This window comes from Rutidosis leptorrhynchoides, chromosome 3 (genome assembly GCF_046630445.1).
Source record: "Rutidosis leptorrhynchoides isolate AG116_Rl617_1_P2 chromosome 3, CSIRO_AGI_Rlap_v1, whole genome shotgun sequence".
Classification (NCBI taxonomy): Eukaryota; Viridiplantae; Streptophyta; class Magnoliopsida; order Asterales; family Asteraceae; genus Rutidosis; species Rutidosis leptorrhynchoides.
In genome coordinates this window covers 677,425,715-677,497,803 of record NC_092335.1, presented here as the reverse complement: position 1 = coordinate 677,497,803, position 72,089 = coordinate 677,425,715, and the positions used below count along the sequence as shown (strand labels likewise).

Sequence of the window (72,089 nt, the reverse complement as noted above, 5' to 3'; positions counted from 1 at the left end):
TAAACCTGCAAGGGGGAAAATATGTGGGGGATTAGCGCACCGCTAAGTGAATGGAATCTATCTAACAGATATAGCTTAAGCCACACACAAGCTATATACATCAACAGTACTTGCTAACTACCAACTAGCATACAATAAGACAATACGAGGATCGGCGGCTTGTACGAGCACACGACTCCTAGCTGATCGGACTTTAGTCTACCGATAGTCCCTGCTACTCAATTCACAGTATAGTTATTCAGATGCAGGGGATGCATCATTCAAACTATACTCTACAATCAGTAGCCTATGGACCTAACCTCCCCTAGGCACGGTTGACCTCATACGGACTCTAACTTCTCCTAGGCACGGTCTCGAGTCCCCAGTCTCCCTAGGCCCGACTGGTGCCATTCACACAGTGTACACATAATTCACATACAACATCAGGCATACTATATTATTCTAACATGGCAATTTCTACACTATGCATGGTAAAAGAGTCAACCACAGTAGCATGATATGCTACTTAAACTCTATCCGGAGATAGACCCACTCACCAATTACCAGCAACTGCTCAGTTATTATTTCTGAGCTTCCTCCTTGTCCTTATAACCTGAGAACAACACAAACAAAGTTAATATACATATCCAATAAATAATATAATCATTTCATACGATTAACTAGGTCATAACACCATATATTCATAATTTTATGAGTCTACATCATGACTCCACTCAATAATGGCATACAGGTGCGTGCAAAACACGACATACACACTAAAACTCCTTTTCCGACCCAAAAACAGTTTGATCTAGTTTCTTAAAAGTTCACCATTGAAAAGTATTCTTTATTACAATTCTAACGATAGTTTATTCATCAAAAACGGAGTTACGTTTTGAAAGTTACGTCCGTTTCAATTTCATAAAAGTACTGTAGCAAACAGTGACACTGTAGCAACTCGGTACTGTAGTAAATGGTGACACTGTAGCAACTCGGGGGTACTGTAGCAACTCGGGTACTGTAGAAAATAGTGACACTGTAGCAAATAGTGATACTGTAGTAGTTCGGGCACTGTAGCAAAATACTATAGCAAAACACTGTAGCAAGACTCTGTAGCAAGATACTGTAGCAAAATACTGTAGCAACTGGGTTTCGAAGCAGTTCGCTGTTTTTGCGATTTTTTTCGCCCAAAACTCGATTTTTGAGTGTTTTTGATCCGTTTTTAAGCACATGGAAGCTACTAAACATATAGACAACCTATTTCTAACATCAATTAAGCATAACAAACACCAAAAATGAAGATTCAAGCTTAAAATCACACTTTTTATTCAAGAACACAAAACCCATTTTGAGCAAAAATTAATACATGAATCTATGATATGCATACCTTATATTGATCACGAAATCACAAGGAATATATCTCTAGCTTCAATTAATCCAAAGGCTCACAAAATCAAATTAGATTTTATGTGTGTGTTTGTGTATGTGTTCGTGTATGTGTTTGATGAAATGAGAAATGGATAGAACTATCCAGATACATACACTTAAATGAGTTATAAACTCATACCCCATATCACACAGGTATTTACTAGTTATCTTATCTGATAACCTTTCGTATCTCCTTAGGCGGTCCTAACGGAGTCCAAATTAAATAAACCAACTTGTTCTGGGACCCTTGTCACAAACTGGTCACAACACAATTATAATAAAACACTAATAAAATAATTAAAATAAAAGCACTTAAGACTAAGCACAAACCCTAAGGGCAAAATAGGCAACTTACAACTAGCCCGGGTTTCAGTCTGTTACACACTCCCTCTTTTTCAAAAAGAAGCCCCGCTCCCCTCTCTGATAAGGATGAAAACAAAAGAATCTCAATTTTATGACAAATCCGGTCCGATGGCTGTTCTCCACTAACCAAAAGGATATAGGGACTCTATATTTCATCTTTGGTGCATTTGATGGAATGATGTGCACATGCTTCTCAGTAATGATTCGTGTGGAATTAGCACAACCCGGCGATTAAATTCTTGGTGGGAATCATCAACTTTATAATGTTTTAATAACGGCTCACGCTTTTTTAATGATATTCTTTATGGTTATGCCGGCGATGATAGGTGGATCTGGTAATTGGTCTGTTCTGATTCTGATTGGTGTGCCTGACATGACATTTCCATGATTAAATAATATTTCATTCTGGTTGTTGCCACCAAGTCTCTTGCTCCTATTAAACCCAGCCTTAGTAGAAGTGGGTAGTGGCACTGGGTGGATGGTCTATCCGCCCTTAAGAAACCTATGGCTTGGTGCACTCAGGAATGGTGACTTGTTTACTCATTGACACCATTGTTAGTTTTAAAATTGGTGTCGATTTAACAAGTTCGCACTTGAGACAGTTATTTTCAGCTTGAAGAGTGTGAATCGTCTGAGTTGAAAGGTCGTTTTCTGATTCAAGTAGGTCATTCTCTTCGCGTAGCTTCTTATTTTGTTCTTTAAGCATTCGAAGTTGAATAGATTTCATTGTGAGTTGATATTCCAACTAAAACATACATTCTAGCTCATATTCGGAATCATGCTCATGTTTTTGTTCCATGGTCGGTTTTGTTGGAACCGATGAAGATAAACTTTGTTTCGACGTCATCGAGTCATTCGATTCTTTGTTGAGTTGTTTCAAGAACAAATCCACGTCGTTAAGAAAATGTATATCTTTTTCATTAGCATCTCTATATAAATATGCATTCTTGTCATCAAACTCTAGTTTCGGATGTATAATGGAAGAAATAAATGTCATTTGAAGTCGTTGATGCGAGAAACCAAACTTCTAAAAATTTCGTTAGAAATTCGTTAAATTTCTTGGCACCGTTAGTCCTTGTCGTTAGGAAGATAAAAGAATAATCAAATGAGAAGTTAACTATTAAAGAAATGGGCTTGTAAATCGAAATGATCCAGGTCTTGTTGCTATTAGGATTTTAAAATGAAGTCAACGTAAATTTCAATCACATGTAGGATTTGTTAATCAATTTGGGCCACTTTAAACCTTCTAAATAATGTTGGGCCTAGCAAACTTTAAACCCTAATTTCTTTTGTACATATTTATTCTGGATCCCAAACTGATATCTCTGTAGGTCTTCTTCCCTACTCCTTTACCGTTCGTTTCTTTGTTTTTTTTAAAAAAAAAAAAACCTTATGACTACCAATATTCAAATTAACAGCTTCACTTCAGTCAACCGTGCACAAATTACTAGTCAACCGTGTTTGTCAATCGTGTATCAATCGAGTGTTCACCCGTTTGTTCAACCGTATCTTCAAACGTGTAGAAATCAATCATCCGGTCACGAAATCAATCACCCGTGTTTTGTCAACCGTGCAACCAATTAGTCAACCGTGTGAACAACACTTATCTTTCCGATGATCAGATATTATGCCGACAAAAATTCTGATCAAATTTTGGAGAATATGCAAAAGCTCAAATAATCAAATAAAATTGTTTGACGAAGCTTTCTATAATGAACTTGAATGATTCTCTTTTAGGTACTAATACACTTTCTAATTTCCTTAATATTCGGAAAATTGAAAAACCGCCATAGATGAATGTCCAAAAATTGAAGTCATGAATTTGAACGTTTTAACCGATTTCTTCTCGAAAGTTTTTACAAATTGAAATCCTAACACTTGCTAATGATTTACAGATCCTAAGAAGATTTAACAAACTTGAATTTTGGTTCTGTATTTTATAGACGAACTTTGATCGAGTGATTTTGGAATCTGAAATTGTTCTAAATGAAATTTGATTGCTAACAAAGCTTCACTAACTATTATGAATCACAAATTAGCAATCAATTTCCGTTTATCATGAAGAAATTGAATTAAGTGTTTTTTTTTACTGTACTGACATGAAATGAAGAACATAAGCTGTTTTTGATGAAATTAATCACAAATTCAGTTCTGGATCGACGAAGACTAGCTCCTTGACTTCTGATACCAAATGAAAAGGTATTATTTCAGTTTAATTCGTGTTTATGTATGCATGATTTGTAATAAAATCTTCGGGACAATTCTCCATGTCCTTGGTAATAAAATCTTCTTCCCACTATCTTAGTGCAAATGCATTATCTTTTTGAATCATATTATGTTTTATGACACAATATTCCATTACTTTTCGTATCCGGTTGACCGACAAAGTGTGTGAACCTAGTCTTAAAATATGAAACCCACCTTGAAGAACGCCAAATGTCCTCTCTACATCCGTTCTGGCACTAGCTTGAAATCTGGTGCCCTTAATCGTTGGCTATTCTACGTTACACAGAAATCCCTTGACTATAGTCGCCTAGTCGAGATATATACCGTCGACAAGCTAATAACCTTTGGTGTACTGATGACCATTTACCTCTAATAGTGCGGATAGAGCTGTTCGGTTCTTAAGTTTATCAAATATACGAGATTGATTCAAAACATTTATATCATTGTTAGAACCCGTCATCACGAAAAAAGTATTCTGAATCCACAAGTCATATGAAGCCATTGCTTTTAGCACAATGGTCGGTGTTTCTTGTGATCACCCTGAGCGTATTGTCCTTTCGAAGCAACGGGATAATTTCTCCACTCTCAATGCATACAATTGATTCCCGGGCATACCCTTAAAACCATGTCCCTCCTCGTGTGCACCATATAATCGTGCAACATCATGTGCAGTGGGAGTTCTAACGTATTCACTTTCGTATAACGAGATGACACATTTACAAAAGTTGTCTAGACATAGTATTGATGATGACTCGCCCATTTGTATATGTTCATCTCACATATCGGGGGCGGTTCCATATGCCAATTGGCGTAGAACCGAAGTACATTTTTGTAAAGTAGTAAAAGTTTGCATACCGATAGCATCATAACGTTCTATAAAAATAACTAAAATGCTTGAAAATATCAATACTAGAGAAATTAGTCATACCTTGCGCTATTCGGAGGAATAATTGACATCACATACGAAAATTTTAAATTTATGTGGCGGATACTTTGTCATTTTACAAAACAAATTCTCCCAAAAATGTTGCGCGGCGACCTCACGGTCTCTCAGAATATAACCTCGAACTCTAGGAACACACGGCTCGGACTCGACATCGAACTCTTATTCTTGTAATTGTTGAATAAGTTGAACAATTTGCGGATCCTCAAAATCGGAATTAGAATCACATAACTACGATCCCATAATTATAAAAAAAGATGTAAGATTATAAAATGTATAAAAAATAAAAGAAAATGAGTCTTTTGATGTGTAAAAAATGATATATAAAAGAGGTTTAAATAGATAAAATTATATTGTTTAAAAAAAAAAAATTTTAAACGGCTAAATAGCCGTTGCCAAACAGATAGGAAACTTGGCCTAATAAAAAAAGGACACTCGTATTGACCCTTTTTTTCGTTAGTCTTTCAACTGACGGCCCTTTTCGTCAGCTCTGATGTCGCGTTAATAGCGTCAGGGGGCGTTAGATTTCGTCAACTCAGTTGACGCGTCTCTTTTCACACTGGCGTTGCAAAGAGCCTGATGACCAATGAAAGATTCGAAGACTAGACGTTGACGATGATCTAACACCTACGTTTGACAAATAAACTTTGGATTTAAATGTTTTGAGCTGTAATTTTTACATAAAGAAGTATATTTAAGTATTCTCTTGTTTTATGCATTCATTATTTTTCTAAAAAAAGTATTTATTCTTTAAAAATATAAATAAAAAATAAATTATGATAAAGAAACACGTATATATAAAAGTTTTGTATATAGATGTATATATCAAGAAGTATCATTTGCTTTTCATACCGTTGGATCGTGTATATGGTAGGTTCATTCCAGCTAATAATTTTTTTTTTGGAGATTTTCTTTATTGGCTATTTTTAAAATATTTTTTCTTTCTAACGTTTTGAGTTTTTCAAATGATCTATTATTATTTGATTATTTGATTTGACTGGAAAGACTAATGTAGTCCTCCAAAATATCGTATATGTAGCTTTCCTTCATTTCATATCAACAACCGAGTAAACTTTTTCAATAAATAAATGTTATGCACGATATATATCTTTTAATTTTAAACAACTCCACCATCAACTACAAATTACAAAAATAATATGAGTTGTATAAATTTCCAAAAAATGATTTTTTAAGGGCAATAGTTAGCATCGAATACTCTCATTTGCCACGCACACAGGCGCTTTCGGGCAGAAATTCGAATCATATTACAGGGATCCGAACCTTAAACTACTCCGAGAGGCAGGCGGGTCGGATCTGGATCCTGAATACGGTTGGTAAAACCTCCCATGGGACAACCCGACTTATCAGAATAAATTACACGGGTAATTTTAATGAAATATTACTTTTATAATAATAATAATACGAAAAGGATATTTATTTTTTAATTCTAACCAAAAAACACGTTTTAAATTTTTTTTTAAAGAAAATATGACCAATGGACAATGATGACATCGTCTACTTAAATGTCAGATTATCATCAAATATGATGATATGACAAACCATGTTATCATTTGGCTTGAAAACATTGATGAAAAACTTCGTCCGAGTTTGGTCGGAGATGATGATTTGATTATCACTCCATCAGATAGTATAAGTAAACGATAATTTAGATGTTAGCCGATATTTTTTCCCATTCCAAACTTTATCGAAACTAAAATCATAAATCAACAATTCATTTTGAAAAAATTGTAAACATCATTTTACCTTTATTAAAAGTTAGTTTTAATTTTATGATTGTTATAATTCAATAGGCTTATAACTACCTTTAATAAATAGTAACTAATTAAAGAATAATAGAAATGAGAGAGAGAGAATGTATATATGAAATATATTCAAGAGAGTTTATATTCTACAAACTACATCATCATGTATTTATAGTAAAAATAAACCACTTTGCAATTTGGTAGGTGAGTTGTAGCCACAAAATTGGCACACATTATTTGACTTTCATAACACTCCCCCTTGGATGACAATTTTGTTTCATTAAGATCAATTACAAGCAACTAGTACTGCCTCGTTAAAAACCTTGCTAAAGAAAAATCCAGTGGGATAAAAACTTTAGCCAAGGGAAAAAGAGTGCAGCATAGAGTTGACTCCCCCTCAAGTAGACATCATTGAGACGTTAAATCCTTTTAACATGACTCATATCAATATTGTGAACATGCGTTCTGAAAATAGCAGTTGGAAGTGCTTTGGTGAAAAGATCGGCAGAGTTTTTGCTGGATTGAACATATTTCATTTTAATCTGGTTGTCTTTAATGAGGTTTTGAGTGTATGAGAAGAATCTAGGAGGTATGTGTTTTGTTCGATCACTTTTGATATACCCTTCTTTCATCTGTGCTATGCAAGCTGCATTATCTTCATAGATAGTTGTTGGACTTTTATCGCGTTCTAGTCCACAAGAATTAGTAATGAGTTGTGTCATTGATCTCAACCAAAAACATTCCCGAGTAGCTTCATGTAATGCAATCACTTCGGCATGATTTGATGATGTTGCAACAAGTGTTTGTTTTTGAGAACGCCATGATATTGCAGTACCTCCATTTAGGAATACATATCCATTTTGAGATTTAGCTTTATGTGGATCAGATAAATAACCTGCATCTGCATAACCAACCAAATCTTGTTTTGATTCGTTAGAATAAAATAATCCTAAATCAGTAGTTCCTCGAAGGTATCTAAATATGTGTTTGATCCCATTCAAGTATCTTTTGGTAGGAGCTGAGCTGAACCTTGCCAACAAATTAACTGCAAAAGAAATGTCAGGTCTTGTACAATTTGTAAGATACATAAGAGCTCCAATTGCACTAAAATATGGTACTTCTGGTCCCAAGATATCTTCATGATCTTCACATGGACGAAATGGATCAGTGTCAACATTAAGTGATCTAACAACCATAGGAGTACTTAATGGTTTTGCCTTGTCCATATTGAAACGTTTTAAAATCTTTTCCGTATAAGTTGTTTGATGTACAAGTAAACCATTAGGCATATGCTCAATCTGCAAACCAAGGCAATACTTGGTTTTTCCGAGATCTTTCATTTCAAATTCTTTCTTTAGAAGTTGAATGGCTTCATGGATCTATTTATTTGTACCTATGATGTTAAGATCATCGGCATAAATGGCTATGATCACATATCCGTATGTTGTTTTCTTAATGAATACACATGGGCAAATAAGATTATTGGTATACCCTTTGCATATCAAGTAATCACTTAATCGTTTATACCACATGCGTCCTGATTGTTTCAACCCATATAAAGACCTTTGTAACTTGATTGAGTACATTTCTTTGGATTTTGCATTGGTTGCTTCTGATACCTTAAATCCTTCAGGTATATATATATATATATATATATATATATATATATATATATATATATATATATATATATATATATATATATATATATATATATATCACTATCAAGTCATCCATATAGATAAGCAGTCACAACATCCATGAGATGCATTTCTAAATTTTTAGAAACTGCCAGACTGATTAAGTATCTAAAAGTAATTGCATCTATAACGGGGGAATAAGTTTCATCATAATCAATTTTTGGTCTTTGAGAAAAACCTTGAGCTACAAGTCTAGCTTTATACCTTGTAACTTCATTTTTCTCATTTCTTTTTCGCACAAAAACTCATCTATATCCCACTGGTTTCACATCTTTAGGTGTGAGAATGATAGATCCGAAAACTTTTCTTTTATTGAGCGATTCAAATTCAGCTTGTATTGCTCTTTTCCAATGATCCCAATCATGTCTATTTTGACATTCCATGACAGATTTTGGTTCCGGATCATCATCATCATTCATGATGTCATATGCAACATTATATGAAAATATCTCATCAAGATTTTTCATTTTATTTCGGTTCCATAATATTTTTGAATGTGCATAATTAATTAAAAATTCCGTATTGACATCATCAATCTCCTCTGCAGAAGGAGTATTGATTTGTGGTTCTTGTTGAACACTTTCTTTTACCTCATTATCAGCTGATTTTCTTTTTCGAGGATTTTTATCTTTGGAACCAATTGGTCTTCCACGTTTCTGGCGTGGCAAAGACTCAAGAGTGACATTATTGCCAGCTTTTGGAATTTCAATTCGAGCTGGAACATTTGCTGCTGGTATATATGATTTAGTCACTCTTTTTGTATCTGTAAATGCATCAGGCAATTTATTCGCAAGTTCTTGCATATGCATTATTTTTTGAACTTCGATCTTGCATTCTTTTGTGCGAGAATCAAGATACATTAATTGAGGTTCACACCATGAAACATCATTTTCTTTATTTTTTATTTCTCCCCCTAATCTAGGGAACAATGTTTCATTAAAGTGACAATCAACAAAACGTTCTGTAAAAACATCACCCGTCATGGGTTCAATATATCTTATGATTGAAGATGTTTCATATCCAACATATATTCCCATCCTTCTTTGAGGACCCATTTTAGTGCGTCGTGTTGGCGCGATAGGAACATAAACCGCACAACCAAATGTTCTAAGGTGGGAAATATTTGGCTGATGGCCAAAAACAAGTTGCAAGGGAGAATATATATGACTTGCACTTGGTCTAATGCGAATTAATGATGCAGCATTTAAAATTGCATGACCCCATACAGATACTGGGAGTTTTGTTCTCATTATCAATGGTCTAGCTATTAATTGCAATCGTTTGATTAGTGATTCGGCTAAACCATTTTGTGTATGCACATGGGCAACAGGATGTTCAACAACAATCCCAATAGACATGCAAAAATCATTAAATTCTTGAGATGTAAATTCACCAGCATTATCCAATCTCACCCTTTTAATAGTATAATCAGGAAAATGTGCTCTCAATTTAATAATTTGAGCAAAAAATTTTGCAAATGCCACATTTTGACTTGATAATAGACAAACATGAGACCATCTACTAGATGCGTCTATTAGGACCATGAAATATCTAAATGGTCCACATGGTGGATGAATTGGTCCACATATATCACCTTGAATTCTTTCAAGAAACATTGATGATTCTTTTTCAACCTTAAGAGGTGATGGTCTTATTATCAATTTTCCAAGTGAGCATGATGTACATGGGATAAGTGCATCATGAGGGATCTTTTGATCCGTCAATGGATGTCCATGTGTATTTTGAATTATTCTTTTCATCATTGTTGATCCTGGGTGGCCTAATCTTTCATGCCACAGATTGATCATTACAGGATCACATGCCTTTTCATTAACTACCATGTGTGCTTCTGGTACATTTATATATGTATAATGTAAACCAGAACTAAGTCTTGGTAGTTTTTCAATCACATGCTTCTTGTCAGTGATACTTAAGTATTTATCATTTTCTGTAGTCAATGACTGATAATCATATCCATTTTAGTATATGTCAGAGAAGCTTAACAAATTTCTCTTTGACATGGGAGAAAATAAGGCATTTTTTATCAGAAAATTTGTACCATTTGGTAACATGAATTTTGCCTTTCCCATTCCTTTTATTAAATCCGCAGGACCTGATATAGTATGTACTGTTCCTTCTGTTGCTTTAAAATCAGTGAAATATTTTTTAGATTTGAGTATAGTGTGTGTGGTACCACTGTCTGCAATACAAAAATCCCCATCATTTGACTGATTTTGCACTCCAGTAGTGTACATCATGAACTTCAAAATATGAGAAACAAATAATGAGTACATAATTCATCAATATATTACATTCAAAATATGTTATAAACGAAAGTACATAATAAGTAAAGATATAGTAAAGTAGATATGGTATAGATCGTAAATCTATATCCATTTATTTGATATGGACATATAATAGAAAATTTATTCATTAAAGTAGTCACTTGTTGGCTCAGTGATTTTTGTATCAAGGTCATCTACAAGGTTTGCCTCTTTTCCTTTTCCCTTTAGAGATTCTTGATATTGATTAACAGAATATTGATTTGTTCGACAGTTCTTAGACCAATGTCCAATTTTACCATATCGATAACAAGAATCTTCAATATTCTTTGAAGAGCTTCCTTCAACATTATGATTTGTGGGATTGTATGGTAGTTGAAATTTATAATTTTGTGGATTATTATTTCTTTGTCCACGACCACCATAAACATTACGACCACGACCACCACCACGACAATTACCATAAGGGTGATTTCAAACATAGTTATGATTTTTATTATTGTTATGGTAATTTCCATGATGATGGTTTTGGCCAATATGACCACGACCTCGCTCACGTCCTCGTCCAGGTGCATTTCTTTTTTTATTATTATTATTGTTAATAGCATTAGCTTCAGGGAATGCTAGCACACCCGTAGGACGAGATTCTTGATTCTTCATCAGTAATTCTTTATTCACTTCTGCAACTAAGAGATAAGTTTGAAGTTTGGAAAAAGTTTTGTAATTCTGCAATCTTAAATTTTCTTGTAGAGTTATGTTTGCAGAATGCATTGTGGAGAAAGTTTTCTCCATCATATCAGCATCACTTATTTCTTGACCACAGAATTGAAGCTTTGAACGGATCTTGAACATGGCCGAGCTGTATTCACTTACCTTTTTAAAATCTTTCTAACATCCTCATTCGGGCCTAGATGTAAGATTACTAATGTGCCCTTAAGTTAGTGTAGTGTTATTATATGCTTTTATTTTTATTCAATGTTTGGTATTATTTAATGATGAGGTTAGGACCAGTTTGTGACAAGGGTCACAGAACAGGTTTGTTTATTTAATTTGGACTTCGTTTGAGTTGCCAAATGATGTACGAAAGATATCAGATAACTGATAAATACCCGTGTGCCACACAGTGTGGGATTTTAACCCACTTTTGATGCCTTATGCAGTGCATTTCTTGCACTTTCCAGACCCTTCCCAAATATTACCCCGTACCTAAATTCTTCCCCTTTGAAACCCTAATTGCTAAAACTAGTTCTTGAGCTCAAATTGTTCTTGGAATCGTATTCTTTGTTGTCTACTGATTCTAACAAGGTAAGAAACATGTGTTTTTGTGTTCAATTCGTGGTTAAATTCATAGTTTTGTGTAAGTTTTGTAAAAAGCTTGATTTTGTGTCAAAACCCATGAATTTGATGTTGTTATAGTCCAAACTTTGTGGGTTTATAGTCTATAACATGTAGTGATTGAGTTGTGGTAAGTTTTGGTGTCGAAAATGAGCTCTAGATCGAGTTTTGGCGATTTTAGCTTGAAGTCCGTAACTTGTGTTCAGCTTCTGAAGAAGATGAACACAGTCGGCCGACTGTCGGTCGACAGTCGACCGACCGAGGGTGAACCGACCGATTAACGATGACAACCGACCGACTGAGATCAGTCGGCCGACTGTCGGTCGACAGTCGACCGACCGAGGGTGAACCGACCGATTAACGATGACAACCGACCGACTGAGATTTACCTTCGGCCGATTGATGATATACCAAGTGAGACGACCGACTGAGAGGGTCAGTCGACCGATTGTGTAGACAGTCGACCGACTGTCAATGTCAGTCGACCGACTGAGTGTCCAGGGCAGAGTATTTTACCAAAGTGTTGATTTCTAGCCGTTATGCTACCCGTTTGTATTTTGATGATTTTGATGTAAATTTTGAAAGTGCATAAGTGTTAAGGAGAAAAATTTTAGCGGACAGTTTTTCTGACAAAAATTTTTGTATTGTGTTATTTGGTGTTAACGGACAGAAACTAACTTGTGTATATGTTTTCTCAGGAGAAAAGGAGAAAGAGAAGGTTCAGTGATTAGATAGCTGAATACCTTTTCGTTTGCTGGTATTTGGTGAGTGGGACTAACTGGAGTATATAGTATATAGTAGCATGTTATATTATGACTGCCATGCTTGTTAGACATACTTATTGTTGTGGATAGTTGGTACATTGTGATGACTGCATGTTGGTTGATGCTTGTCTGCTGGAGCCCAGTGCGTCCCTATTGTGTGGTGGCCTCGGTAGGAGAGATCAACCTGCGGGTTGGGTTCCTCATGTGGTGGCCTAGACAGCCGTGGTGTATATATATGTGAATGACGCGTCCGTCGCGTGTGGATTATGTATATACATACGGTGGTGGAGGAACTTCTGGTAAGCCCCAGTCCGATCAGCTGGTGGTTAATGGTTTGGCCGAGCCGCCAGAGTCTCTGTAGACGGCACTTGGGTGATGTTTGTGTGTTAGACTAAGTGACATGATTAGTATAACACTTATGTATACTATGGCCTGTAGTTAGTCGTACTCACTTAGCTTCGTGCTAATTCCCCTCCATCTCATCCCTGCAGGTTGTTAGCTTTTGTAGATAGTGCTTTTGGGAGAAGACGGGCATGATGATGTTATGTTTGACAGGGTTAACTCTGATGTGGTCTTTTAGAATATGAACCGTGTACCTATGAAAACAGAATGTATTTACGTCTCTTCCTATTAATATGTAAATTGTTTTAATGACACGTGACATCGGTTTGTACAAATGTTGATATCGTAATTAATTAATATTATGCTTCCGCCACGTATATATAAAAAAAAAAAATAGCGGTGTCACAAGTTGGTATCAGAGCTGAGTTTGGCAGCATGTGCATTGTGATCTACATGTCATGTTCCCAAACTTAGAAGAGTCATGTCAAACATAACATGCTGGGGATGGGTTAAGTGAGTATTAGGACAGGTTATGTGTTAGTTGTTAGTACTAACAGAGTTAATACTAAGCTTTGGTGTGAGTGTTGTGGTAGTGCAGTAATGGCAGATAACGAAGCTAACGCTACTGGCCCCACTGTCCCTGGAACTGGTACTTTTAGAAACTTCTCAAGAAGTAATAGAACTTCAAAGTCGGTTACTAGAAGCTCAGGAGAAAATTAAGGAATTAGAACAAGAACGGGCGCAATGGAACCCAAATACCACTGCGTTGAACACAACCTTTCCTCCTAATTTTTATAATCAAGCCGGTGGCAGTTCTCAGTCACAATTTCCACAAAATACCTATCAAAACTATCAAATGCCATTTCCGTTTAACCAGACTTTTCCTAATCAAATGATGTACCCATTTCAAGTCCCTGATGTAGTGACCCGAACTTTTCCATGTATATATATATTAATTGAGATTGATATTTACATGATTAAATGTTTCCAACATGTTAAACAATCAAACTTGTTAAGACTTGATTAATTAAAATATGTTTCATATAGACAATTGACCACCCAAGTTGACCGGTGATTCACGAACGTTAAAACTTGTAAAAACTATACAATGACATATATATGGTTATATATATAGTTAACATGTTTTTATTATAAGTATGTATCTCATTAGGTATTTTAACAATGAGTTATATACATAAAAATGAGACTATTAATTTAAGAAACTCGAAAACGATATATATAACGATTATCGTTATAACAACGTCTTACTAGGTACATATGAATCATATTAAGATATTGATACACTTGGTTAATTATGTTAAATGATAATTAAATATATTATTAAGTGTATTAACAATGAAATACATATGTAAAAATAAGACTACTAACTTAATGATTTCGAAACGAGACATATATGTAACGATTATCGTTGTAACAACATTTAACTGTATATACATCATACTGAGATATATTATATATCATAATATCATGATAATATAACAATTTAACATCTCATTTGTTATAATAAACAATGGGTTAACAACATTCAACAAGATCGTTAACCTAAAGGTTTCAAAACAACATTTACATGTAACGACTAACGATGACTTAATGACTCAGTTAAAATGTATATACATGTAGTGTTTTAATATGTATTCATACACTTTTGAAAGACTTCAAGAAACTTATCAAAATACTTCTACTTAACAAAAATGCTTACAATTACACCCTCGTTCAGTTTCATCAACAATTCTACTCGTATGCACCCGTATTCGTACTCGTACAATACACAGCTTTTAGATGTATGTACTATTGGTATATACACTCCAATGATCAGCTCTTAGCAGCCCATGTGAGTCACCTAACACATGTGGGAACCATCATTTGGCAACTAGCATGAAATATCTCATAAAATTACAAAAATATGAGTAATCATTCATGACTTATTTACATGACAACAAAATTACATATCCTTTATATCTAATCCATACACCAACGACCAAAAACACCTACAAACACTTTCATTCTTCAATTTTCTTCATCTAATTGATCTCTCTCAAGTTCTATCTTCAAGTTCTAAGTGTTCTTCATAAATTCCAAAAGTTCTAGTTTCATAAAATCAAGAATACTTTCAAGTTTGCTAGCTCACTTCCAATCTTGTAAGGTGATCATCCAACCTCAAGAAATCTTTGTTTCTTACAGTAGGTTATCATTCTAATACAAGGTAATAATCATATTCAAACTTTGGTTCAATTTCTATAACTATAACAATCTTATTTCAAGTGATGATCTTACTTGAACTTGTTTTCGTGTCATGATTCTGCTTCAAGAACTTCGAGCCATCCAAGGATCCATTGAAGCTAGATCCATTTTTCTCTTTTCCAGTAGGTTTATCCAAGGAAATTAAGGTAGTAATGATGTTCATAACATCATTCGATTCATACATATAAAGCTATCTTATTCGAAGGTTTAAACTTGTAATCACTAGAACATAGTTTAGTTAATTCTAAACTTGTTCGCAAACAAAAGTTAATCCTTCTAACTTGACTTTTAAAATCAACTAAACACATGTTCTATATCTATATGATATGCTAACTTAATGATTTAAAACCTGGAAACACGAAAAACACCGTAAAACCGGATTTACGCCGTCGTAGTAACACCGCGGGCTGTTTTGGGTTAGTTAATTAAAAACTATGATAAACTTTGATTTAAAAGTTGTTATTCTAAGAAAATGACTTTTATTATGAACATGAAACTATATCCAAAAATTATGGTTAAACTCAAAGTGGAAGTATGTTTTCTAAAATGGTCATCTAGACGTCGTTCTTTCGACTGAAATGACTACCTTTAAAAAAACGACTTGTAACTTATTTTTCTGACTATAAACCTATACTTTTTATGTTTAGATTCATAAAATAAAGTTCAATATGAAATCATAGCAATTTGATTCACTCAAAACGGATTTAAAATGAAGAAGTTATGGGTAAAACAAGATTGGATAATTTTTCTCATTTTAGCTACGTGAAAATTGGTAACAAATCTATTTCAACCATAACTTAATCAACTTGTATTATATATTATGTAATCTTGAGATACCATAGACACGTATACAATGTTTCGACCTATCATGTCGACACATCTATATATATTTCGGAACAACCATAGACACTCTATATGTGAATGTTGGAGTTAGCTATACAGGGTTGAGGTTGATTCCAAAATATATATAGTTTGAGTTGTGATCAATACTGAGATACGTATACACTGGGTCGTGGATTGATTCAAGATAATATTTATCGATTTATTTCTGTACATCTAACTGTGGACAACTAGTTATAGGTTACTAACGAGGACAGCTGACTTAATAAACTTAAAACATCAAAATATATTAAAAGTGTTGTAAATATATTTTGAACATACTTTAATATATATGTATATGTATATATTGTTATAGGTTCGTGAATCAACAGTGGCCAAGTCTTACTTCCCGACGAAGTAAAAATCTGTGAAAGTGAGTTATAGTCCCACTTTTAAAATCTAATATTTTTGGGATGAGAATACATGCAGGTTTTATAAATGATTTACAAAATAGACACAAGTACGTGAAACTACATTCTATGGTTGAATTATCAAAATCGAATATGCCCATTTTTATTAAGTCTGGTAATCTAAGAATTAGGGAACAGACACCCTAATTGACGCGAATCCTAAAGATAGATCTATTGGGCCTAACAAACCCCATCCAAAGTATCGGATGCTTTAGTACTTCGAAATTTATATCATATCCGAAGGGTGTCCCGGAATGATGGGGATATTCTTATATATGCATCTTGTTATTGTCGGTTACCAGGTGTTCACCATATGAATGATTTTTATCTCTATGTATGGGATGTGTATTGAAATATGAAATCTTGTGGTCTATTGTTACGATTTGATATATATAGGTTAAACCTATAACTCACCAACATTTTTGTTGACGTTTAAAGCATGTTTATTCTCAGGTGAATATTAAGAGCTTCCGCTGTTGCATACTAAAATAAGGACAAGATTTGGAGTCCATGTTTGTATGATATTGTGTAAAAACTGCATTCAAGAAACTGATTTCGATGTAACATATTTGTATTGTAAACCATTATGTAATGGTCGTGTGTAAACATGATATTTTAGATTATCATTATTTGATAATCTACGTAAAGCTTTTTAAACCTTTATTTATGAAATAAAGGTTATGGTTTGTTTTAAAAATGAATGCAGTCTTTGAAAAACGTCTCATATAGAGGTCAAAACCTCGCAACGAAATCAATTAATATGGAACGTTTTTAATCAATAAGAACGGGACATTTCAGTTGGTATCCGAGCGTTGGTCTTAGAGAACCAGAATTTTGCATTAGTGTGTCTTATCGAGTTTGTTAGGATGCATTAGTGAGTCTGGACTTCGACCATGTTTACTTGAAAAATGATTGCTTAACAAATTTTGTTGGAAACTATATATTTTTAACATGTGAATATTATGTGATATATTAATCTCTTAACGCGTTTGATATTATGTGATAGATGTCTACCTCTAGAACAAGTCCCATTGACTCACCTAATAATAATGAAGAGTCAAATGTAAATTGGAATGATTTGTGGACTGATTCACAAGTTCCCGAAGAGGAACCGGAAGAAGAGTCGGAACCGGAAGAAGAATCGGAACCGGAAGAAGAATCGGAACCGGATGAAGAAATAGAACCGGTGGGGGAAATAATAAAACGGTTAAGTAAAAGAAAATCCTCAACCAACCGACCAAAGTTAATTATGGTCAATGGTGTTTCCGCCAAGGAAGCAAAATATTGGGAGGATTACCAATTCTCCGATGAATCGGATTCCGACGAGAATTCCGATGATGTTATAGAAATTACCCCAACTGAATTTAAAAAGGCAAAAGAAAATAATAAGGGAAAGGGCATAAAAATAGAGAAATCTAATTCCAACCCCGATGAACTTTATATGTATCGTCAACCCCCGAAGTCCTTAAGTTGTAACAATGACCCGGGAACCTCTAAACCACCAGGTTTTTCTAAACCAATGTGGACAACGACGGCTCGTATTAGGGGAACATCATATATCCCTAGAAACTTGGCAAAACGAACCAAAACCGAAGAAGAAGAAACGAGCAAGTCGGAATAAGATAGTTGTATTCGTGTGGTGTAATATATGTAATATAGTGTTCTTATGCTTTATGATATATGTAAAAATTGCTTGTATTAATAAGTATTTTTTTATGAAACTAACTCTTGTCTATTTTACAGTTTAAAAACACAAAATGGATAGACAACCCAATATTTTAAGAGACCTACCCGGAGACATGATTGATGAAATCTTGTCTAGAGTCGGCCAGAATTCTTCGGCACAACTATTTAAGGCGAGATCAGTTTGTAAGACATTCGAAGAACGTTCCAAGAATGTCTTGGTTTATAAGAGACTTTCGTTTGAAAGATGGGGGATATCACATTGGGAAACCCATAAGTTACGATGTGTTTACTTTGACGCATATATTGCGGGGAACCCAAATGCTATTTTACGCAACGGGTTAAGAAATTATTTTGACTCAATATATCCGAATATTGGACTTCGTGATTTAGAAAAAGCGGCTAACATGCAACATAAAGAAGCATGTTATGCTTACGGATTAGTAATGTTCGCTTCTCACCAAAGTGAGAACAAGAACATCGGGCTACAACTATTAAACAAAACGTTTCCACAAGTGACGGAGTCGGTAATTGGGGTAAGAAATGAGGTTTTTAGATTATTACGGGACTGTTGGACATTACGTAACCCTCGTCCCTTTGATGACGTTACAACACGCTGTCTTATCAACGGCCATAATGGTTATGTTGCACAAGACCAAGGATGGGAAGTAGTCCTAGTAAAACCAGAATGCATGACTTGTTTCTGGACGTATGAATTACGTGTCTTTATTGCCTTTGCTGAACGACTTGTGTACTAGCTAGAATTGTCTTCACAACTATCTTGTATCAAAGTTATTGTGTGCTATATTTCATGCTTTATGTAAAATAAGCGGTATTGTAAGTTTGTAAAATATTGTATAAAAGTTTGAACGCGAAATATTATTACAATCAGTTTTTCATATAGAATTGTAGTAGTTGAATTGTATATTAGCTACTAAGTATGAACTTAACGGGTAGGTACTACCCGAATTTAAACTTATAAAACGCTAATATGAAGAAAAAGCTTTTATAAATGAGTTCATATTATGCTACGAAATACTATTAACTACTCTTAATATTCTGTATGATTAACTTGTTCCATTTAACTATTTTGAAGGAAATGGCACCGACTACTCGACACACCGTGAATATGAATGAAGAGGAATTCCGTACTTTTCTAGCTTCAAACATAGCCGCAGTACAGGCTGCGCTACATACCAACAATAACCTTGGATCTAGCAGTACAGGAAATCGTGTAGGATGCACCTACAAAGAATTCACTACCTGCAAACCTTTGGAATTTGATGGAACCGAAGGACCGATCGGATTGAAACGGTGGACCGAGAAGGTTGAATCGGTGTTTGCCATAAGTAAGTGTACTGAAGAGGACAAAGTGAAGTACGCTACGCATACCTTCACAGGTTCTGCGTTAACATGGTGGAATACCTATCTAGAGCAAGTGGGACAAGACGATGCGTACGCACTACCGTGGTCAGCATTCAAGCACTTGATGAACGAGAAGTACCGTCCCAGAACCGAGGTCAATAAGCTCAAGACAGAACTTAGAGGGTTACGAACCCAAGGATTTGATATTACCACGTACGAAAGACGATTCATAGAATTGTGCCTATTGTGTCCGGGAGCATTCGAAGATGAGGAAGAGAAGATCGACGCGTTTGTGAAAGGATTACCGGAAAGAATCCAAGAAGATATAAGTTCACACGAGCCCGCCTCCATACAACAGGCATGTAGAATGGCTCACAAACTAGTGAACCAGATTGAAGAAAGAATTAAAGAACAGACTGCTGAAGAGGCCAATGTGAAGCAAGTCAAAAGAAAGTGGGAGGAAAACGGTGATAAGAATCACCAATACAACAACAACAGCAATTACAACAATAATCGCAACAATTATCCCAACAATCGCAACATCAATCGCAACTACAACAAACGGCCCAACAACAACAACAACAACAACTACAACAATCATCCCAACAACAATAATAACCGCAACAACAACAACAATCAGAAGCAGCTATGCCAAAGGTGTGAAAAGTATCACTCGGGGTTCTGCACCAAATTTTGAAACAAGTGTAAAAGAAACGGTCATAGCACGGCGAAGTGTGAGGTCTACGGACCAGGGGTTAATAGAACGAAAGGAACAAATGGTGTCGGAATGAGTAATGGCGGAGCAAGTAGTGTCGGAGCAAGTTATGCCAATGTAGTTTGTTATAAATGTGGAAAACCAGGCCACATTATTAGAAATTGCCCGAACCAGGAGAACACGAATGGACAAGGCCGCGGAAGAGTTTTCAATATTAATGCGGCAGAGGCACAGGAAGACCCGGAGCTTGTTACGGGTACGTTTCTTATTGACAATAAATCTGCTTACGTTTTATTTGATTCGGGTGCGGATAGAAGCTATATGAGTAGAGATTTTTGTGCTAAATTAAGTTGTCCATTGACGCCTTTGGATAGTAAATTTTTACTCGAATTAGCAAATGGTAAATTAATTTCAGCAGATAATATATGTCGGAATCGAGAAATTAAACTGGTTAGCGAAACATTTAAGATTGATTTGATACCAGTAGAGTTAGGGAGTTTTGATGTGATAATCGGTATGGACTGGTTGAAAGAAGTGAAAGCGGAGATCGTTTGTTACAAAAATGCAATTCGCATTATACGAGAAAAAGGAAAACCCTTAATGGTGTACGGAGAAAAGGGCAACACGAAGCTACATCTTATTAGTAATTTGAAGGCACAAAAACTAATAAGAAAAGGTTGCTATGCTGTTCTAGCACACGTCGAGAAAGTACAAACTGAAGAAAAGAGCATCAATGATGTTCCCATTGCAAAAGAATTTCCCGATGTATTTCCGAAAGAATTACCGGGATTACCCCCACATCGATCCGTTGAATTTCAAATAGATCTTGTACCAGGAGCTGCACCAATAGCTCGTGCTCCTTACAGACTCGCACCCAGCGAGATGAAAGAACTGCAAAGCCAATTACAAGAACTTTTAGAGCGTGGTTTCATTCGACCAAGCACATCACCGTGGGGAGCTCCTGTTTTGTTTGTCAAGAAGAAAGATGGTACATTCAGGTTGTGTATCGACTACCGAGAGTTGAACAAACTTACCATCAAGAACCGCTACCCACTACCGAGAATTGACGACTTATTTGATCAACTACAAGGCTCGTCTGTTTATTCAAAGATTGACTTACGTTCCGGGTATCATCAAATGCGGGTGAAAGAAGATGATATTCCAAAGACTGCTTTCAGAACATGTTACGGTCATTACGAGTTTATGGTCATGCTGTTTGGTTTAACTAATGCACCAGCTGTGTTCATGGACCTTATGAACCGAGTGTGTGGACCATACCTTGACAAGTTTGTCATTGTTTTCATTGATGACATACTTATTTACTCAAAGAATGACCAAGAACACGGTGAACATTTGAGAAAGGTGTTAGAAGTATTGAGGAAGGAAGAATTGTACGCTAAGTTTTCAAAGTGTGCATTTTGGTTGGAAGAAGTTCAATTCCTCGGTCACATAGTGAACAAAGAAGGTATTAAGGTGGATCCGGCAAAGATAGAAACTGTTGAAAAGTGGGAAACCCCGAAAACTCCAAAACACATACGCCAGTTTTTAGGACTAGCTGGTTACTACAGAAGGTTCATCCAAGACTTTTCCAGAATAGCAAAACCCTTGACCGCATTAACGCATAAAGGGAAGAAATTTGAATGGAATGATGAACAAGAGAAAGCGTTTCAGTTATTGAAGAAAAAGCTAACTACGGCACCTATATTGTCATTGCCTGAAGGGAATGATGATTTTGTGATTTATTGTGATGCATCAAAGCAAGGTCTCGGTTGTGTATTAATGCAACGAACGAAGGTGATTGCTTATGCGTCTAGACAATTGAAGATTCACGAACAAAATTATACGACGCATGATTTGGAATTAGGCGCGGTTGTTTTTGCATTAAAGACTTGGAGGCACTACTTATATGGGGTCAAAAGTATTATATATACCGACCACAAAAGTCTTCAACACATATTTAATCAGAAACAACTGAATATGAGGCAGCGTAGGTGGATTGAATTATTGAATGATTACGACTTTGAGATTCGTTACCACCCGGGGAAGGCAAATGTGGTAGCCGATGCCTTGAGCAGGAAGGACAGAGAACCCATTCGAGTAAAATCTATGAATATAATGATTCATAATAACATTACTACTCAAATAAAGGAGGCGCAACAAGGAGTTTTAAAAGAGGGAAATTTAAAGGATGAAATACCCAAAGGATCGGAGAAGCATCTTAATATTCGGGAAGACGGAACCCGGTATAGGGCTGAAAGGATTTGGTTACCAAAATTTGGAGATATGAGAGAAATGGTACTTAGAGAAGCTCATAAAACCAGATACTCAATACATCCTGGAACGGGGAAGATGTACAAGGATCTCAAGAAACATTTTTGGTGGCCGGGTATGAAAGCCGATGTTGCTAAATACGTAGGAGAATGTTTGACGTGTTCTAAGGTCAAAGCTGAGCATCAGAAACCATCAGGTCTACTTCAACAACCCGAAATCCCAGAATGGAAATGGGAAAACATTACCATGGATTTCATCACTAAATTGCCAAGGACTGCAAGTGATTTTGATACTATTTGGGTAATAGTTGATCGTCTCACCAAATCAGCACACTTCCTGCCAATAAGAGAAGATGACAAGATGGAGAAGTTAGCACGACTGTATTTGAAGGAAGTCGTCTCCAGACATGGAATACCAATCTCTATTATCTCTGATAGGGATGGCAGATTTATTTCAAGATTCTGGCAGACATTACAGCAAGCATTAGGAACTCGTCTAGACATGAGTACTGCCTATCATCCACAAACTGATGGGCGGAGTGAAAGGACGATACAAACGCTTGAAGACATGCTACGAGCATGTGTTATTGATTTCGGAAACAGTTGGGATCGACATCTACCGTTAGCAGAATTTTCCTACAACAACAGCTACCATTCAAGCATTGAGATGGCGCCGTTTGAAGCACTTTATGGTAGAAAGTGCAGGTCTCCGATTTGTTGGAGTGAAGTGGGGGATAGACAGATTACGGGTCCGGAGATTATACAAGAAACTACCGAGAAGATCATCCAAATTCAACAACGGTTGAAAACTGTCCAAAGTCGACAAAAGAGCTACGCTGACATTAAAAGAAAAGATATAGAATTTGAAATTGGAGAGATGGTCATGCTTAAAGTTGCACCTTGGAAAGGCGTTGTTCGATTTGGTAAACGAGGGAAATTAAATCCAAGGTATATTGGACCATTCAAGATTATTGATCGTGTCGGACCAGTAGCTTACCGACTTGAGTTACCTCAACAACTCGCGGCTGTACATAACACTTTCCACGTCTCGAATTTGAAGAAATGTTTTGCTAAAGAAGATCTCACTATTCCGTTAGATGAAATCCAAATCAACGAAAAACTTCAATTCATCGAAGAACCCGTCGAAATAATGGATCGTGAGGTTAAAAGACTTAAGCAAAACAAGATACCAATTGTTAAGGTTCGATGGAATGCTCGTAGAGGACCCGAGTTCACCTGGGAGCGTGATGATCAGATGAAGAAGAAATACCCGCATCTATTTCCAGAAGATTCGTCAACACCTTCAACAGCTTAAAATTTCGGGACGAAATTTATTTAACGGGTAGGTACTGTAGTGACCCGAACTTTTCCATGTATATATATATTAATTGAGATTGATATTTACATGATTAAATGTTTCCAACATGTTAAATAATCAAACTTGTTAAGACTTGATTAATTGAAATATGTTTCATATAGACAATTGACCACCCAAGTTGACCGGTGATTCACGAACGTTAAAACTTGTAAAAACTATACAATGACATATATATGGTTATATATATAGTTAACATGTTTTTATTATAAGTATGTATCTCATTAGGTATTTTAACAATGAGTTATATACATAAAAATGAGACTATTAATTTAAGAAACTCGAAAACGATATATATAACGATTATCTTTATAACAACGTCTTACTAGGTACATATGAATCATATTAAGATATTGATACACTTGGTTAATTATGTTAAATGATAAGTAAATATATTATTAAGTGTATTAACAATGAAATACATATGTAAAAATAAGACTACTAACTTAATGATTTCGAAACGAGACATATATGTAACGATTATCGTTGTAATGACATTTAACTGTATATACATCATACTGAGATATATTATATATCATAATATCATGATAATATAACAATTTAACATCTCATTTGTTATAATAAACAATGGGTTAACAACATTCAACAAGATCGTTAACCTAAAGGTTTCAAAACAACATTTACATGTAACGACTAACGATGACTTAATGACTCAGTTAAAATGTATATACATGTAGTGTTTTAATATGTATTCATACACTTTTGAAAGACTTCAAGAAACTTATCAAAATACTTCTACTTAACAAAAATGCTTACAATTACACCCTCGTTCAGTTTCATCAACAATTCTACTCGTATGCACCCGTATTCGTACTCGTACAATACACAGCTTTTAGATGTATGTACTATTGGTATATACACTCCAATGATCAGCTCTTAGCAGCCCATGTGAGTCACCTAACACATGTGGGAACCATCATTTGGCAACTAGCATGAAATATCTCATAAAATTACAAAAATATGAGTAATCATTCATGACTTATTTACATGAAAACAAAATTACATATCCTTTATATCTAATCCATACACCAACGACCAAAAACACCTACAAACACTTTCATTCTTCAATTTTCTTCATCTAATTGATCTCTCTCAAGTTCTATCTTCAAGTTCTAAGTGTTCTTCATAAATTCCAAAAGTTCTAGTTTCATAAAATCAAGAATACTTTCAAGTTTGCTAGCTCACTTCCAATCTTGTAAGGTGATCATCCAACCTCAAGAAATCTTTGTTTCTTACAGTAGGTTATCATTCTAATATAAGGTAATAATCATATTCAAACTTTGGTTCAATTTCTATAACTATAACAATCTTATTTCAAGTGATGATCTTACTTGAACTTGTTTTCGTGTCATGATTCTGCTTCAAGAACTTCGAGCCATCCAAGGATCCATTGAAGCTAGATCCATTTTTCTCTTTTCCAGTAGGTTTATCCAAGGAAATTAAGGTAGTAATGATGTTCATAACATCATTCGATTCATACATATAAAGCTATCTTATTCGAAGGTTTAAACTTGTAATCACTAGAACATAGTTTAGTTAATTCTAAACTTGTTCGCAAACAAAAGTTAATCCTTCTAACTTGACTTTTAAAATCAACTAAACACATGTTCTATATCTATATGATATGCTAACTTAATGATTTAAAACCTGGAAACACGAAAAACACCGTAAAACCGGATTTACGCCGTCGTAGTAACACCGCGGGCTGTTTTGGGTTAGTTAATTAAAAACTATGATAAACTTTGATTTAAAAGTTGTTATTCTGAGAAAATGATTTTTATTATGAACATGAAACTATATCCAAAAATTATGGTTAAACTCAAAGTGGAAGTATGTTTTCTAAAATGGTCATCTAGACGTCGTTCTTTCGACTGAAATGACTACCTTTACAAAAATGACTTGTAACTTATTTTTCCGACTATAAACCTATACTTTTTCTGTTTAGATTCATAAAATAAAGTTCAATATGAAATCATAGCAATTTGATTCACTCAAAACGGATGTAAAATGAAGAAGTTATGGGTAAAACAAGATTGGATAATTTTTCTCATTTTAGCTACGTGAAAATTGGTAACAAATCTATTTCAACCATAACTTAATCAACTTGTATTATATATTATGTAATCTTGAGATACCATAGACACGTATACAATGTTTCGACCTATCATGTCGACACATCTATATATATTTCGGAACAACCATAGACACTCTATATGTGAATGTTGGAGTTAGCTATACAGGGTTGAGGTTGATTCCAAAATATATATAGTTTGAGTTGTGATCAATACTGAGATACGTATACACTGGGTCGTGGATTGATTCAAGATAATATTTATCGATTTATTTCTGTACATCTAACTGTGGACAACTAGTTATAGGTTACTAACGAGGACAGCTGACTTAATAAACTTAAAACATCAAAATATATTAAAAGTGTTGTAAATATATTTTGAACATACTTTAATATATATGTATATATTGTTATAGGTTCGTGAATCAACAGTGGCCAAGTCTTACTTCCCGACTAAGTAAAAATCTGTGAAAGTGAGTTATAGTCCCACTTTTAAAATCTAATATTTTTGGGATGAGAATACATGCAGGTTTTATAAATGATTTACAAAATAGACACAAGTACGTGAAACTACATTCTATGGTTGAATTATCAAAATCGAATATGCCCCTTTTTATTAAGTCTGGTAATCTAAGAATTAGGGAACAGACACCCTAATTGACGCGAATCCTAAAGATAGATCTATTGGGCCTAACAAACCCCATCCAAAGTATCGGATGCTTTAGTACTTCGAAATTTATATCATATCCGAAGGATGTCCCGGAATGATGGGGATATTCTTATATATGCATCTTGTTATTATCGGTTACCAGGTGTTCACCATATGAATGATTTTTATCTCTATGTATGGGATGTGTATTGAAATATGAAATCTTGTGGTCTATTGTTACGATTTGATATATATAGGTTAAACCTATAACTCACCAACATTTTTGTTGACGTTTAAAGCATGTTTATTCTCAGGTGAATATTAAGAGCTTCCGCTGTTGCATACTAAAATAAGGACAAGATTTGGAGTCCATGTTTGTATGATATTGTGTAAAAACTGCATTCAAGAAACTGATTTCGATGTAACATATTTGTATTGTAAACCATTATGTAATGGTCGTGTGTAAACAGGATATTTTAGATTATCATTATTTGATAATCTACGTAAAGCTTTTTAAACCTTTATTTATGAAATAAAGGTTATGGTTTGTTTTAAAAATGAATGCAGTCTTTGAAAAACGTCTCATATAGAGGTCAAAACCTCGCAACGAAATCAATTAATATGGAACGTTTTTAATCAATAAGAACGGGACATTTCACCTGAGACAAGAAGGAAGTGTACCTATAAACAGTTTATGGACTGCAAACCTCCTGAGTACAGTGGTCACACAAACCCTACAATGACCCTTAATTGGCTAAGAGAAGTAGAGAGAGCGTTGGAAGCATGTTTTTGTGAGCCTGAATCTATGGTACTGTTTGCTAGTAGGCTTCTCAAGGGTGAAGCAATGGAATGGTGGGACTCTATCACTGCATATTTACCCAAGGAACAGATCAGTCAGATAACTTGGGAACAGTTCGCTGCTAAGGTTCGGGAGCAGTATTGTTCTGAGTATGAGATGGAAAGATTGAAAACTGAGTTTCTGAGTATGAAAATGACCGAAAACATGACAATTGATGAGGTTTTCAGAGATTTTACATCGAAGTTAAGGTTTGTTCAACAGTGGGTACCAACTGAGAAAGATAAGATTCAGCATTTTATGCGGGTGATTAGGCCAGAATATAGGACAGTTGCAAGATTTGCAACCTCATTGGCACAGGCTCATGAGATGGCTAAAGTTACAGAAGGTGATATAATGGCAGCGAAAAGAGAAATTTCAAAAGGTGGACCTTTTGGGGGTAAATCAGAAGGTCAATCAGGTGGACAGTCGACTCAGCAGTCGAGTAAGCAATCTGGTTTTCGTGGTAAGAAGTCAGGTGGGATTAAACAGAGAAGTAAGTCTGGTATGAGTGGATCGGGTTCTAGTCAGTCTGGTTGGTTTAATGTTTGTAAGTCGACTCATGCTGGTCCATGTTCTCCAATGACCCGAAGATGCTTGAGATGTGGAGTACTAGGTCATGAAACAACAACTTATTCCTTTAAGTCCGATGTGTGTTGGACTTGTCATCAGGTAGGTCATAGATCAGCGAATTGTCCATCCGCGTCGAGAGCCGGTTCTGGGGCAGGGTCAGGGGCGAGGTCAGCAACTTCTGGGGGATCTTCTGCTTCTACCGCCGGGCAGAAGAGAAAGAATCCTTCAACAGCAGAGGCAAGGGCGTTTCAGATGACGGTAGACACTGCAACCACTACCGATGACGTCATTACCGGTATGTTCTTGGTTAATTCCTTGCCAGCTCGTGTGTTATTTGATTCAGGAGCGAATCGATCTTTTATGTCCTTAGGCTTCTGTGATAAGTTGAAGTTGCCTGTTAGAATGTTAGATGCGTCTTTGGGAATAGAAGTAGCTGATGGTAAAATGGTTCCATGCACATCATCTGTGTCTGGAATTACCATCGAAATTGATGGCCATTCCTTTCCTTTAACCTGTTTTTTGATGCCTATACCTAGCTTTGATGTAGTCATAGGCATGAATTGGTTAAGAGCTTATAGGGCTAATATTAAGTGTGATAAGAAGATGATTTCTTTCCGTTTGGCTGACGGATCCCGAGTGATAGCTAGGGGAGAGCGCAGTGGATTTAACTTCCCTATGGTTTCCCTAATGAAAGCTCAGAAGGTAATAACGAAAGGGTGTGATTCATTCTTAGCCTACGTGATTGATGTTAAGAAAGAGAAGAAGCAGGTGACAGATATTCCCTTTGTGTCAGAATTTCTAGAAGTATTTCCAGATGATTTACCAGGATTACCTCCAGTACGTGAAGTAGAGTATAAAATTGATTTGGTTCCAGGTGCTACGCCAGTGGCAAAAGCTCCTTACAGATTAGCTCCGTCAGAAATCCGAGAAATGATGTCTCAGATTCAGGAACTGTTAGATAAGGGGTTTATCCGACCAAGTTCTTCACCGTGGGGTGCTCTTGTTTTGTTTGTGAAAAAGAAAGATGGGTCGCGTCGAATGTGTATAGATTACCGCGATTTGAACAAGAGAACAATAAAGAATAAGTATCCGCTACCAAGAATAGATGATTTATTCGATCAGTTACAGGGTGCTTCTTACTTTTCAAAGATTGATTTACGTTCAGGGTATCATCAGGTACGTGTTGCAGAGACCGACATACCGAAAACAGCGTTTAGAACTAGATATGGTCATTATGAATTTTTAGTTATGCCATTCGGGTTAACAAACGCGCCAGCAGTGTTTATGGATATAATGAACAGGGTGTGTCGTCAGTATCTTGACAAGTTTGTGATTGTCTTCATAGATGATATCTTGATATATTCGAAAACCGAGAAAGATCATGCTACGCATCTGAGGTTGATGTTAGAACTTTTGAAACAGGAACAATTGTACGCTAAGTTCTCCAAATGTGAATTTTGGTTGCGGGAAGTACAGTTTTTGGGTCATGTGATTTGTGAACAGGGTATTAAAGTAGATCAGTCTAAGATAGAGGCCGTAATGAATTGGAACTCACCGAAAACGCCGACAGAAATTAAGAGTTTTCTGGGTTTAGCAGGTTATTATCGCCGATTTATCAAAGATTTCTCTAAAATAGCAGGTCCGTTGAATAAGTTAACTAGAAAAGATGTAGCCTTTCGATGGACTGATGAACAAGAAAAGGCTTTTCAGACTCTCAAACAGTTGTTATGTCAAGCGCCGGTTTTAGCTTTACCAGAGGGAACAGAAGATTTTGTGGTCTACTGCGATGCGTCATGTGCAGGTCTGGGTTGTGTTTTGATGCAGAGAAATAAAGTTATAGCGTATGCTTCACGACAGTTGAAGAATCATGAACGAAACTACCCTACTCACGATTTAGAGTTAACTGCAGTTGTGTTTGCTTTGAAGCTTTGGAGACATTATTTGTATGGTGCACATTGTGAAATCTATACAGATCATAAGAGTCTTCAATATATCTTTTCGCAGAAAGAATTAAATATGCGTCAACGTCGATGTTTAGAATTGATTAAAGACTATGACTGTGAGATTAAATACCATCCGGGTAAAGCAAATGTGGTCGCAGATGCTCTGAGTTGCAAGAAAACAGTCGAAAATGTTAGATTTATGAGAATTGAGATAGTTTCAGACTTGATTGATCGATTGAAAACCGTACAGTTAGTAGCTTTGAATGACGAAAATCTAAAGACTAAACAAGTGACTAAAAGAAAATTTGACCTATGCAATGACTCTAGAGGATTAAAGACCTATAAAGACCGAATTTGGGTGCCTATTCTTGGAGATTTGAGAGATTTAATCCTTACTGAAACGCATAAATCGAGATTATCAGTGCATCCAGGTAGTACTAAGATGTATAGAGACTTGAAAACATTGTATTGGTGGCCAACAATGAAGACAGATGTTGCAAATTTTGTCGAAAAAATGTCATATTTGTGCGCAAGTTAAGGCAAAACATCAGAAACCGTATGGATCTCTAAGACAGTTAGAAATTCCTCAGTGGAAGTGGGATCATATAACGATGGATTTTGTAACCAAGTTACCCCGAACCCAGAAAGGACACGACATGATATGGGTGATTGTGGATCGTTTAAAAAAGAGTGCTCACTTTTTAGCTACTCGTGAAACAGCTTCGTTGAGTGATTTGGCAGAGTTGTACTTGAAAGAAATCGTTAGTCGACATGGTGTACCATTGTCAATAGTTTCCGACAGGGATACTAGGTTTGTATCTAACTTCTGGAACAGTTTACAACAGAATCTGGGTACGCGTGTGAATCTTAGTACAGCATATCATCCACAAACAGACGGTCAGAGTGAACGAATGATTCAAACGTTAGAAGACATGTTGAGAGCGTGTGTCTTAGAATATGGTGGTTCTTGGGATTCGCATCTTCCATTGATAGAGTTTGCTTACAACAATTCATATCATTCGAGTATCGGAATGCCACCGTATGAAATGTTGTATGTTCGAAAATGCAGAACTCCTACGTGTTGGTTAGAAGCAGGTGAGAAACAATTTGCAGGTCCCGAGATTGTTCAGATAACTGCAGAAAAAGTTGAAATTGCACGTGAGAAATTAAAGGCAGCTAGAGATCGACAAAAGGTATATGCTGACCCGCGCAGACGTCCGGTGACATTTAATGTAGGTGATCGTGTTTATCTGAAAGTTTCACCGTGGAAGGGAGTGATCAGATTTGGTAAACGTGGTAAACTAGCTCCGAGGTATATTGGGCCATTTCCGATCATAGAGATTTTGAACGATCAAACGGTAGTCTTAGATCTTCCTTCAGAGTTAGCAGGAATTCACAACACGTTCAATGTGTGTTATTTAAGAAAGTGTAAAGTAGACGATGAAAGTCAGATTCTTCCATTGAAAGACTTGAAAGTTGATTTGACTAAGAAATTAGTGGAAGAGCCGATTAAGATAGTAGATAAGAAAGTCACCAAGTTAAGAAGGAAGCTGATTCCAATGGTGTTAGTAGAGTGGCGACATAGTTTAGGTTCTAACCTGACGTGGGAAACCGAGGAGTTAATGAGAACGCGCTATCCCTATTTGTTTGACCTTGACCAGATTCCGAGGTCGGAATCTTCTTAAGGGGGGTAGATTTGTAACATCCTCATTCGGGCCTAGATGTAAGATTACTACTGTGCCCTTAAGTTAGTGTAGTGTTATTATATGCTTTTATTTTTATTCAATGTTTGGTATTATTTAATGATGAGGTTAGGACCAGTTTGTGACAAGGGTCACAGAACAGGTTTGTTTATTTAATTTGGACTTCGTTTGGGTTTCCAAATGATGTACGAAAGATATCAGATAACTGATAAATACCCGTGTGCCACACAGTGTGGGATTTTAACCCACTTTTGATGCCTTATGCAGTGCATTTCTTGCACTTTTCAGACCCTTCCCAAATATTACCCCGTACCTAAATTCTTCCCCTTTGAAACCCTAATTGCTAAAACTAGTTCTTGAGCTCAAATTGTTCTTGGAATCGTATTCTTTGTTGTCTACTGATTCTAACAAGGTAAGAAACATGTGTTTTTGTGTTCAATTCGTGGTTAAATTCATAGTTTTGTGTAAGTTTTGTAAAAAGCTTGATTTTGTGTCAAAACCCATGAATTTGATGTTGTTATAGTCCAAACTTTGTGGGTTTATAGTCTATAACATGTAGTGATTGAGTTGTGGTAAGTTTTGGTGTCGAAAATGAGCTCTAGATCGAGTTTTGGCGATTTTAGCTTGAAGTCCGTAACTTGTGTTCAGCTTCTGAAGAAGATGAACACAGTCGGCCGACTGTCGGTCGACAGTCGATCGACCGAGGGTGAACCGACCGATTAACGATGACAACCGACCGACTGAGATTTACCTTCGGCCGATTGATGATATACCAAGTGAGACGACCGACTGAGAGGGTCAGTCGACCGATTGTGTAGACAGTCGACCGACTGTCAATGTCAGTCGACCGACTGAGTGTCCAGGGCAGAGTATTTTACCAAAGTGTTGATTTCTAGCCGTTATGCTGCCCGTTTGTATTTTGATGATTTTGATGTAAATTTTGAAAGTGCATAAGTGTTAAGGAGAAAAATTTTAGCGGACAGTTTTTCTGACAAAAATTTTTATATTGTGTTATTTGGTGTTAACGGACAGAAACTAACTTGTGTATATGTTTTCTCAGGAGAAAAGGAGAAAGAGAAGGTTCAGTGATTAGATAGCTGAATACCTTCTCGTTTGCTGGTATTTGGTGAGTGGGACTAACTGGAGTATATAGTATATAGTAGCATGTTATATTATGACTGCCATGCTTGTTAGACATACTTATTGTTGTGGATAGTTGGTACATTGTGATGACTGCATGTTGGTTGATGCTTGTCTGCTGGAGCCCAGTGCGTCCCTATTGTGTGGTGGCCTCGGTAGGAGAGATCAACCTTCGGGTTGGGTTCCTCATGTGGTGGCCTAGACAGCCGTGGTGTATATATATGTGAATGACGCGTCCGTCGCGTGTGGATTATGTATATACATACGGTGGTGGAGGAACTTCTGGTAAGCCCCAGTCCGATCAGCTGGTGGTTAATGGTTTGGCCGAGCCGCCAGAGTCTCTGTAGACGGCACTTGGGTGATGTTTGTGTGTTAGACTAAGTGACATGATTAGTATAACACTTATGTATACTATGGCCTGTAGTTAGTCGTACTCACTTAGCTTCGTGCTAATTCCCCTCCATCTCATCCCTGCAGGTTGTTAGCTTTTGTAGATAGTGCTTTTGGGAGAAGACGGGCATGATGATGTTATGTTTGACAGGGTTAACTCTGATGTGGTCTTTTAGAATATGAACCGTGTACCTTTGAAAACAGAATGTATTTACGTCTCTTCCTATTAATATGTAAATTGTTTTAATGACACGTGACATCGGTTTGTACAAATGTTGATATCGTAATTAATTAATATTATGCTTCCGCCACGTATATATAAAAAAAAAAAAATAGCGGTGTCACAATCTTGGAACCTTAGATTTCTCCATTCTTCCCTCGCAGCTGGGAGTAATATTTCCTTTTGATTATCGAATCTACTCTTGATACTTTCCCATAAAACATGTGGATCTTTGATAGTGAGATACATATGTTTTAAGGTGATATCCATATGTTTGCGAATAAAAGCAATTGATTTTAATTTATCTTGATCAGAACAAGTATTGTTTTCTTTTAAAGTTTCTAGAATACCCAATGATCCAAGATTTATTTCTACATCCATGACCCATGATGTGTAGTTTGTTTCCGATACGTCTAGGGCATCAAACTCAAGCTTTGATAAGTTTGACATTTTCTATTTTCAGAAAGATGAACAACATAAATTATAATCATAATCAATTTCTAACAACATGAAATTAGAATCATTTTAAATTCATAAGTAGCAAACAATAAAATAATGGTATGATTACAAATAATAAAATCACAAGAGCAGGATAGAATATAGGTTCACCCGGTGGTATATTAGCAACAATGATGATAGTTAATATGACCAATACAATAGGAAAAATCATCCTTGTGTGAATCATCTTTACAAAAACTTTTTGAGATTGGTAATCTGAGAAAATGAAGATTGATTTGTGAAAATGTGAAAACGGATATGTTTATTTTATATTTGAAAAAAATATAGTCGTTGTAACGTCGTCAGTTGACATTAACAACCGTTATGTATATATGACCGTTGTAACGTCGTTAGTTGACGTTAACGACTGTTATGTACTCGTTATATTAATAATAATTTTAATAAAAGAATTTTTTTAGTATAAATATGAAAAATATATTTAGTATAAACACGTTTAGTATAAATACGAAGATTAATAGAATAAACATATTATGCATAAATAATAAATTTAAGAATAAACATTAGTATGCATGAAATAAATAATGATTAATTGCATAAGTAATCATAAATGTTAGATAACATAAATATAAATGTTAGTGAAGTTAATAAGAGTTAGATTACAGAAATATAATTCAGGCGGTATAACCGACCATATATAACATAAATATAAATGTTAGTGAAGTTAATAATAGTTAGATTACAGAAATATAATTCAGGCGGTATAACCGACCATATATAACTTAAATAACATAAATATAAATGTTAGTTATGATGATAATAATATTTACCTTACTAATAAATAATAGAAGATATCGTTAAAGATTTTATTATTATTATTATTACCTTGATTAGTGACTTGTGCTTGCTTAGATAAACCTTGATTATACGGAGCACTTCGTGCTGATAACGTGTTATAATTCAGTAGACTTATAACTACCTTTAGTAAATAGTATCTAATTAAAGAATAATATAAATGAGAGAGAGAGAATGTATATGTGAAATATATTCAACAGAGTGCATATTCTACAAACTACATCATCATGTATTTATAGTAAAAATAAACTACTGTGCAATTTAGTAGGTGAGTTGTAGCCATAAAATTGGCACACATTATTTGACTTTCATAACAATGGTAAGTATTTAAACTCAAAGTGCTTTGTCGCTGTTTGTTACAGTACTGCACTCTGATTCCTATTCCTGCTTGTTATTACAAGTTGCTCCCCGCCTAGGCGGATTTCGGTAGATGAAGGCTTTTTCCTGAACATAAATATTAACCTGCGAGAATATCTACAGCCCGCATTGTATAGTCTCTGTTCTTTTCTTTATAGTTGTGTTTAGCATAGCTTTTTTTCTTCGTGTTGTTCTTAACATAGGCCTTTTGTATGAGTTTTCCTATATTGGTCTTCGGACCCTCCTTTGTAATTTCTTTTCTTTAATAAAAGTTTGGCTTTTCAAAAAAAAAAAAAAAAACAAATACAACATTTTAAAAGGAAAATGATGCGAGAGGGTAAAGGTAAAATATGACATGTCTAAAAATGTAATGTGTTTTTAAATTTTATTGAGGTAATATTGTTCGTATTACACTCACATCATCGTCAAGTAGATGCCACGACACCACATCATCATCATTTTTTAGAATTATAAAAATTACATTACATATCTTAGTTATTTAGTTACTTCGTATTTTCTTATTTCATGTTACATTTTTGGACATTTTTGACCAATTAAACATATATACGTTTATTATTTAGATTGAAATCTCTTATTGAATTTAAATTGAAACTTAAAATAAATTACGAGTTCGACTTAATTGTCTATTACACGTCCGATTGTGAATTACAGTTTAATTTAAGTGACTGTAAGTAGATCCCAAGTTCGATTTGGGTAATTAATATTTATAGTCGGACACTTAAATTTAACATATAAACTTTATTGACAATTTAGATTGTAAATGGCGATAGACACATTCGCAAATCGAACGATAGTTACATGGCTGATGGTTCGGTCAATAGACACATCCACAAATAGCAACCATTAGGTGTCGCTCTCGATCGAGCTATTATTAAAACGTATTTATGAGTTGTTATGCATCGTCGAACATTGGTATGTTTTGGATTCCGTGCCAGTAGTGGAAATAAAGCAAAAAAAAAAAAGTTAACAAATTGATATCCATGTATGATTCTAAATACTTCCCACCATTACCGTTCGTGTGAATGGTCGAAAGCAATTCAATTTATAAAATACAATCAACAAGCTAAGATATGTCATTTTGTCAAACTATCAAAGTCGAAAACCAAAAAGTTACTTATGGAAATCTTGACGAAGTCATTCACTTTATAAAGACTTGCATTGCCTTTCTAATTTTTTTCCCCTTTCTATGAAAGCACTTGCTCGTAGAGGCGAAGCTATAATTTACAGATGGAACTGGCTTAGTCGTTAATCGGATTATTTCAAAAAAAAAAAAAGCTACATTAACAAGTCATAACATTATATGTGATATTTGAGACTTGAGGAAGACTTACACTTATTTGTGCATAATAATACAAATAAAACTTGGATCTGGATTGGGCGTTGGGGAGGCTGAACACCCCTCAGTCTCCCCTTGTCTCTGTCCCTGCTTGCTTGTGACGTTTAGGGTGCGTTTGATTAGTTTTCTTAACTGAATAGTTCAACACTAAATATTGAATCGTTCAACGTTCAATGCAATATGTGATAAGCCATTCAGTGTTAAAAAATAGGCCTTTTGTATACAGAAGTTTTAAACGATTGTAAGAATAAGTTCATTAAATACAAAAAAAATTTAGGTTAAGTGCAATAATCAGTCATAACAATATATATTGTTGAATTATAGGCCCCTTTGAATTACGGGCTCGGTGTAAACGCACATGCTGAACACTCTCAATTCCGCCCCTGAACATCTTCTTAACACATCAACACACTCATTTTCTTTAATATTCTCCTTAAATTATGTAGAAAATATTAATTTTATGCATCAGCATATATTTTATTTCAGTAATGAATAAAATACATATCGATACATGAATAATCACAAACGATATTATTTCATGGTTTAGATAAAATTATAATGGTTTCATCCAGATTGGCATTCGATTCTTACTACAGAAGATCTTTTCATATGGCTTGCTTGCATCGATGGTAATCAAACCATTTCGGGACACATTCATAGCATTGTAATTGTGACGATTTGGTGGATATGATTTTTCAGAAATAATTACATTTTTGGGTCTAATAGTATTGAGTTTAATTCTATTAGGCTTATTTGTTTTTCTTGGTTACATACCAAAAGCAATTTGCAATTGAATGGTTAAGTTGGCTCAATAATCCTTTGTAATTATTTTGTTTTTTGACTAGCTTCTTGCTAGTCTCTGTTAAAAAATTGTCATTCCAGTAAGCAAATAACATTGAATCGATATTCAGCAATCGAATGGTGAAGATTCTATAATCACATGGTTACAATCATGCGGTTAAAATCAAGATTTTAAGTAATCCCATACATACTCATGTTGATTCTGTCAAGATCGACGGAAATTAAAAATCAAAATTATACATTATTAAATTCTAATATTATATTAATATTTTAACAACTTTGATTGTATATTACGGAGTATTTTTTTTCTTTTTTGAGGGGAGTCATATTCAAATTTTATACATATTGTTATTATATTGTCACTTGTAACCAAACTATAATAAAAAGGGGTCGATCTGTACACCACTTCAAATTTGCCATACACCACCAAATTAATTATTTAGACATTTTTACCCTTTCTTTTACACTATCAAATTTGTCATACACCACCAAATGAAGGGTATAAATGTCCAAATAATTTATTTGGTGGTGTATGACAAATTTGAGGTGGTGTACGAATCAATTCCCTTAATAAAAAGAAAGTGCCTTACAGTTTTTCAACACAAGAAGAAGAATACTTTATTCTATTTCCTTAAAAAGAGTTGTGAATGAAAAGATCGATCAATCAATCAATAATAATAGTAACAATAATTGCAGATTTTCAACTAATTATCTTTTTAAACCAAATTAAAGCATATATTAATCATTAGATAAGCATTATCAACAAAAAAAGATGCCTTCTAATACAATATATTACCTAAAAAGTTTCTAATTAGGCATGTCTCTTGTTAATAACATTAACAAAACATTTTATGAAAATAGTTAACACACACACACATACAGACATATAGACACACACACACACACACACACACACACACACACACACACACACACACATATATATATATATATATATATATATATATATATATATATATATATATATATATATATATTTTGAAAAGCAAAGAATTTTATTACTCACAATTTAAAATTTACAAGTACAATATCTAAGATTACAACACGAGATATGTCGCAAAGTGGGCAACCAAGCTACTAAACTAACACGCGAGATATGAGTGTGGATTACTCAACCAAGTAAGCCACTCGAACTTTTTCCCCTTTGAACGAAGAGAGATCCATTCGAATGACTTAACATGCATTTTATTAATAGTAACCGAAGCACTCCACGAATTTCCACGAAACACTTTATTGTTACGAACTTTCCAAATGTAATACACACTTATCCATTCTATTGCTTGCCAAATTTTCTTCCCGAATGTAGTCATTGGGGCGCCGGAATTGCCTCTTAGAATCTCGTTTTAGCTAAGATTCGAGAAAGCACCTAACCCCCACCAACTAAAAACCCGAGTCCAAATATCATGCGCATGAGAGCAAAAGACTACGGTATGATCCGTTGTTTCAAGGACATCGCACACTATGTAGGTCATTGCCTCTTTTATCCAACTCGATCTTCACCGGAAGCCTTTTCTTCATAAGTCGCCAAACGAAAACTTCAATCTTTTTTTATACCAAATTATTGTGTATTGTCTCCCCCAAATTGTGTGTGTGTGTATATATATATATATATTAGTATATATATATATATATATATATATATTTATTTATTTATATATAATAATAATAATAATATTAATAATATACATACATATATATATATATATATATATATATATATATATATATATATATATATATATATATATATATATATAATAAACAAAAATTCCTAAGATAACATAATGTTGAATTGAGTCCTGGCATTTTCAAAAAAGGTATGATATGGGCCGATACAATCACGGAATAGAACAATTGATGGTAAGGTGTTAATGTATTGATGATGTCCTGATTGTTCATTAGAGAGATTGGAGGTTCGGCCATATACGCTGCAAAATAATTTCCTTGAAGTTCCCACCATGGGTCTCGAAAGTCTCGGATGTCATGTGTTATATTTGTATTGTTTTACCACACACGATACTCGTACGAATTTACCGTGAGAATTTTCTTCTTAAAGTGGTAGGACTGTAATGATTTATCTTAGAAAATGATTGAGTGGATGAGTTCCAACATCGCGTTCGGACTCCATCAGCGACTCCTCCGTTAAAAATAATTAGGCCCAACTACTTATTCTCCACAGATAGACTGAAAGAAAATCTCGTTACTTTAGTCATTAAGAGTACAATAAACAAAAACAACTATTTAATCCTCCATAAAAGTAAAGTCCCCATAGATGCGGTACCCCCATAACGCAATCTTACGTAACAACAACTAGTATTTAATCCCATCCTCAACCCTCATTCTACATTCCCCATTCATTTACATTCAAATACAAATATAACACAAGTTATCAACCATGGTTCTCTCTTCTCCTTCTCATTTACGAAACAAAAAGACTCGAGCTATCCGCGTCCCAATCATCGATCTCTCCTTAGACACCGCCACCTTGGCATGTCACATCGTTAGTGCTTGTCAAGACTATGGCTTCTTCAAACTCATGAACCATGGCGTCTCGTTTGATGTCATCTCCAAAATGGAGGAAGTTGCTAATGGTTTCTTCTCTAAATCAGCAACCGAAAAATTCAAAGTCAAAACTAACCCGCCTAGCCCGTTTGGCTATGGTTGTAGAAACATTGGTTTTAATGGTGATGTGGGCGAACTCGAATACATTCTCCTTCAAGCTAATTCTATTTCCATTGATTCAGAAGCTTTCAATGTTATATCTGATCAACCAACAGATTTCAGGTACTATTTTTTCGTAACAAAAGTTGTTTAACTCACAAAATTAAGTATGTAACAACAAATAAATCTATCAATGATAGAGACAATACGCGATTTTAAAACATGATAGAGAAACTTTGTAGTGAATTTATATAACGTCTAGTCATTTTAAGAACTTTATCAATGATGGTCCAAATGTATTTAGCTTGAATGTCACAACCAGCGCCGGCTAAAGCTATGGGCGAAGCGGGCGACAGCCCGGGGCATCACGCGGTTAGGGGCATCATTTCGAAAGAAATTATTAATACTCATAGTTTAAACCTCATAAAGATATATGTTTGCATAATTGTTGGGGGCATTTTATAATCATTTCGCCCGCAGCATGCAAAAACTTTGACCAAAGTTTGACCGGCCCTGGTCACAACATTTTCAAGTAGTTTAAGTACATGATTTTTGTCATCCAATTTGTCTATAATTTGGCCAACATGTTAATGAGTACGAGAATATATATTTTATGTATGAGTTGTATAGAAGATGTCTTCCGACACATGTAGTGTTCGTCAGTTGTACTAACACGTAGGTCCCGTTTTTATTTAAGAAAAAAAGATCAATATATATAAAATTCAACCCCTATATACAAATTTCGATGATTAAAATATAATAGGTGGTTCGGCTGCCATGCTGGCCGATGATTCGGCTCCCACAAAGTAAAACATTATTATTAAATTTTAGGTCATCTTTATTTTGTTTATGTTAGGTCCACCCCACTTTTTAGCCGGCTTTTATGCATTTTATCTATATATAATTTAATAATTTATATATAACCAACATTTTCTTTCTTTTATCCTAATTTGAAGGAAGTCATTACATTTTTTTTTTTTTTTTTTTTTTTTTTTTTTTTTTTTTTTGAAGGCTAATTCTAATATTTTAAAATTATCACACATATTATTCACATATTTTATCTTGAAACCATAAGTTTTTCTTTTATATGTGCTATTATGCTATTGACTTATTGAGTAGCCTGATTAATAAAAAGGTAAATCTATTAATAATTCTTTCATGATTATTATTTAATATTAATATTAATATTATACTAATTTGTGATTCATTGTGTATAAATGTTGTATATTTAAATGATTATGTGGTCGTAATTAAAAACTTTAAAATAAAGATGAATTAACAGTAAACATCCACTAGCAAAATAAATATGTCACAATTTCACAACATATTTGAAAACGAGTAAAAATTGGATCTTTGTTAGTATAATATAACTAATATAAGCAACCACTAGCAAAAGAAAATATGTGGGTTTTGAGATCATGCATTACGTAATCTCAAATTGATGACCCAATCACTATAGAAGCGTATAACATGAAGTGAAACTAGCTTTTATTTCAATAAATCAAAAAAGTCAACATAATTTCACTCGTCCCCTTTAAACACTCAAAAATAATGCTCGTATAATCTATATAATTAAATTATGCTATATAATAATAATATAAACATATACATTGATTGATAGCTAACAAAGTTGATTCACATATCTATTCTAGAAACTTATTTTTGTCATACACAACTAATAAGAGTAGCTTTTTTATACTAGATTTGAAAAGTCTAACATGAACTCTAATGATATTTGACCGCGCAAGGTAGGCAAAAATTAAAATTAATTAGATATATCTAGAGATTTTGAAAGGGTTTGAGGCCTTGCCTTTCAAAAAAAAAAAAAAAAAAAAACTTCCAAATATAACTTTTAGTGGTGTATAAGAAAAATAAATAAATAATACATAGATTACCAATCTTTTGATATTGTGTGATTACATGTACACAACCTATTTTTGTTATTTACACAACAATCATGTTTTACAATGTAGTCTAGTACAACATTGTAAAACATTATAATTGTGTACATAACATAATTGAGTAGTGTACATATCATTACCATTTGATATTATCCTAATAAGTGAAAATGATAAATAATATTACTCTGTATTAATGATTTGTAAAGTGACATGAACAAAAAAAAAATTATAATGATGATGTGCGTCCCTTTTAGATTGGGAACAAACCATGTGTCAGTACCCAGAAATAGGGGAGACAAGTACATTATTTTTCATTCCCAAATTAAGGAGTTTTTCTTAACTAACGTTAGGTCACTATAGTTGAAGTGACCTTCTTGGTAAACATTTTTTAAAATTTGGGAAAAAATTGTAAATTTACATTTGTTTTATGATCTCAACTTCTCATTAATGAATCTTTTTTTAATATCTTCTCTATAGTTGTGCTGTGGACGACTACATCAAATCAGTGAGAAAATTGACATGTGGGTTGTTGGAAATATTGGCAGTTGGCCTTTCGTTACCCGACACAAACGTATTCAGTCGATTTATTCAACACTTTGATAGTGATTCATGTTTTCGTGTTAATCGTTACCCTGGTATTGAGACCGAGACCAATGAGCACAAACTAGCTCATCGAATTGGCTTTGGCGAGCATTCTGATCCTCAAATTTTTACCATTTTGAGATCCAATGAAGTTCCTGGACTTCAAATTTGTACCGCAGATGGTTTATGGATACCAGTAGTTACCGAGCCTACTGAATTTTGTGTGTTCGTTGGAGATACTCTTGAGGTAAAAAAATTTCTCTAAACCTTATTCAGGTTTAGCCTACGTGCAGTCTAACTGGGTTATTTCATTATCGTCTATAACATTTTTTCTTGATCACCTCAAAATATATATAGTGATAGTGAGGTTTTTTAAACCTAGGTCCTCTTGTTAGGATATCAAAAGCCCAACAATCACAAGGATGACTAATTAATAATAGTTGGGATCCTGATATCGTCGCAAGAGGTCTTAAATTCAAACCTCACATAACAGAACATTTTAAAGTGGTCAGGGAAATAGTTGAAAACGATCACGGATAACCTAGCTAGATCATGTACACCTAACTCGTTTAATCTGAACAGAGAAACCATATCCTTTATTATGCATGCATTATATTAACTAAATTATTGTTTGATAGGGACTAATTGACATGTGATTTAAAATTAATGCAGGTTATGACAAATGGAATGTTTAAAAGTGTAAGACATAGAGTCATGGCAAACATGTCTAAAAAATCAAGAATGTCAATGATGTATTTTGCAGCTCCGGCTCTGAATGAACGGGTATCTCCGATCAAGCAAATGATCTCGACGGGAAACTTACAACTTTACAAGTCATTTACTTGGAGCGAATACAAGAAAGCGGCGTATTCACTACGTTTAGGAGATCAAAGAATTGATTTATTCAAATGTCATTCGAATCCTTGTTAAGAAATTGTTCCATACATTGGCATAATTTATAGATTAGAGTAGAAAAAAGATCAAAGTGAAACAAAAAGAGTGTTTTAAGGCATCATCTGTCAAAAATATTTTTTGTAGGATGAAATAGATTGGTTATAATATGTATTCTGATTGATTAATAATTTAGTTGGTTTATTTGTCTCGTTAATTCTTTTTCTTTTTTACTCTCCATCGTTGTCTCTTCGTTTGGACCTTCGTTTCGAGGTAATCTCATCAACAACGTTCTCAACTTTCTTCAATTTGGAAAGATATGTTAAGTCTTCAAAACATTGATTATATCCAAGATATTGTAGGCCCTAATGTGTGGAAGTGGAAGTTGGGCGATGGCGCTAAGATTTTTTTTTTGTTACAACGCTTGGGCCGACGGACGTATTTTGAAAAACGAGTACCCGTCCTTATTTATTTTGTGTGAGCATCACCTGCAGACTGTGAAGTTTTTTCGATACCCCTCTGATCTTTCACTTCCTCAGCTGGGTTGGAATCTTAATGTAAGATCCTGTTTTCCCAGGTGCTTTGGACGCCGTCCAAATTGGTGGGACGCCGTCCCATTGTGAAGGGCTGGACGCCGTTCAGATTAGCTGGCAGGCCAGCTGCCTTGTTTTTAGATATTTTAAGTGGGTATTTTGGTAAATTCACTTGGGGAACGAATTTAAGGCCTTAGATCAGTTGGTGGAGCCTCATTCACTCCATTATCAACCACCTCATCCTTCCACTTCAAGTTTAGAGAGAGAGAGAGGAAAGTTTTAGAGTGAGAAAGCTCCATCTAAGGAAGAAGAAGCTTGTTTCAGGTTAAAGCTCGAGCATTAAAGTTGTTCATCTCCTCACTAGCTACGTTTTGATTGTGGTGGTAAGTCCTAAACTTGATTTCCTTAGTTAAATTGTTTAAGGGTTAGGGTTTGGGCTAGTGATGAACATTAAAACCCATTTGTTGTGATTTGGGGGTTTTTTGGGTAAGTTTGGGTCATGAAGACTCAAAGATGACTAACCTAGGGTTTTGAAAAGTTAAAGTATGTAAATGGGTCTTAAAGGCCTAGTAAATCGCTAGCACACTTATAGTTAATGTTAGTGGGTGTCATTTGGGTTAGTGGATGACCCGAAATGGGTATGTTGACTTTAAATTAGTCAAAGGGCTAATGATTGACCTAGTTGGGAAATGTGGGTGTGAAATACCCTGATGGTGTAATAGTTAGTGTTGTTGGACCTTAATCACTAGCTTTTAAGTGATTAATGATGGTCTTGACCCTTAAGGGGCGGTTTTGGTGAAATGGGGCTTTTAATGCATTTAAGTCACTAAATGCACATAAGTGAATTGTTGGTATTTAGTCCAACTAGATTGTGTGTTGATTGAAGTATTTATTATATTAGGTACTTTGCTTTGAAGTTTGCGGAAGTATAAAACCATCATCGAATCGTTAAGGTGAGTGGAATAATTATGCGTGTCCGTATATAATGTATTTATTTGTGTTGTATGAATGTGGCATTGTCGCGTTGTTCAAGACACCACATTCTAAGTAACGAGTAGTATTGTCGCGGTGTTTAAGACACTACTCATTGGTTGATTGACATGTGGATGCCGCGGTGTTCAAGGCACCACATTGTCATGGGAGTGGATGTCGCGGTGTTCAAGGCACCACTCATTGTTTTGATTGACATGTGGATTCGTCGCGTTGTTCAAGACGCCACATTGTCATGGGGGTGAGTGAGTCGCGTTGTTCAAGACATCACCCGGGGGATTAGCGATTACGCGGTGTTTAAGTAACACTAATGGATGTTATGAACTCCGACGGTCTTTTAAGTACCGTTCCCTTGTTCGATTGGTTAACCATGGTTGTATGAATTTTGTATCGGCATATTTTAATTATGAACTATATGCTATTGGTATTGCTAGCTCATTGTGAATTTCGGTTATTGGTATATGCATAATGTTTTGCATGATTGTCGAATTGCTAGCTCGTGGACGGTATTGTGTAAGTGATGCATGTAAGTAGGATATATATGTATATGTATAATTGTTGCACTCACTAAGCTTTAGCTTACCCTCTCGTTGTTTACCTTTTTAGGCTCTGGCGCGGACAAAGGAAAAGGTATTCGGTTGGATTAGTGGTCTCCCGCTTATTTTGATAGGGGATGCTTTTGGGTAGCTTTTGGAAGTTTGGCCAAGATTTGGGTAGTTTCACCCCAAACACCATGCTCTAGTGTCGTTTGGAAATTAAACTAGTATGGTCGAAACTTGTATTTTTGAACGAAACGCGTAATTCGGGCCGATGTGGGCCCAGTGATGTAAAACTTGTTTTGATGATGAAAACCTCTTAGTTTATTATATTGTGATATGTTGTGAAAAGGTTTTCGTTTAAAAGTGTCGGAAAGCGGGATTTTCGCTCGTGTAAGTTGGACCCGGGGACAGCAGCTGAAAGGCCAATTGGACGCCGTCCAGATCTGCTGGACGCCGTCCCATCCTTCATTGCTGGACGCCGTCCAGGAATCTGGACGCCGTCCAGATGTGCTGCACCAGAAATTTTTTTTTTCGGTACACGTTTTTGGTAAATTTGAAGTCGGGTTGTTACAAGTGGTATCAGAGCATGATCTAAGGGATTTAGGCGACTTGAGATAGGTGCCTAGACTTAGACTTTAATGTGTATGCGTTTAAATGCGGGACTTGTAGGAGACGGGTCGGACCGGGTGTTGATTAGTGTTTAGGTTTATGTAAACTAACCTTGCACTAATTGTTTGTGTTGTGTTAGCAATCGTCAAGCGAGATAGACGTTGTACTAGCAAGTTAATGCGACGTGCTCGCGTAACAATGATTAGCTACCATTGTTACAGGTTCAAATCGTGTCAAACAAGCAATGTACGACGAATGTTAAGCAAGATGGGGTAGTGTGATGTATATGTATATACATATGTGTTAAGTCCTCTTGTTTCGTTGTTTAATCTTTTCCATTTTATAGAATGAAGATGAGAAATGGACACGACACCAATGATGGAAGTACGAGTGAGGACGTTGAGTTCACGGCCAAAGTTGAGGCCATCTTTAAACATCAAAAGGCGGAGTTCCTCGAGGATGTTAAGAAAATGTTTCTTGATACGATTGACGAGCAACTAGTCAATGTAGTAAAGGAGCAAGTTAAAGTTGTTCTTCACGAAGATAATGCGGGAAGACGAGACTTTTTCTATAAGAACTTCAAGGATTCTCAACCTCCCACCTTTGAAGGTGAACGAGACCCTCTTAAGAGTGCCCGTTGGATCTCCGATATGGAGGGGGCCTTCCGTACTTGTGAATGTCCTCTCGATAAGAAGACAAGGTACGGGTGTAGTATGTTGAGGGGCGATGCTAAGTTGTGGTGGGACGCAAAGCTCCAAGTTTATGGTGAAGAGCAATGCATGGAATTCACTTGGGATGAATTCAAGTCCGAATTTTTCAAAGAATACCGAACTTTGGCCGAACTTACTAGGCTTAAGGACGAGTTACGTTCCTTGAGGCAAGGGTCAATGGATTTGAACACTCTCAAATCCGTGTTTTTGTCCAAGACCCAATTTTGCCCGGAGTATGTCGGGAATGATAAAATGTTGAAAGAAGATTTCTATCGAATCTTGAATGATAGTTATCAAGAGAAGATAAGTGTGAATGTAGTGAAGAGCTTTGATGAGTTGTTCAATATGGCCAAAGGGTTTGAAGCGCTTGTGTTGAGAAAAGGTGGCTTTACGTTCGACAAGAGAAAGATTGAAGGTTCGAGCCATTCGAACTTTTCAAACAAAAAGAGTAAGAAGGGTTCCGAAAGTGCTAATAGTGTGAAGAAGAGTGTTCCCGGAGAATTCCGTTATTCTTGTCACAATTGTGGACGAAAGGGGCATATGGCCCGTGATTGCACCAACCCATCTTCTACAACCAAAGTCATTTGTTATAATTGTGGTAAAGAAGGGCACAAGAGGCCGGAATGTCCCGAGTTGTGAAATGATAATGTCAAGCGGCTTGAAAAGGCAGCGGGTACGGCTAGGGGTCGTAATTACTTGATGACCAATGATGAGGCCAAGCAATCCAACGAAGTTGTCTCAGGTACTTTTATGGTTAACTCTAATCCGGCAAGGATTCTATTTGATAGCGGTGCAAATTTGTCGTTTGTGTCTCCAAAATTTGTGCCTAGACTTAATAGACCTTTAGCTAAGTTAAGTCGTCCGGTAGAAGTCGAAATAGCGGACGGCAAGACGGTGCTAGTGGTTGATGTGTGTAAAAATTGTGATGTCGTTTTTGGTGCCGAAAACTTTAAGATTAATCTTATCCCGATGACTTTGGGTGATTTTGATATCGTTGTTGGTATGGATTGGCTCGATCATAATAGAGCCGATATTGCATGCCATGAAAAATTTATTCGTGTGAAGACCCCAAGTGGGGGAGAGTTAATTATTCACGGTGATAAGCGTAGAAGACTTGTGCCGATATGCACTTTTGCAAGGGCACGTCGTTTCCTTGTTAGTGTTGGCATGGTTTTCTTGCCCATGTTATTGATACTCGTGATGAGCCACCACCCATTCATGAAATTCCGGTGGTTAGTGAATTCGAAGACGTTTTCCCGGACGAGTTACCGGGTGTTCTGGAGGAAAGACAAGTTGAATTTCGCATTGAGTTGGTTCCGGGAGCTACCCCCATTGCTAAAACTCCTTATCATTTAGCGCCAACAGAAATGCAAGAGTTGTTAAATCAAACCCAAGAGTTTCTTGAGAAGGGTTTCATTCGACCGAGTGCTTCGCCATGGGGCGCTCCGGTTTTATTCGTGAAGAAAAAGGATGGTAGTATGCGGATGTGCATCGATTATCGGGAGTTGAACAAAGTCACGATCAAGAATCGTTATCCATTGCCTCGGATTGACGATTTGTTTGACCAACTCCAAGGTGCAACGTATTTCTCTGAAATCAACCTACGGTCCGGCTATCACCAAATGCGGGTCCGTGAGGAAGACATTGAGAAAACGGCTTTTCGAACGCGTTATGGGCATTTTGAATTCGTGGTAATGCCTTTTGGTCTTACGAATGCACCGGCGGCATTCATGGATCTTATGAACCGAGTGTGCCAACCTATGTTGGACAAGTCAGTAATTGTGTTTATTGACGACATACTTGTCTATTCGAAGAGTATGAAGGAATATGAACATAATTTGCGGAGTGTGTTAAAGACGTTGCGGAAAGAGAAGTTGTATGCTAAATTCTCCAAATGTGAATTTTGGCTAAGGGAAGTTCAATTCCTTGGTCACATTGTGAACAAAGACGGTATTCAAGTAGATCCGGGGAAGATAGAGACGGTGAAGAGTTGGAGACAACCGACTACGCCTACGGAAATCCGAAGTTTTCTCGGATTGGCCTGTTATTATCGTCGGTTTATCCAAGACTTTTCTAAGATCGCTTCTTCGTTGATGAAATTGATGAGGAAGAATGCGAGGTTTATTTGGGAGAACGAGCAAGAAATTGCTTTTCAATTGTTAAAAGAAAAGTTGTGTCAAGCTCCGGTGTTGGTGTTGCCGGAAGGTGCGGAAGACATGACGGTTTATTGTGATGCTTCGCTAAATGGGCTCAGGTGTGTTCTAATGCAAAGAGGTAAAGTCATCACTTACGCCTCTCGACAATTAAAGGAACACGAGACGAGATATCCGACTCATGATCTTGAGTTGGCGGCGGTTGTGCATGCATTGAAAATTTGGCGCCATTACTTGTATGGTGTCAAGAGTACGATTTATTCGGATCATAAGAGTTTGAAATATCTCTTTAACTAAAGAGATTTGAATTATCGTCAACGTAGGTGGATGGATGTGGTAAAAGATTATGATTGTGATATACTTTATCATCCGGACAAGGCGAATGTGGTCGCGGATGCGTTAAGTCAAAAGAGTCATCACCCGGCGTTACGATTAGGATTGTTACGTATGATTATTACTAACGATTTTCTTGAAAAACTTGGTGTGATTCAAATAGAGGCTTACGTTCACAACAAGCATGCGGAACGAATAGTGGGGCAATCGGAGTTCATTACTATGGGCTCGCGTGGTTTGTTGTCTTTTCAAGGAAGAGTGTGGGTGCCTAAGATGGGAGATTATCGACGAGTGCTACTTGATGAAGCACATAAGTCAAAGTATTCCATTCATCCGGGTGCAACAAAAATGTATCTTGATTTAAGGAAGGAGTATTGGTGGCCGGGCATGAAACGTGATGTTCTTAAGTATGTTGAGCAATGCGTCACGTGTTTGCAAGTTAAAGCCGAACACCAAAAGCCGTATGGTAAGTTACAACCGTTAGAAATCCCGAAGTGGAAATGGGAGCACATTACCATGGACTTTATCACAAAGTTACCAAAGACGGCGAGAACCCAATTTGATTCAATTTGGGTGATAGTTGACCAATTGACAAAAAGTGCTTTGTTTCTTCCCATTCGGGAAGCGATATCGTCGGAGACCTTGGCTAAATTGTTTATCAAGGAAGTAGTCGCTCGACATGGGGTTCCTATATCTATTATTTCGGATCGAGATACCCGTTTTACATCTCAGTTTTGTGAAAAGTTTCATGACGATATGGGTACACAATTAAAATTGAGCACGACGTATCATCCTCTAACGTACGGTCAAACCAAAAGTACGAATCAAACATTAGAGGATATGTTATGGGCGTGTATTATTGATTTCAGTGGTAGTTGGGACGAGCACTTGCCTTTGGTGGAATTCTCGTACAATAATAGTTATCATACTAGTATCGGGATGCCACCGTATGAGATGCTTTATGGGCGAAGATGTCGAACTCCAATTTGTTGGGGTGAAGTGGGACAAAAGGAAATCGGGAGTACCGATTTGGTTTTAGAAATGAATAGCAAAATCGATATGATTCGAGCTCATTTGAAAAAGGTGCAAGATAGACAAAAGTCGTATGTCGACAAACGTAGGCGAATGATCGAATTCCAAGAAGGTGACATGGTGATGCTTCAAGTTTCTCCATGGAAAGGTATTATTCGGTTTTGAAAACGGGGAAAGTTAGCTCCTCGGTTTATTGGCCCATTTAAAGTTTTAGTTCGGGTTGGCAAAGTTGCGTATCATTTGGAATTACCCGAAGAACTTGCGGGGATCCATAATACATTCCATGTTTCCCATCTCCGTAAGTGTCTTGCGGATGATTCATCATGGGTACCACTAGACGAGATTGAGCTAAATAATAAGTTGGAGTATGTTGAGGAGCCGATTGCTATACTCGACGAGAAGGACAAAAGATTGAGAAATAGAGTGGTTAGGACTTTTAAAGTTCAATGGCGTCGTAGTAAAGGTTCCGAGTTTACTTGGGAGCCCGAAGAGTTTTTTCTTGTGTATCTTCCTACTTGTCATGCGGCTTGGATTGAGAGGTCGCAATCCGGTTCAAGTGGGGGAGAGTTGTAAGATCCTGTTTTCCCAGGTGCTTTGGACGCCGTCCAAATTAGTGGGACGCAGTCCCATTGTGAAGGGCTGGACGCCGTCCAGATTAGCTGGCAGGCCAGCTGCCTTGTTTTAGATATTTTAAGCGGGTATTTTGGTAAATTCACTTGGGGAACGAATTTAAGGCCTTAGATCAGTTGGTGGAGCCTCATTCACTCCATTATCAACCACCTCATCATTCCACTTCAAGTTTAGAGAGAGAGAGAGAGAGAGAGAGAGAGAGAGAGAGAGAGAGAGAGAGAGAGAGAGAGAGAGAGGAAAGTTTTAGAGTGAGAAAGCTCCATCTAAGGAAGAAGAAGCTTGTTTCGGGTTAGAGCTCGAGCATTAAAGTTGTTCATCTCCTCACTAGCTACGTTTTGATTGTGGTGGTAAGTCCTAAAATTTATTTCCTTAGTTAAATTGTTTAAGGGTTAGGTTTTGGGCTAGTGATGAACATTAAAACCCATTTGTTGTGATTTGGGGGTTTTTTGGGTAAGTTTGGGTCATGAAGACTCAAAGATGACTAACCTAGGGTTTTGAAAAGTTAAAGTATGTAAATGGGTCTTAAAGGCCTAGTAAATCGCTAGCACACTTGTAGTTAATGTTAGTGGGTGTCATTTGGGTTAGTGGATGACCCAAAATGGGTATGTTGACTTTAAATTAGTCAAAGGGCTAATGATTGACCTAGTTGGGAAATGCGGGTGTGAAATACCCTAATGGTGTAATAGTTAGTGTTGTTGGACCTTAATTACTAGCTTTTAAGTGATTAATGATGATCTTGACCCTTAAGGGGCGGTTTTGGTGAAATGGGGCATTTAATGCATTTAGTCCAACTAGATTGTGTGTTGATTGAAGTATTTATTATATTAGGTACTTTGCTTTGAAGTTTGCGAAAGTATAAAACCATCATCGAATCGTTAAGGTGAGTGGAATAATTATGCGTGTCCGTATATAATGTATTTATTTGTGTTGTATGAATGTGGCATTGTCGCGTTGTTCAAGACACCACATTCTAAGTAACGAGTAGTATTATCGCGGTGTTTAAGACACTACTCATTGGTTGATTGACATGTGGATGCCGCGGTGTTCAAGGCACCACATTGTCATGGGAGTGGATGTCGCGGTGTTCAAGGAACCACTCATTGTTTTGATTGACATGTGGATTCGTCGCGTTGTTCAAGACGCCACATTGTCATGGGGGTGAGTGAGTCGCGTTGTTCAAGACATCACCCTGGGGATTAGCGATTACGCGGAGTTTAAGTAACACTAATGGATGTTATGAACTCCGACGGTCTTTTAAGTACCGTTCCCTTGTTCGATTGGTTAACCATGGTTGTATGAATTTTGTATCGGCATATTTTCATTATGAACTATATGCTATTGGTATTGCTAGCTCATTGTGAATTTCGGTTATTGGTATATGCATAATGTTTTGCATGATTGTCGAATTGCTAGCTCGTGGACGGTATTTTGTAAGTGATGCATGTAAGTAGGATATATATGTATATGTATAATTGTTGCACTCACTAAGCTTTAGCTTACCCTCTCGTTGTTTACCTTTTTAGGCTCTGGCGCGGACAAAGGAAAAGGTATTCGGTTGGATTAGTGGTCTCCCGCTTATTTTGATAGGGGATGCTTTTGGGTAGCTTTTGGAAGTTTGGCCAAGATTTGGGTAGTTTCACCCCAAACACCATGCTCTAGTGTCGTTTGGAAATTAAACTAGTATGGTCGAAACTTGTATTTTTGAACAAAACGCGTAATTCGGGCCGATGTGGGCCCGGTGATGTAAAACTTGTTTTGATGATGAAAACCTCTTAGTTTATTATATTGTGATATGTTGTGAAAAGGTTTTCGTTTAAAAGTGTCGGGAAGCGGGATTTCCGCTCGTGTAAGTTGGACCCGGGGACAGCAGCTGAAAGGCCAATTGGACGCCGTCCAGATCTGCTGGACGCCGTCCCACCCTTCATTGCTGGACGCCGTCCAGGAATCTGGACGCCGTCCAGATGTGCTGCACCAGAAAAAAAAAATTCGGTACACGTTTTTGGTAAATTTGAAGTCGGGTTGTTACACTTAATATCTCAGGTAATTTATCACCCTTTAATCTTGCTAAGGCCCATGAACTTACCTCCTTTTTAGCCCGGTTCAGTTTAATAGAAGCCCAACATGACCATGTAATTTGGGCAGCAAGATCCATAGAGCCCTTCACCGTGGCGGATGCTGTGAGGATTATCATTCGTTCCGGGGTATTCGAGTATCCTTCGTGGCCTAAAATTGTGTGGAACAATTTCGTTCCCTGATAACGCCAAAATCATACATGTTTATTGCCGTTATTTCGATTTAAAGTTGTTCCATTTGTATGTAATTATTGTACTTATGTATTGTAATTTATGAATATTTTTAAAAGTCCATTGTGAATGAATAAGTGAAGACCAACAGCGAAAACAAAGTTAAAACGAAGATTGAACGCGCAAAACAACCTGAAAATGCTGATACAGGTCCAAATGCGGCGCATCTCTACACCAAATAACTCCCGACAGTTTCAGATGCGGGGCATTAGGATTTCTGGACCAAAACAGCATCAGATGCGGCGCATCTGAGAGGGATGCGGCGCATCCAAGCCAGATGCGGCGCATCTGTCCCAGATGCGGCGTATCTGGTCCCCTGCCGACACTCCTGAGTGCAGAACCTAGCTGGAATCTACTGAACGTAAAGAGATGCGGCACATCCCAAAGAGATGCGGCGCATCTGGTCACTTTCTGGCCAAAATACCTAACTTTTGAGCCTATTTAATGGAGCCTTTAGTTACATACTTCATAGACCTTCACTATTACATTTTCCCTCAGTTCTAGTACGATTTTCAAGGTTCAAGGAAGGCTACAAGTCAATCTCCACTCTTTCAACATCAAGATTAAGCTAGGATCATTCATCACTATTGGTATTATTGTTCTATATCTTTTAAACATGAATTCAACTTGTATTTACTGTTCCATTGTTTCTATTATGATTATGTTAGGCTAAAAGCCTTGTGTGTTTGCTTCAATGTAAGATTTATGGCTTGGGATTGTTCTATACTTTGATGTTATGCTAGTTATATATATGTTTGATTGATTAAATTATCTAGTTCAACAGTAAGAACCATTGTTATGCTTGCTTAGTTCATTACTTCAATTATATAGATTGCAGACCTATTAATGTGAGTTAACTAGGAAAACAATCTATACTTCAATACACCTAGTAATCTAGATGATTAGATGCATAAACTTAAGTGATTTTGTTATGTGTTTAATTCGGTAATTGAATAAGTTCCAAAGCAACATAGTTATGAAATTACCTCAAGTGATTGTTGTAATTTAGGTTTCACGTGAGTTTAACTGGGTTAGATCTAGGTAGTTAATCAATCTAAATCACCATGTTCTTTCAAAAGATCCATTGTTGTAATCATCCTTGTATGCTAGTTCAATTATGTAAGTTATGACTTGGTTTATGTGAGTTTATCAAAGACTATAGCTTATACTTCAACACCTAGTGATCTAGCCACCTATATGTGAGTATAGGATGTTAATTGAACGATATTTAGGATATACAATCATGTAGTTTACTTAGAGTGATCTTAGTAAACTAGGTTTTATGTGAATTCAACCACGAAAGAATCTTGTTGATTAAACATAGCTCTTAAGTTTATAGAAATTGTGAAATTGATATAAACTGCTCTATTGTAACTATCATATAACGGTTTTAATTATAAAAGAACAATCCCTGTCATTTATCAAGCATAGAAGTAAACACCGCATTCTCATTCTTGTTATTCATTATATTTATTTACTGTTTCGTTAAACGAAAATACAACTTCAAACACAAACCCCCCTTTAGAATAATTAATCGTTGTAAAATCCTTAAAACAAACTTTTCCCTGTGGATCGAATGGTCAATTTACTTGCTAGTTAATGCATGATCGGGTTTTAGTTGCCTGTATTATGTGTTAATAATTAAGCATATTGTCTACATTTTAAAGATTACGTCTTGACACATCAACTTTTTGGCGCCGCTGCCGGGGAAGCGGTTTTGTTAAAAGATTTTAATAAACTTTGAATTATTCGATCCTTTTGTAGGAATTCAATTCCTAGAAAAGTTACTTTTTATTGTAAGCTTGTATTTTTGCAATTGGTTTGTTTGTGGTGTTGTGATTGCAGGATAGGTATTAATGCATGAATCTACGTTCTTCCAACTCTAATTTAATTCCTTCATATCCTGAACCTGAAAGAGAACTTCACGAACGCTTATGAGCTCAAGAAGTAGAATCTCTTGCGCAGGGTTTAGAATCACTTTCATTGGATTCTAACTCTGAACCAGTTATTCAACCAGTCATAGAGCCAGTTATTAAAGAAGAAGAAGAAGAGATGGCTGCTACAAATCAAATGATGGATGCATTAATGAAGGCAAAAAGAACAGGTCAAGGCCACGCAATTATTCAACCCACGATGACTGATGGTTTTGAAATAAAGGGTCAATTTCTCTACATGGTGACTAATACATGCCAATTCGGTGGAGCCCCAAATGAGGATGCTAATGAGCATCTTCGTAAGTTTGTAAGCATTTGCAAGCTTTTCAAAATCAAAGATGTCACCGATGAGGTCGCATGTTTAAAAATCTTTCCATGGTCATTAAAGGACGATGCAAGAGATTGGCTAGACTCATTATCGGAAGGTTATATTGAAGATTGGAATGATATGATCGACAAGCAAACTTGGTTTTATTCTCCTCTGAACAGTTGCTGACTCGGAACACAGATTCAAGTTTTTCGAACCATCTAGTGAGACCAACCGATCCCTCAGTGCCGCTGAAGTTATGTGGTTTACAGCTCTGGAATTCCTTGTAAGCAGTGGCGGAAGCAGGATTTTTCTTCACCGGGGGCGAAATTTTTTTTTAAAACCGTAACAACTTTTTTGGGCAAAATACGGAGTTTTTGGGACAAAAATTGGAGGTTATTAGGCAAAATTTGGAGGTTTTTAGATAAAATTTGAAGGTTTGTGGGCAAAATTTGAAGGTTTTAGGGCAAAATTTAGAGAATTGTGGGCAAAATTTGAAGGTTTTGAAGCAAAATATGTAGGATTTGGGGCAAATGGCTTTTGGGTTTGGGGCAAAATGGAAAAAATCCAAATTTTTACACTGAAATTTCGAAATCAACCGGGGGCGGGCGCCCCCTGCCCCCCTCTAAATTCGCCCCTGCTTGTAAGTACACCCATTACGAATGGGTTGAATAACCGGTGGCGGTCGCGGTGGAGCTTGGGGTTGCATTTCCGCAATGGCTGCGGCTACCCTTTCGGCAATCATCTTTTCGATTTGGGCGGTGGTAGGTTTTGATCGTCCGTTGGCCATGATGTTCTAAAAAAAAATTTTGACTCAAGTCAAAATCCAGTATTCAAATAGTAATAATACAGTATATAGTAATGCAAACATCACATGTGTATTAAGTAATGCAATCCAGGTACAAATACCACAGAATCATACAGCAACGTAAATAGAACATCGTGCAAGAATTAAATAACGCAAAGTTCCATTCATTAATAATAATAAGTTACATACATCGGTATAAGTTCGTACAATACATAAGTGTAACATAAAACTACAACTAGATTACATAATGAAATCTATATACAAAAGCCCTACGGTGAAGGTGGGTGAAGGATGTCCATAACATGGGCCATCTGGTCCTCTAGCTCAGCAACTCGAGCTCGGAGGATCTCCACCTCCCTTGTCAATTCCTCGACAGTGGGAGATGGTGGGACAGGTGGTACTGGCGGTGCTGGCGGTACAGGTGGTGCGGGTGGTGCCGGTGGTGCAGATGTAGACGGTCCGGCTCCAGAAATAGTCAGTACGTAACGGGGTGCCTTACGCACGAGTGGGTCGGCAGGGTACGGCACAAGCCACTTACGGGCAGTAACCCTACGACGCCGACCAAATGCGTCAGTGAATGCTCGTCCTCCGTTGATCCCCGGAATAATGGTACCGTCGAAGCGATACCGCTTCTTCGATGGGGTAGAGGGTGGCTGAACAGGTGCATCGGGGTCCTCCTCGTCGGAGTCATCATCACTAGAGCCGTATGTAGATGAATCATCGGATGAAGAATCATCTGAATCATGCAGTGGTGGCTGCACTGGTGGCTGAACTGGATCTCCTCGAGCAGCCATCATCTGTCTGTACCTAGCGGGTCCGATCGGAATGAGACGTCCATCAGGGGTGCGTCGGCACCAATGGTGATACCGGTTACGGAACGGACCTTCCCCGAACTCCGCGGGAATCACAATCTCACCGGAGCGGGGCTGTGATCCTGAGGGTCCGGGGGCAGATGGAGCTGGAATCTCCGAAGGGTCCGGGGCTCCGCTAGAAGTAACCACTGGGGCAGGCGCCTGGCTGCTAGTCCCGGAATATGAAGCGCCGGGGTCACTCGTGGGTAGCGGGATCGGTGTGTCGGCAGCAGTAGCAGGTGGGGTGGCTGACGAGTCTGAACTGCCCAAAATAATAGCAGGTGGAGTATCCGACATCTGAACAAGGAAAAATAAATTTTTCCATGTCAGTAAGTCATAAAGCAAGCACGTATTAGGCCAACAGTTTAAATCATGTATAACAATAAGTAGCATGGCAATAATAACGAATCGTACAGAAGTAGCATGCAATCGAAAGCAAGTAGTATCTTACGGTAGTGAAATCATGCAGTAGTGAAATCATGTAATAGCATACGGCATATAGCAGTAAAAGTAAGCAGCAGCATGCAATAAGTTCAGCGGAAACAGTAAACTAGCAAGTTGTAGATTAGTCCTATTAGTGAATCCTACTCGGGTCGGTCTTAGACTCACTAATGCAACCTAATTCCCTACAACCAATGCTCTGATACCAAATGTGATGCCCCGTTGAAACAACCCAACCCGTATTAAACCGGCCCATAAAAATTTTTCCTTTTAATATACGTTAAATAATACTTTAGGTCCCATTACACATTTACCAAAACATATTTGTTACCAAAGTAAGTTCAACGAACTTAAAGCATACATTAATAATTTAAGCTTCTCAATACAATAATACTTAGTTAAATCATAAACCGGTTATAATCATTATAACCCGACTAGTTACGTTTACACAAAACCGAGCATGGTGATTTGGGACTACGCTACCCAAATCGTAATCGAGTACAAAAGCAAGATCTTCTAAGCAACCTAGCCAAGATCTCTAATCCTCAAGCTTACCCGAGCCGCCATGCATGCGAACCTATAAAAATATCAACAACAAGAGGGTAAGCTAACGCTTAGTGAGTGAGAATATACTACATACATATATATGCATAAAATGGCCATGCCACACAAATAATCAAATACCGCATACCGGAGCATCCAAGCATAAAGGCAAGCTAAGCTAAGCATACCGTATAATCACTAAGAAACAAGCTAGTAACAACAACTATAAAGTAAGTCACCAATGACGATGTGAACAACGCCAATAAGCTACACCCGGAGGGTTAGCTACATCACAACAATACATTAATATATATAACAGAGCGTAAAACCGCACAAGGTTAACCAATCGTACAAAGGAATGGTACTCGAATTTCCCATCGATGTTCGTAACAACCGTTAGTGTACAACACATATATCACTAACCCTTGGACAACACATATTCGTTCATGAAACCGTTAGCGTACAACGCATATATCACTAACTTGGACAACACATATCCATTCATAAAGTCGTTAGCGTACAACACATATATCACTAACTTGGACAACACATATCCATTCGTAAAACCGTTAGCGTACAACACATATATCACTAACTTGGACAACACATATCCATTCATAAAAATAAACACATCACAATTCAATATCAACCCTTCGCCATTGGGGTTATCCAATTGACAATCACGTGTGATAATGTACACACAAAACGTGTACCTTGCCAAAGGTGGTCAACCGAAACGCACATCCGTGCTACTTGGACCTATACACAAGTCCATCAAATCCACCTATATGTGAAGTGAGCTCTATAACCGAGAACCACTTCACCCGACCCACACCCATCCTACACATACATATGCACATAGGATATTAACACTCACCTTGTCGCCTTGAAGAAATGCTTCCAAGTAATCCGCAACTCGTTAATGGAAAGTACCTAATCCATTATCACAAATTCAACAACACACTTAGATTGGATTTACAAACCAACCCAATTTGACACTTAGTGCAAATTCGACCCAAATGCACTTCCAAGGATAAACCGCGCCCAAACTAACCAATAATCACTAACACAAGTGATAATGGTCCTAATATGCCAATTAAACCCGAACACAAGTGTTAAACACTTATCGTTCTCAAAATCGCCCATAAACCCTAATTTTGACCCATAAGGTCAAAATCTCACCATTTACAAGTTTTAGCACCAAAACATGTTTAACTCGGTTTTATACCTCAACTTAATCCATTTTAAGTTTATAAACCTTAATAAATCAACAATCGGGTCAAAATCATCACCACACCCTAATTTTGGCTCTAGTCAAAATTAGTCAACCCCATGAACCCTAATTGCTTCCAACATCTCAATAATTACTAAATACTAGTGATTTTACCCAATTGCAAGTCTCACAAGCATGAACTTGCACACCAAACCCAAAACCCGACATTAACAACAATAAACCCGAATCTTGGTGTTAATCTTCAATTAACAACTAAATTAGTTCTATCTATGAATCATACAATCGAAAGCCCCAAATTTGAAAGATGAACACGAAAATGAAATTCAGAGTTAGAGCTTACCACTAGTATCACCGTGTAGCTAAGAACGAGGAGAACACACTTGTCAACTACGCCAAAGATCAACTCCCGATCCTTCCTTTCCAAAAATCCTTTTGAAATCAAATGGGTGTTTGAGTTTGAGAGGAAAAATGAAAAGAAAAGGGAAATTAAAATGAGAAATGAAATCAATGGATGAGGTTAAATCCTTAAATCTGGCTCAAACGCGAAAAGACCAAATTACCCTTGAACTTCATTTAAAATTACAAGAATCTGGTGCCAGTCCGTGCAGTATGCCGCGCCGCGGCCTTAAATGTCACGCCGAGACATTTGACTAAGTCTGGGATCATTTTATAACTAACTTCTTATCTAGATTCTTTCGAAACGCCGCGCCTCCATTTGTCGCGCCGCGACACTCTGCTTTCCCTGATTCATTTTTCTCACGTACTAACTTCAACATGCGAGTACGCTTTGAACCATCCGTAAACTAGTCGTACGCACACTTTACACCTATAAGTCATGTACGGGGAAAACGGGGTGTTACACCCGTACAAAACCATCGTGTACGAATCATCAACAACAGGATCATTACAAGGTCAAACACTATATGCTATTTCAAAACAAGTTTGCATTCATGATAAAAGGTGACGTCATAACTAACGTCAAATGTTTTACATCCAAAAGTATGCTTCAATGAACGGAAGCAAATATAATAGTGCGTGACCCTTAGGTTGTTACAAATCATAGTTCAAAAGTAATTAAGTTTGAATGCAAGATAAAGTAGTTCATGCAGTGATAACTCTAGAGCAGCGGGTGTCTACAGCAAGACTAGTACACAGCGGAAGCAATCTTAAGCACCTGAGAAAAACATGCTTAAAAACGTCAACACAAAGGTTGGTGAGCTATAGTTTAAGTATAACAGTATGTAAGGTAAGCCACGAGATTTCAGTGCTACAAAGAGCGTTTCAAAATAGTATGATAAAGTATATGTTAACCGTGGGCACTTGGTAACTAACTTAACGTTTATACCCCCTGAAAGTGCACTTGGCAAGTGCGTATGTTTACAAAGTATTAAACACTCGTTAAATGCTAGCGCGACTAGCCCGAGTGGGGATGTCAAACCCTATGGATCCATATCTAAGATTCGCGTTCACTGGTTCAAAAACCAATGACTAAACGTTACCGAGCTAAAGGGAATGTTTATGCCGTTGTATAACCCACACATATATAAAGTTTAAGTACTCGTGCCTAGTATGTAAAATGTAAAATGTGCATGTATTCTCAGTTCCCAAAATAGTTAAAGTAAAAAGGGAATGCTATAACTCACAATGATAAAGTAGCGGTAAAGTCGAGTCGGGAGATAAGTAAGTACGTAGGTTGTCCAAACGGGTCCTCAACCTAAGTCAAATATCACTAAGTCAGTAAATCATCCCAATAGGTTTGTAAGTATGTAAATAAGGTCTTAAAGGTCATCATCATTCATCATCAAACGAAAGGTATAAAGTAAGTTTTATTCAAGGAAAGAGTTTAAAAAAAACAAAGGCTGACTTGGATCAGTCACCACGGCCTCTATACCTACTGAAATAAGGTTAGACCAGTGGCCATGGCTCCGTATATGAGTCCTTTAGTTTTGGTAAAAATCCCAGAAGTAAACTCTTCTTCCTTTGACCGTGGCGACGGTCTAAGTGCGAGTAGGTCAGAATTTTCAGCACAACGTTAAAAGACATAGTGACGATCGGAGGGCCATAAATCCTAAACCGTAACTCGGATTAAGACGAGTCCTAAATGAAAAGTTATCTACTCAAACAGAGATATCTGAAAATAATAATTACAGTAGCCCAGGTCGTACGGGTCAGACACAGAAACAGTAGAACAATAGGGTCAGTAGGTTCCTGTGGTTCTTGGTGCTCGATGCTTATCATGGTTCTCATCCTTGATGCATATAGCTTCAAGTGTACAACTCGTTGATGTGTTTGCATCATTTTCACCAAGGTTTGACCATCATAACCCAAGTGTAAGTCTAAGACATGAAGCACAACTCACTTAAGTGTTGCAAGTGTTTTGATGAACCAAAGTTACATCAAAGTCTTAGATCTAACACATACATGAACTTTAAAACTAATAATAAGTTACAAACTTGAAAGTGAACTTATTAAATCAAGATCTTAAGTTGTAGAACATAGTTCTTAGTTATAACTTGAAGATCCTAGACCCAAAGTCTAGATCTAACATAAGTGTACAAAGTTATAGTTAAAGAAAGCTTACTTACATGTTCTTGAACTTTCAAAGTTAACTTTTAGTTCAAGATTAATGAGATCAAAGTTAACTAGTAACACTTGACCAATAACAACCAACAAACATGAAATTAAAGTGCATAATGTAAAGGATAAACTAAGTAAACAAGTAACTAGTTCATGGGTTGTTTATACTTTAAAGATTCAAACCAAAGTTTGATCTTTAAGAATGTAAACTTTAAGTTTACAAACATGACTTACAAGTAATGATTCTACAACCATGAACTTAAAATCTTTTAACATATTAAGTGTAGAACATAAACTAGAAAGTTTATGTTCATGTGTGTTCTTGTAAATACAAGATAAATGAAGAACAAACTAACAAGTTTGGTTCTTGAAAACTAGGAAGTAACAAACAACAACTACAAGTAAATAACAATTAATCAAAGACAAGTAATATTAAACAAAAGAATGATGATGATGAAGGTTTTTGGTTCGGTTTTAGAAGGAAAGAAAAGAGAGAATTATTTGTTCAAGTTACTTACAAAAATGAGAGAAAAAGAGAGAAAGTGAGATGCAAGTTTGAAGTGTGTGTGAGAAGTGAAGAGTATACAAGTGATAAGTAAATAAAAAAAACTTAAACACTCCCTCTTGCTAACCCAAAACCGACGGCTTTTCAAAGGGGAGGGGGAAGAACATTGCCCACAAGTCTCTTGTATGTAAAGGTTCAAAAAGATGGTTATTAGAGGGTGCATGCATGGGAAGAACAAGTAACAAGATTCTTTACTAAGTTAAGTCTTCTAGTTTAGTTCCAAGTATTACTTACATGAATGTTGGGCTAATTAAGTCCATTAATATGGGTAGGGTGGGCTTCTAAGCCCATGTAGAATAATAAAGCCCAAGTATGTAAGAAATTAACAAGTAATCCAATAAAAGCCCATGTAATTAACTAATAACCTTAGTTAAATAAAATGATTAATAAAGACGTTTCGTGTGTCACAAAGACGTTTCGGGAAATTAAAGTCAAGTACGGGCAATCATGGCAACATGTAAATGTAATAACATACATTCGTTTAATCACAAGTATTAATAATAATAATTATTAATAAATAAACATTGGAAAATCCAGGGTCGTTACATTACCCACCTGTTAAAGAAAATTTCGTCCCAAAATTTTAAGCTGAGGGAGACGGAGGAGTCGGGAAAAGGTGAGGATACTTCTGCATCATTTGATCCTCTCGCTCCCAAGTAAACTCAGGTCCTCGTTTGGCATTCCATCGTACTCGGACTATCAGAATCTTGTTGCGTTTCAAAGTTTTGATCTCTCGATCCATAATTTCAACAAGTTCTTCCACAAAGTGGAGTTTGTCATCAATTGTAAGTTCTTCAAGTGGTATGATAAGCTCAGGTGCAGCAAGACACTTCTTCAAGTTTGACACGTGGAAGGTAGGATGAACTGAGCTCAATTGTGCTGGTAGATCCAAACGGTAAGCAACGGGTCCAACACGTTTCAAGATTTCAAAAGGACCAATGTATCGCGGGTTCAACTTTCCACGTTTTCCAAAACGAATCACACCTTTCCAAGGTGCAACCTTCAACATTACACGATCACCAACGTTGAATTCAAAGTCTTTACGTTTAAGATCGGCATAACTCTTCTGACGATCGCGGGCAGTCTTAAGTCTAGCTTGAATCTGAGCAATCTTCTCCGTTGTTTCATGGACTACCTCGGGTCTGGTGATTTGCTTTTCACCTACTTCGGCCCAACAAATAGGAGATCGACACTTGCGGCCATACAATGCTTCAAAAGGTGCGGCATTAATGCTCGAGTGATAACTGTTGTTGTAAGAAAATTCTGCGAGTGGCAAATGCCTTTCCCAGGCCTTTCCGAAATCGATGACACATGCACGCAACATGTCTTCCAAGGTCTGAATCGTTCGTTCACTTTGCCCGTCGATCTGTGGATGATAAGCAGTATTCATGTCGAGACGGGTTCCCATGGCTTCTTGTAAAGAACACCAAAATCTAGAAGCAAAACGGGGATCGCGATCGAAGATGATCGATAAAGGTACACCATGACGAGATATAACCTCCTTGATGTATAGTTGAGCAAGTCTCTCCATTGTATCCGTTTCCTTCATCGCTAGAAAGTGTGCAGATTTGGTAAGGCGGTCAACGATGACCCAGATGGTATCGTATCCGCCCACCGTCTTTGGCAGCTTAGTAATGAAATCCATTGTGATCCTTTCCCACTTCCATTATGGGATTTCCGATTGCTGAAGTAACCCAGAAGGTCTCTGATGCTCCACTTTAACCTTCGAGCAAGTCAAACACTTACCAACATACGTCGCAACGTCCTTCTTAAGATTCAGCCACCAATACTGTTCTTTAAGGTCGTGGTACATCTTGCCCGCTCCGGGGTGAATCGAATATCTCAATTTGTGTGCTTCATTAAGTATAAGGTTCCGTAGATCTCCATAAAGAGGTACCCAAATTCTTCCGGCATAACATCGGAGTCCAGATTCCCTAACCTCGAATCAAGAGACAAGTATGTTCAAATGTTCATGAGTTATATTCTCATTCTTGAGAGCCTCATCTTGGGCTACTCTGATCTGGCTGTTGAGGTTCGAATGAATGGTGATGTTCAGAGCCCTAACACGAAGAGGTGTCGTCCTCTCCTTTCGGCTTAAAGCGTTATCTACAACATTAGCCTTGCCAGGATGATAGCGAAGTTCACAATCGTAGTCGTTCAGCGTCTCAATCCGTCGACGTTGTCTCATATTTAGTTGCTTCTGATTAAAGATGTGCCGGAGGCTCTTGTGGTCGGTGAAAATAGTGCTCTTAGTTCCATACAAATAGTGTCTCCACAATTTGAGCACAAAGACAATGGCTCCAAGTTCAATATCGTGAGTAGTGTAGTTCCGCTCGTGAATCTTCAATTGTCAGGAGGCATAAGCGATAACCTTTGATCGTTGCGTCAGTACACAACCAAAACCACTCTTCGATGCATCACAATAAACAACAAAGTCATCACTGCCCTCAGGAAGTGATAGGATAGGTGCGGTGGTTAACTTCTTCTTCAAAGTTTGAAATGCTGATTCGTGTACGGGTTCCCAAATGAACTTCTTGCCCTTGTGAGTCAATGCGGTCAAAGGACACGCAATCAGAGAGAAACCTTCGATAAACCTTCGGTAATAACCGGCGAGACCTAGGAATTGGCGAATATGCGTCGGAGTAGTAGGGGTCTCCCACTTGCTAATAGCTTCAATCTTGGAGGGGTCAACTTTGATACCCTGGTCGGTCACAATATGACCCAGAAACTGGACTTCCTTCAACCAAAATTCACACTTGGAGAATTTGGCGTAAAGTTGCTCTTGTCTCAAGAGTTCAAGTACTAGTCGAAGATGTTGCTCATGCTCTTCTTCATTCTTAGAGTAGATGAGGATATCATCTATGAAGACGATAACGAACTTATCCAGGTATGGCTTGCAGACACAATTCATGAGATCCATGAACACGGCAGGTGCGTTGGTTAAACCAAATGGCATCACGAGAAACTCATAATGACCATAACGAGTTCTGAATGCAGTTTTCATTACGTCACTTTCCTTCACCCTCAACTGGTGATAGCCGGATCGCAAATCGATCTTAGAGTAAACACTCGATCCTTGTAGTTGATCAAAAAGATCGTCAATGCGGGGAAGAGGATACCTATTCTTGATTGTCAATTTGGTGAGTTCACGGTAGTCGATAAACATACGGAAGGATCCATCCTTCTTCTTCACAAACAACACAGGTGCGCCCCAAGGCGATAAACTTGGTTGGATAAATCCACGGTCAAGTAGTTCTTGTAGTTGACTCTGTAATTCTTGCATCTCGGAAGGTGCGAGTCTATAAGGTGCGCGAGCTACAGGTGCAGCTCCTGGCACTAAGTCGATCTGAAATTCTACTGCTCTCGGCGATGGTAATCCAGGAAATTCTTCAGGGAAGACATCAGAAAATTCGTTCACAACTCGAACATCGTTCACGCTCTTCACCTCAGTTTCTACCATTTTCACATGCGCTAGGATAGCAAGACGTCCCTTCTTCATAATCTTTTGCACTTTCACGCAACTAATGAGGTTCAGCTTCGAGGTACATCTCTCTCGGTAGATGATCAGTGGCTCACCGTCTCCTTGTGGTATACGAAGAGCTTTATCTCCACAAATAATATCGGCCCTTACCTTGCTCAACCAATCCATACCGACGATCACATCAAAACTTCCCAATTTGATGGGTATCAAATCAATTTTGAAATCTGCACCAGCTATGTTGATAATAGCTCCTCGACTAATATGGTCAACTTTCTCAAGTTTTCCATTGGTGACCTCGACAATCATACTCTCTTTTAACGGGACTAACGACCAATTAATCTTATCGCAAAAATGTCTACATACATAACTTCTATCTGCACCAGTATCAAACAAGACAGAACCTAAAAGATTGTTGATAGTGAATATACCTATCACCAAGTCGGGATTTTCTCGGGCGTCCCTTGCATTAACGTTGAAAGCTCTACCACGGGGTGGTCTGCCGTCTTTTCTTTTGTTGGGGCACGCATTTCTGAAATGGTCCGTTTGTCCGCATTCGTAGCACTTTTTCGGTCCATTGGTGTTTGGCTTCCCATTCAAAGTGGTGACCTTGCAGTCTTTTCCGATATGCCCAGTCCGTTGGCACTTTTTGCAAACAACATTACAATACCCAGTATAGTGCTTGTAGCACCGCTTGCATTGTGGTAAGGTTCCCTTGTAGTTCGGGTTTGAGTTGGTGTTAGGATTAGGGTTTCCACCGTTGTTGTTTCCTCTGAAACCTTCATGTCGTTTCGCCGGGTTTTGCTCATAGGACCTTCCCCTGTTGGTATCCCATAGGCGCTTCTCGCTACTACCCGCTTCAGACTTAGCCTTCTCCAGTTCATCGATGCTTATTTGATTCATTAAAGTATGCGTCATGCGCATCGCTTCTGGGACATTTGGTGGCTTGGACGAGGTGAAGTTTCCCTTAATGCTCTTAGGAAGTCCCCAAAAGTACCTTTCCATTCGTTTGAATTCCGGGGTAACCATTGTCAGACACATCAGGGCTAGTTCCAAAAATCTCCGGTTGTAGCTATCAAGGTCGTTCCCAACGGCCTTTAACTGCATAAATTCCATTTCCATCCTCTGGATTTCGGTCCTAGGGCAATATTCCTCAATCAGGGCCCCTTTGAACTCCTCTCATGGGGTAGCAAATGCCTCATCGATACCTTTAGCTTGAGCCAACGTGTTCCACCACGTTAGTGCGCCATCAGACAGCGTGCATGAAGCAAACTTTGTTTTATTCTCCTCTGAATAGTTGCTGACTCGGAACACAGATTCAAGTTTTTCGAACCATCTAGTGAGACCAACCGGTCCCTCAGTGCCGCTGAAGTTATGTGGTTTACAGCTCTGGAATTCCTTGGAAGTACACCCATTACGAATGGGTTGAATAACCAGTGGCGGTGGCGGTTGTAACATCCCGCGTTTTTCCGTTAAATTTATTTTAACACCGTCTTTTTTTTTTAAATAATATCCCTCGTTATTTAATTTTGACATCACCCGTTTACTCGAGCGTTTTAAAAATATTCGTTTGGCTTATTCCCGCACCCGCTCTGAAACTTGAGGGACTAGTTCCGCCACTTGACCAAAGAGGTGGCTAGTAGTTGACTAGTCAACCACTCACCACCTCCACCCACTCATTCATCCATTTTTTTTTCTCTCTTTCTTTCTTTTTTTCTCTCAAGAACACAAACATAAATCATCATCTAAATCCGGATCGGGAAGCAAACTTCAAAACAAATTACATATTCGTGATCCTCTCATCATCCTCTTCGATTTGGTACCAATTTCATCCATTTTGGGTAACTTTCTAAAATCACTAAATTTTCTTTAAATTCGTGTTTTTGACTTTAAATTGTGTTAGTTAGTGTCTATGGCTCGTGTATAACATGAATATATGTTTTGTTTGCTCGATTTGTTGATTTAGAGTAACTAGTATGAACTTTGAAATGGGTGTGCTTAATCTTTGATTTTGGATGATTAAATGTTGTTTAATTGTTAAAGTGCATGTTTTAATTGTGTTACTAGTATCACTAGCTTCGTTTTGATGCGTAGGTTGATTAAGGAAACTTCAAAAACATGAATATTGATTTTTGCGGATTTTGTGATGTTGACTAGGGTTTGATAGACTTTGAAATGAACTTTTGATGCGTTGAATGCTTGTTAATGTTGTTAGTAAGTATTTAGATGCAATGTATGCTTAATTACCTTCGAAACGGCATATCGTATGTGTAAATTGGATTCCCGAATCATAAAATACGTTTTACGAACTTGAAACTTTGAAAATAAACCTTTCTTGATCAATTGACGAGTTTTCGGTTATTGTAAATGATGTTTTTGCTTGATTAAAAGTGGTTAGTTGTATTCCTTGTCAAAATACCTTTCCAACGATATAAGATACTTGTTTTGGATGTTTACGGTTTAGGATTTATGGGTATTTGAAGTTGGATTCGTGCATAAGTTGAAAACTGCAGAAAATAGCTGAACAGCATGGTGCGCGCCGCGCATTTACCCGCGCGCCGCGTAGAATTAGAAATCCCAGATGTTTGCCTTCGTGGTTAAGTTCTGACCAGGATTTACACTTGGGTGCGCGCCGCGCAACCCATTGCGCGCCGCGCATACTGCCCAGCTCATTTTGTCTTTGTTTTTCATGTCACAAAAATGTTTCCCGCTTTACTATAACCCCGTTTACCATGAAACTTGACTATTATGCTCGTATATGACTTCTCGTCTTGGAAAAATTGTCGGATACCCGACCCGACCCCGTTGACTTTGACTTTGACCAAGTTTGACTTTTAGTCAAACTTAACCAAACTTTTATACAATCATTCTAACATGCTTTTATACTTGTTTCTTGTATGAAACTTGACAACGTGATTCACATGCTATATTTAATCGAGTCGTAACGAGCCATAGGACTAATTGAACACATTTCACCCGACCTTGTGTCGTAACCGGTTAATTGATATAACTTACTTGTTTAGGTCAAGGCTAAGCAACTTTCATGCACACGTTTACTTGTTGAAGTACCTTTATACTCGTGCACTCGAGGTGAGATCATAGTCCCACCTTTTCAACAACTTTTATTCTTTTAAATCGTGGGCTGAGAAACATATACATTACATACTTATATACATTTCACATGTATATATACTTTTCATACTTTTATACTTTGAACACAAATACGAATACAAAGATACAGACGAGTTAGAACAAAAGTCCTCAATCCAATTATCATTAGTTCCACTTGCAGGGTGTAAGTGTAAGCGAGTGATTATGTTGTGTGGCCATACGGGTTTAACGAACCCTCATTCAGACGGTTCGCTACCGTTAGTTGATGAAATATAATTTCAACGTGCATAGTGTATGTTCTAACACTATATTCAAAATTCAGAAGGAAGATTCAGTTAAGCTTTGGTAATTGGGTGCTCGCAATACAAACTACATTCTTCGGAATAAATACGATTTGGATAATCATCTATACAAACTATTGTGGTTCAAAATATACTTTTACAAATACATTTATGATCTCACCAACGTTTTTCGTTGACAGTTTTCTACATGTTTTCTCAGGTTCATACTTGGCTACTTGATACATGCTTCCGCACTCTTTGATTACTTGATTGGAGTCAACCATGCATGCATATGCTAGGGATAGCACTTTTGGATTCAAACTTTTGTTTACATACTTACGCTATTTATAGCAACTGTGTTTTTAAACTAATTATGTCGCAAGTTATTTCATTTATACTTTATGACTTTTGTAAACTTAGACTTGTTGTCGAACGGTTTTGTAAACTAAACTTTGTACCTTTCAAATGAACGCGACATAATTTTGGTCAAACGAGTCTCATATAGGGACTACGACCACGCAACGGGACCTAAGTTAACGACGCCGTCAATAACGGTTTTGGTCGGGTCGTTACAAGTGGTATCAGAGCGTTGGTTGTAGGGAACTAGGACGTGCATTAGTGTGTCTAACAGAGTCGTTAGGACGCATTAGTGAGTCTAGACTACAACCGGATAGTTAGCCATTGCATTCTGACATACATTTGCTATAGATAGCACTTACTTGACTACTTGTGCATTATACTTGAATCATTCTTAGGCAAACTTTTTTTAATGGTACCCAATCTTCATCATACGAACTCGTATTCCGCCACTTTTTGGTAACACACGTAAATTCATGATTCATACACGTATGGATGACGACGACTTCATTAGTCACACTTGTTCGGGAACTCTGTCTCCCAGATTGTTATTTGCCACCGTTTCAACTTACTATCGGTTTCCCACTGGTGTTTCTTACTATCTACTTTTTGGTGTTACTACCATCACTACTCTAGGTGAGTATCGTCATCAACATTTATCACTACGGTTGCGTGCTACTCGTTATCATGACTCGTTACTCTTTTCATACCTGAATACCTTATTGTCTGACTCGAACCACATTGACGTGAACAATCATTTATACACTTCCCTCGGGGAACGCTTCTTTATAGTTGCACTAATTCTTTCGATTCAATACGAGTCACGTTAGAGACGTTGTTACACTTTGTTTATTTTAAACTTCACGATTACACGAACTTGAATCTATAGAGTGATGTGGGAATGGAGGTATGAGTTAGCATAATATAACGACACTCGATCAACGTGGTTATATTACGGTAAGACATACCAAAGTTCTAGTGACGCGTGATGGTGGTTAGACTCGATCAACCTAATCACCACCATGTGCCATGTACATGACTTCATCCTTTCATGTTTGGACATCTGAAAACTCCGAAAGTACTGACAACAACCATACCGGGGACACACCTTCGATTTTTGTCGAACTATACTTATGCTTCCGAATGAATTACCGATTCCATTCGACTTCAACCGTATGTCACACGGGTATACTATCTCATCCTCGCACAGTCTTATTGACTAACTACAATTTACTCGTTATGCTCACATCGGGGCGGGAACTTCTCTTGCATCACCCTCGTACTTCCGGTTTAGGAGGTCCTTATTCTAAATTCTCAATGGAGAGCGACTCTTCACGTCATACAAGTATTCGCCGCGAGGGTGGATAGTCCTAACAATCGTTTTCAAAACCCGATAAGAACTTGCCCCGACGAACGTATTTGGAAACCGATAAATCTTCCGCGACGCGAATTTTTCTTGAGAAACTTGTCCTAGCAAACTTGTTCAAATATACCTTACAGAATGTACTTTGTTTCGGATCGAGATCCTCGTTTCATTTCTAGACTTCGGAGTGCCTCACAAAAAGCCTCGGGACCACGTTTAAACATGGGTACCGCGTATCATCCACAAACCGACGGACCAAGCAAACATATGATTCAAACCCTGGAAACCGTAATACGAATTTGTATTACTAACTTCAAACCACTTGAGAAAAGTCTTGCCTTTAACCAGAATCTCTTACCACGATAGTTATCATTCGATTCTTAACGTCACACCTTTTGAAACCACATGTGACCGGAAACGTCATTCTCTTTTGTCGAACAAAGTAAACGATGATCAATTCACCGGGGCCGAGTTTATTCATGAGCAACTGAGAAAATTTATTCATATTCAAGAAAGACCCAACACGACTCGTAGTCGCCCAGAGAGCTTGCCAATGTTAGACGTAAACCTTTCGAGTTCCATGTGGGAAACCGCGTCACGTTAGAAGTCGCACCTTGAGGAGGTGTAAACCGTTTCGGGAAACATAGGAATGCTAAGTCCGCGATATTTTGATCCTTTAAATTCTTGGGGTGTTTTGGACCCGTCGCTAGCCGTTTAGACTTTTCCGACTCATTTTGGGTCTCCGTTTATCCTACATTCGATGTATCAACTCAAAGACGTGTTTTGCGAAACGAGAACTTGTTATCTCCTTTGATGAACTCACTATCGACGATAACCCTCACTTCCTAGGAGGACCGGTTGAAACCATAAAATCATGGAACCAAACCTTAAAACAA

General features: G+C 37.0%; 1 protein-coding gene across 1 annotated transcript; it reads left to right on the top strand.

Moving 5' to 3' along the window:
* The first annotated feature begins 39,837 nt into the window (after window positions 1-39,837).
* Window positions 39,838-43,691, top strand: LOC139899414 (gibberellin 2-beta-dioxygenase 2). The gene is made up of 3 exons (XM_071882243.1): window positions 39,838-40,260; window positions 42,516-42,867; window positions 43,293-43,691. The coding sequence occupies exons 1-3, from the start codon at window positions 39,872-39,874 to the stop codon at window positions 43,548-43,550; spliced, it is 999 nt and encodes a 332-aa protein (XP_071738344.1). The 5' UTR covers window positions 39,838-39,871; the 3' UTR covers window positions 43,551-43,691.
* Window positions 43,692-72,089: the final 28,398 nt, after the last annotated feature.

Coding starts and splice junctions, on each gene's coding strand:
- LOC139899414 (XM_071882243.1), top strand. CDS start 39,872: ATGGTTCTCTCTTCTCCTTCTCATTTACGAAACAAAAAGACTCGAGCT. Junction 40,261..42,515: donor GATCAACCAACAGATTTCAG/GTACTATTTTTT, acceptor TCTTCTCTATAG/TTGTGCTGTGGACGACTACA. Junction 42,868..43,292: donor TCGTTGGAGATACTCTTGAG/GTAAAAAAATTT, acceptor AAATTAATGCAG/GTTATGACAAATGGAATGTT.